Source organism: Melospiza georgiana, chromosome 15 (assembly GCF_028018845.1).
Source record: "Melospiza georgiana isolate bMelGeo1 chromosome 15, bMelGeo1.pri, whole genome shotgun sequence".
In the NCBI taxonomy this organism is placed as follows: Eukaryota; Metazoa; Chordata; class Aves; order Passeriformes; family Passerellidae; genus Melospiza; species Melospiza georgiana.
The window spans coordinates 17,801,437-17,873,525 of NC_080444.1; the positions used below are offsets into that span (position 1 = coordinate 17,801,437).

At 41.5% G+C, this 72,089-nt stretch overlaps 1 protein-coding gene and 1 long non-coding RNA gene across 2 annotated transcripts; both read left to right on the plus strand.

The window, feature by feature from the left end:
• The first annotated feature begins 5,785 nt into the window (after positions 1–5,785).
• On the plus strand, positions 5,786–9,324 carry LOC131089685 (putative calcium-activated potassium channel subunit beta). Its single transcript, XM_058034518.1, has 3 exons — positions 5,786–5,922; positions 7,331–7,526; positions 9,018–9,324. Exons 1-3 carry the CDS (start codon positions 5,786–5,788, stop codon positions 9,285–9,287), a joined length of 603 nt encoding a protein of 200 aa, XP_057890501.1. The 3' UTR covers positions 9,288–9,324.
• Positions 9,325–12,524: 3,200 nt separating this feature from the next.
• Positions 12,525–28,926, plus strand: LOC131089687 (uncharacterized). The gene is made up of 2 exons (XR_009115265.1): positions 12,525–12,606; positions 28,708–28,926. It is a non-coding gene; the product is annotated as an uncharacterized LOC131089687 (long non-coding RNA).
• The last annotated feature ends 43,163 nt before the right edge of the window (positions 28,927–72,089 follow it).

A 72,089-nucleotide genomic window follows, 5' to 3' on the forward strand; every position in this document is an offset into this window, starting at 1 on the left:
CTCTGACTTCCTGGTTTCCAGCAATTAATTTCCAAAAGGACAGTGCTCTTTCATACCTTACCATTTATGGTTACAAAAGGCTTTGTAATAGGGGAATTAAGTTAGGACTTCAGCCACAGCAAAGCAAACCCAGCGATGTACAGGAAAGGAAAAAAATTAATAAAAAATCCCTTTCAGCTCTGAGCTCCACTACTATCCCAAGTCTGTCATGTAACAGACTTTTTTCATCAGAGAAAGCAGCATTTCATCAAAAATTGTAAGTTTAATTCTAAACAACTCTTTTTCCTTGAGAGCATATGATAGCTTTGTGTTTTGAAAAGTACAGTGGGGGAAGCAAAAAAACTACTTTTGGGTAAGTAAAAGGTTTTTTATATCTGCAGCAGTATGGAAGACAGGGTAGATAACTTTTCTGTAGCATGCAGACTGAGTTCTCTCTTTTGTAACTGGATGCAATCTGATAATTCTTCAAAACTGTTAGCAAAGGTAACAATAATATTTTCATAAATTGGGAGCCTGTAGCTCAAATAAGACCATAGTTCTTATTAATTTTAATGGTAAATGCACTTTTGCTTTTAGAAGTCTCATGGCTTTGGGTTTTCAGCATTACTTTAGAGGATGTGCTTACCTACCCCTAATTTAGAGAGGAACAAGGCACATGAAGTCTTGAAGGCTTCCCAAAAATCTAGTCTTAAACTGATTCCTTCTGTGCAGCCCTCTACAGCACAGAATCAAAGGAAAAAGTACTCCAGAAATATTTCAGAACAGCTGAACTAAGCAAGTAACTTCTGTGTTTTCCCCCCCCCATTTTTTTCTAAGACCCACCATGTTTAAAAGCTAATAGAATTAGTCTTAAACAACTGCATATGTTTTTAGACAATTCAAAATCTAACTTCTTTAATTCACTCTAGTGGCACCTCTGGTAAACAGTTCAGTAATAAAGCAAAATTATACAGCATGTTTCAAAAAATAAACAGTGTATTATGTTACACAGTCAAAATATTGCTGCTTTAGGTTTCCAACACAACTACATGAGAAATTTTTCTGTGCACTTTTCCATCGAGGCTCAGCATCACCTCATTCTGTGACATAAAGTATTTGTGGTTGCAGACACACAGAAAGCTTATTATTTCATGAAAAAACTGGTGTTCCCTGTCTGCAGCACTTCCCTAGCACCAGCAAAAAATGCCTGTAACTGCTAGAGACTGGGGAAAGAGAAAGAAAGTGCTAACAGAATACATTTTTGACTACAGCCTGTTGCAAGTGGTGGGGCAGCAGATGAGAAAATGATGAGCATAGGATTGAAACAGAAAGGAACAATCTAAGCAGTGTTGAAGTACCTATGGAAAACAGATAAGCAAGTGCAAATGATCCAACTAACTCTTCCTAGAGAGAGTTCTAAGTATGTAAATATGAGTGCTGTTCTAGTAACATAACCAGTAGAGAGCTCATATTTATAAATCTAAAACTTTTACCTACTGGTTCTCACAAAAAGCATTCGATCAATAAACTATCACCAAGCACTGTGCTCCTCTTACAAATCCAGCAAAGCTGGCAATTTTTATTTTGTCTATAAAAGGTGTTTTGAGAATAAAACATGGCTTAAGTTGGCATTTGACAGGGAAAACAAATGGCTGTTTTGCATGCAGAAGCAATAGAGGACAACAGGTACAGGCCTGCTTAAAAAGTCTTCATCACTTTAGAGATGTAGATGACTTGCATCTCTCTTCTTGGTATGATGCTATTTTAGAACATAATGTTCATCTGAAAGCAATACATAAATATTGACTGAAGGTTCACCATAATGTGGGATGAATCGGCTCAAAGAAAAGCCAAATAAAAGAACCACAACACTATCTCACTGTTAGTATTTATCCCCAGCTTAAATTCAATAGAGGACTTAGCAGCGTTTCTTCTGCAAGTGAGGTAAATTAATCAGTGCAAATTAAGAGCACTGGAATAGCTTGAGAGAGAAGTCCCATCTGAGGTCACACCACTGTAAACTTGAAAGTTGAGAGAGTAGGAGAAGGTAGAGACTTCCTGCCAAGTATCAAATATCTCTCTAATTAAAATAGGGGACTATTCAAAACCTGAGCGGATGGCATCCCTAAGATTATCACTAGCAGCTGCGACTGCAATTATTATACATTGAAAATGCACAGGTAATGTACTGTATAATTTAACTGGATTGAAGAAGATTAGGCAGAGGGAACATTATCAAAACATTCGCAGTTTATACATTCCTAATAGATATGGAACCACCATATAAAATCTGCAGTACAAAAATACATTTACATTTTCTCTTGAAGGCTGGACTAAGCCTTGCTTTGTACACTTCAACATCTTCCAGTTCAATTTTACTCAGACTTCCTGGGCCAATCAAGTCTTCTGCAGTGTTTAATTTTAAAAGATTTAATAGTTTTGTCAGAAGAAACACTAAACCAGCTATTTCAATGCTCCTTCTAATATACATAGACAGAGCAAGGAGACAGAAGATACTTTTAATCAGAAAAAAATTAACCTTTAAAACAATGAAGAAATTCCAAGTAAATATGGTTTTCTATGTGTATGCAACTTTGCAGTCCTGTGTTTCCTCTCAAATTCTTCTGTACATGCATGAAATAGTGTTACAGGGTTTTTTGGTCCTCTATATTTGAAAGCAGAAAAAAATGCACCAGAAAATGTGTGTTTCAGTTTTAGGGACCACATTTACAGCTAATTTGCTACAGCAACACAACAATGATGTAAGCATCCTTGTTTTACATTGCCTAAAGACCTAGCTGGTTATTTTTATGTCTATAGAAGCCCTTAGGGTGATATTTTTAGATGAATCTTTCTTTTTAACATTCCCTGCAAAATTTACATGTCTTCGTTCTCTTTGGGGTGAAGCAGTTATCTGAACTGGGGGAGCACAAGCAAACAGCATCACTGAGCAGCCCTTGCAGAGAGCCAGGGTCAGGCAGTCTGTCTGGTGTGAGGATGGGGAACAACACTGCATTTAACCTCTGGGCCACTTAAAAAACATTTCCTATTAACACATACAAGTTCCTTTTGTGTCTTAAAGAGATGGTCTGCTAGTTTTAGATTATTAGGAGGATGAGTTTAGTGGTGCATCCACTGCATGTGTGGCTGGCATTCAAGCAGACTTTTGAAGCAATTAGATTTCTTATTAATCCCTTGGTTAATAGTCCTACAGTTCTTGTTTTCCATGTAACAAGGGGGTTGATTAATCCACTGTTTCTCAGTGTAAATGGGACAGATCCGTAAATATTGTGGTTCATCAAAATTTGATTTGTTAACAGCTCTAGGACACTATAAGTTTTCCACAAGTCACAGTGGCAGTACCAGCCTTTCATTTTTTCAATTTCTCACAGAAAATAAAGATTAATCATTGTTACTGTATGTTAGTTTCTTATTAACTACACAGATTTTCACTCATGTATCATTATCTCCCCATGATGCTATAAGGACCTGCTACTCCAGTACCATTTGGTCTCAGGGCCTGTGCTCCAGGCCTGATAATATTCCTTTATTTCACTTCCCTCTCTGCCCAAGCTGCACATTATGTAATGGAGAGCCAGTTTAATAACAATTGGTATTAAGGTACTGTGTTGCATAGTATTCTGATATTTTAAGTACTTTGGAATTCTTTAAGTTTTTTTATTCCCATTTTCCAAACTAAAAGAATTGACAGAAGGTTTCAAGGAACAGTCAGTGACACTGTGCAAGCTTCCTTGCTGCACACACCTGTCCACATATCTGAATATGCAGGTGCAGCATAAGTGTGCTGGGAGCATTTGTTACATATTCTACCTATAGTCCCACTGACCAAGAAAAACAGAGTACAACCTTTCTTAAGGGCATTAGCTCACCTTCTGTATTAAGTGCAAATGGCAGTAAACAAGGAAAGTTAATCTATGGCAATTTTCAAATTGAGATGCTTCTTACAGTGCCAGTGAATTATATGTGATCATCAGAAAAACAGTTCCTCTCAAAATGCTGTATGTAAAATTCACATTGGATGTGGATGTTTTATTTAAAGTGGACTTAAATATGAAAGTGGACAAAATTTAGTATTCTAAAAATAATACATTTAGTTTCTAGGGACACCTAAAAACAGCCTTCCACTTTGATATCAAATACTACCGACTTCAAAATATATTCTTAAAATCTGCAACTAACCACAAGTTCTGCTAAATGACCAAAGGTGTTTTACTGACCACAGACATCTATATTTTTATTGCTAAGAGAACTAACATTCAGGTGTTATAACAGTCTAAAAACAGCAGGATGTTAATTTTCAAATACCTTTTTCCTTTGATCATTAAACAGTCAAAGTGAGGCACTTTTACAAGGGAAAACCAGAAATAGCAGGAAAGGAAAGAACATTCAGAATATATTTCCATTCATTCCTTTAAGAGCTGATGCTCATAGCTTTGAGGGCTATCTCATCTTTCACCAAATTCAGCATAGTCCCCTACTTGCAGTCACACTGCAGCTCTGCCAGCCTGCAGCAGCTGGAAAACAACTCACAGATAACCTGAAGAGGCTATTTGCCAACTTTGGTTTGTGCTTATCTTACACTTTATATAAATCTAAGTCTGAACACAGGAGGATTTAGGGAGGAGGTATGCCATCCTAAAGGCCAGCTAGTAAGGACATACACTGAAAAGTTGCACACACCTGAAACCAAAATCCTGAAAAAGCACTGCCTAAAGCTGTGCACCACTGCCTTGTGCAGAACAGAAAGGAAATCCAATTTGGCATTAATGCCTTTTTTTTTTTTCCTCCTTTTTCCTCTGCTTTCTTCTCTTATCTCCAAAAAGCCCACTCAAATCTTTCCATTTCCATAAAAACAGCTTTTGCCATATTTTCATGAAAAAACAAAACCCTATATACAAGCAATCACAGCTGTCAGTGCAGCAGATACTGGAGACTGGTTGAACTTGCAGTGAAAGTTCTGGACTATTTCTACAGAAACCTGTATGCCACTCACAATGATTCAATGGCATATGGAGTCATGGCAATAATTTTCAGATTCTCTTCAACAAAACATTATGGATCATTTATCGTGGATCATTTAAAATGCTTTTTGTGAAAGGAGTGGAGGGGCTAATGCCAGTCAGTTTTGAGCTCAGGTTCCGAATGCTCTGACCAAGAGTTAGTTCCCCAGTTACACCAACACTGCTCAGACAGGAGTTTTGGAGCACCTCTGAATTGACAAGGCCAAGCAAACATGCAGAAGTCAGAAATCTCAAATGTTAAATTTTTAATTTCAGTTTTTTTGAAATAAGACAACACCATTTCAAACTACTCCAGAAGAAAAGGCATAATGTAAAAAGGTTTCTACTCTGGGAAGGTTTTCCCTTCATGCAGCCTTTACCAATATACAGCAAAACAACTCTAATTTCAGAGAAACAGCGACATAAAACAGACTGAATTAAGTCTGAGGACAATTGGAATGTTAACAGAATTCTCCCCAGAAGTTACCAGATTTTTCTACCTAGTCTCTTGGCTTTCACACACAGACACACACACACACACACACTTCTTAAGGTACTACACGATAAATTTAAAAAGTAAAAGAAGAGTCTAATGATAACAAAAAACACAGCAAGTTTGGTTGGATTTTTTTTAGTTCTAGTTTTTGCAAAAATGGGGCTGTTCTGCCACCAATTATATTTCAGAAATTTGTTACATAAGTACAATAACTGTCATATTTTCCCTTTCTTTTCTGTATTTTATTTTACACCAAAAAGAGGCTGTTCAAGTTTCACAACTCTAAATCATGCTGGGAAAGAAGTTGGTGACTGCACAAAAGCGAGGGGAGACAAGAGCCCTCTGCCTGGGACTGGGAATGGTTGCATGCTCCATGATGATGTACTTTTTTATTGGGATCACCATTGTGCCATTTTACACTAAGAGGTAATAAGAGTCATTTGTTTATGAAACGAAGCTATTCTTTTTCCTGTTAGCATCATATACAGTAATTAAACCAGTGATAAAGTATACATAAGTACATTGTACAATAGACAAAGTGCTCTCAGAGAGCTCATAAGGATTTAAAACAGAAGAGGAAAAAAGTGTGGCAAGAATTCATCAGGCACAGTGAGAACAAAAAAGAGGAAATTATTCTCCTCATGGCTAAACAAAACAGACTAAATCAAAACATTTGCTGTAGAATCAAAAAGCCAACCATGCTTATCAAAGCTTGACAATGAAAAGCCAAGTCTTACATAAATAGAAACAGTTAAAAAAAGCTCTTTTATGGGCAGGAGAGAGTCTTGTTTAATAGAACTTGATCAACAGAAGTCATGGTAAAATTGTTCACTCAAGAATCTCTATCTTACTTCCAAATTAACCATCATAAGAAACGAGCACCTTCAACAACCCAGGCAGCCACACCAAATATTACAGAACATAATGAACACTGAAGGAGTTATGAATGCCCACCCTCTTATTTAATTTTGTGAGTTCTGCCTACACACACAAAATCAATTTGCAAAATATCAAAGTAATAAGGAGTGCATCTCACATGTTCATGTTTCAAGATTATGACAGAGAAAGCAAGGCCAGCCGCCTCATTCTTCTTGCTAGAGCACCTTTAATCTCAAAACTATTTGAAATACATTCTCTTTAAAATAGAGTTATTCACATATTTATTTTTTTGCCTCCAGATTACATTACAAAAGATGCATACATGTATCAAGAGTAGTTTCATAAGAACTGGAGTGAGACTCAACTTTCTTTGACACCAAAGTGTACTTCTGTGAGCAAAATGTAATGTGTTAACAATAACAGAAAAGTAGGTCTTGAGAAAAACAGATAAGCAACAGTAAAAATTAACTTTTCCCCAAAAAAATCCTGCTACTTATTTATGCAAGAGGCCCATGTAATAAAGAAAAAGAGAAGTGGGGAAAACAGATGTGAGTTCTGAGGCTTATTGAAAGAAATCAGTAAAAATATTTCTGAGATATGAAGTGCACTGCATTCCAGGTATTTACTACCAAATTTTAAAATCCATAGCAACATTTTTTTCTTGAATAATACGAAGCTGGTTACAGATGGGGAGGTCAGAATCTAACTGAAAACCAAAGAATGCATTAAAAACCAGCAAAACCAGCAAAAACAACAAAAATGTTTTCCTGAACTTGCTATGGCAGCCCTTCTCCAGGTGCAGCCACTGATTCAGGGTGGGCACAGTTCATTACAACAGGATGAAGCAGCTATGAACTCCAGCCAAGTCAGCACACACAGATGTATTTTCACATGCCACTTGCAACAGATGCTTCTGATAAGCTTAAAAGGAATACCTTTTGTTTTGTTTTTGTAGTGTTTGGACAACAGAAACTGTGTGCAAGGTACTCAAAGCCAACATCAAGGACAAAGTTTTCTGCCCAAACAGCAAAGGCTCAGAGGATGAGGAAATCTTTCCTTATCCCTGTCTACAGGTGTGGGTTAATCTGACAGCCTCAGGACAGGAGGTTATGCTCTACCAGACTGAAGATACACTGGAAAGAAATCCTAAGGTACTTGCAGATTGCAAACTCCTTCTTTGCTACTATCTAACACCTTTGAGGAGAGGGGCTGATAGTTTTTAAACCAAGCATCTCAGTAACAGCAGGAGTCACTCATCTTTTACATGTTAACAATGTCTTAAACCAAGGCAATTTAAAAACATTACAGAAACTAGAGTTTTTATTTTTTTAAAATATTAAGTTAATACATTTAAAGGAACTACACCAACATGAAAATACAACACCTATGAACATTTTAAAATATGTAAGTCTCCCAGTGGAAGACCCATTGTAACAAACGGTTTATAAGCTGTGGCTTGTTCAGTTGCTTGTTGAATTAGCAAGAGAGACCTCAAGTTTAGAACCATCCAATGTTAAGAGCACAAATTCCAATTTTACTTGTTTTTTAGGTGTATATTATTAAACAGGGAATAAAGAAGGAGAAAATTGCAACATGATGCACATTTTAGACAGGAAATGAGAAACAAATCAGTGAAAATTCAGACTCTTGGATGCCTGAGACTGAAGTACTTTTAAAATTTAGAACAAACATGTTCAGATTAAAAATGCAAAGCATTTATATAGATTAGCGCTTCCCACTGTGCAAACCTAATAGAATAAAACACTTCAGCTGAAGAGAATTTTTCTAGCTAATGCCTGTCTTTATAATGATTGCCTCAGGGAAAGCTACATGTAATAAAGAAGCAAACAGAAACTACCTACCATAGATGGAAACAAGAGCCTTGTTCACTGCAAAGGGAGGCAACTTCTTGATGTCCTATCTACTTGCACTAATGAAAGTAAAATTTTCAGGTCAGGAACCACCCCTGCTTTTGCCTTGGCCAGGTCCCAGTTTAGTACATTCAAGCGTTATTATACACACAAAATAATACTGCAGAAAAAAAATTTTATGAACAACAACAACAAAAAGCAACAAAAAATTTACTGCTTCAAAGTCTATTTCCAATAAAAACTAAATAACTCTGAATTATTACTACAAGTCAAAATAGTTTTGTTTAACAAAGACAAGGAGGGAGCCCCCAACAGCCATGCTTGCATTTTTCGACTACTTACAACCAGAGGTGTGCAGTGAAACAACTTCATTCTTGTGCACACAGACAAACCAGTGCGAAATTCTGCACAATGAACACTTTCCCACTGTGACAGTGCCTAGAAGCTCTGTTAGGAACTGGAGTTTGGCACTGTAATAAGGAAGTGACAGTGTCAAAGACTGCAGGGGTTTTTTGAGCATGTATGTTATTGGTTTCCAACAATGTAACCCCAATCTGTAAATCTGCAGACTGGGGTCATTGACATGCTGATGGAAAGAGGGAAGAGTGGCATGGCAAATGGACATAATGAAACCAAGACAATCTCCAGGGATGCCAAACCACAGAAGATTTTGTCAGTACTAGCATGATTTTTTTCCCCTCAATCTGACTTAACTAAAAACTTTTTATTGGAGTATTTGTTATAGTGAATCACCTTGATTTCTTGTTTCAGTGCTCATATGTCCCAGACAAGTTGGAGAACTCTAAAGAAGTTAAAGCACGAATAGAAACAATTGCAAGCAATTTCAAAAAATACCAGACTTTCCCGTGTTACTATGACCCAGGAGGAACACAGACCAACGTCATTTTAAGCAGACTTTATCCTGCAAAAGGTCTCCTCTTTGCTTTCCTCTGGCCTACACTCATGTTTACTGGTGGATGTCTGATTATTGTTCTGGTAAAAATTAGTCAGTATGTTTCTGTTCTTTCTGCTTGGCAGTAAAAAATACATATCTAGCATAGATTGTTAGGATTGTTGGAACATATTAAGACACATTTGTTCTGCCTGTTGTATTGGCAATTTATGACTCTTAATTTAACAGGTGTCAATTCAAGGGCAGGCATTCAAAAAAATTGAACAGCAACCTCTATAGATGGCAATCCATTACACAAGGACAAAATGTAAAACTGATTCCCAGGAACGCCTGAAAAAACCTCATGAACACACAAACTTAGTTACTCTCTATTGTTTTCCTGGGCTTTAGGAGATAGAGCTGCTTTACAAAGCTACAATTAACATTTACTACTAAACTCTTCTTCCACGTTTTAGATGGGGTGCTAATCTTCTGTCTGGTTGAAATCAGTTGGTGCCACATCCATATACATCATCACTGGCAGACACATCCTTTATATCCTACACCAATACAGTATGTTCTCATGGTGTACTCATCTGTTGAGAAAAGTAGCTTTGTTATGGTGCAAAAAGGTGTAATTTTTATTATGGATCTCTCTGCCTTTGGGGAAGGGAAGGGAGAAAGCCCCTCAAAACAAAAATACACATACACAGACTTTACAAAATTAGCACTGTAATTATCTGACACCAATTGTATATAAAGAAATATATGCATAAATTACAGGGTATGGTAAGGAAGCCTATACTAAAAGTATGTTTTTCTATTTACCTCAAATCTTAGCCTTGCCTTATTTGAGACAAGTGTGCCACTCAAGGAAGGCTACCTGGGTGCCATTTGCATAGATTATAAAACTGATACAGAAAGGAAGTTATGATATATAGAATGTAGTGTCCTGGTTCTGGACAAGATAGGTTTAATTTCTGCAGGAGCCAGGAGGGGGCATGGCCAGGACCCAGAGGTTATTCTGTAGTACCTCACCTCATTTTTTGGGAAATGGCTGCCTGCCAGCTTGGTTAGCATGGTGGGGGAATGGTCGGGTATTGTCAGGGGTGAGAACTCAGGTGTAAACTGTTTCTTGTACACTCTTTTATTAGTACTGTTGCTGTTACTGTTGGTTGTCTTTTTATTGCTGTTTCCAGTAAATTGTTCTTATCGCAACCCATGATCTTTGCCTTTTGTGCCTCTAGTTCTGCTCTCCAAATCATCAAAGTGGGGAAAAGGAGAGGGGAGTAAACAAGCAACTCGTGGTTTGCAGTGTTTCCAGTTGAGGAATATCATTCTTAAACCACAACAAGTAAAACATGTGTGATGTCATAATAAATACAGCAAGCCAAAGTAACCACAGAAATTTACATGCCTAGCACCAAGATATTTTACAAAAAGATACATTTGTTTCCAGAGCCAAGACTTCTAGGAATGCTCTGATGCACGGAGAGACTTTCTCTGATCTCTGAAAAAAACTGTTTCTCTCAGCCAAATTTCAAATTGCCATTGGACGCAGGTGGAACATGAGATACTTCCTGCATACTGTATTTGACTGTCGTCTGGGACAAAACTGGTACAAGCTTTTTCATCATACAGTTGAATCGGTAAGAGCTATCATTCACAGGGAAGTTTCAGGGCTTAGATACATATTTAATTATATTACAGTTTAATTATTCTCGTTAATGTGGTACAATTCTGTATTATTTATTGTAAGAAAGGCTGACATATTAACTCAGTACATGAATTCTCCAACATTACTAACAAAACAATGTCAGAGTTTGCTTTTCACTATGATCAGGAAATGAAAGGAAGTGACTGCTAAAATTCTTTTTAAAAGCTAACTCCCAAAAATTAATGTAGGAAAAAATCCACAAGGAGGAAAGTATATCCTCACACAATACTTTTGTGACATGCATCAGAAGTTGTGTGTATTTACAAGTCAAATCTCTCTCATTCCAGGAAAGTGAAAGTTCATCTGGCACAGGTACAGATGGTTTGGGTGACCAAGTTGGATGGGAGGGGAAAAAGAACCTGCTTTGTTAGTTCATAAAAAGCTGAGGCAGAAGTGTAGTAAGCAGTTTTAAAAAGAGTCTCCAAATTGTGAAGTAGAACTTACTCATGACTGCACTCAGTCCAGCAAATTTGTAACCCATCACTTTCCTCCCCATCCAGCTCAGCAGAGATAGATGAAGGTTGGATGTTGCTGGCAGACCCTGTGGCTCCACTCATTCAGCAGTCAGTGACCTGGGTTTGAAGAGCAGAAATTTGTGATCTTGCTGAGCTCAGAACTCAGCATGAAGCATGAAGCCCTGGAGTAACTGCTCTCAAATCTGCCCTTGGCTTCCCAAGGCTACCCCCTACAGCCTTGTAGGGGGTAATGTGAGAGACAACTGCTCCCTTTGAAAATTTAAAGGGGTTTATTAAACCTTAACAAAAATACAACAAAGGACTACATAAGGAATAAGCTGCAGTGCTGGGAACTGCCTCTCATGCACACCACGTGGCTAGTTCATCTTCAAGATGGATGCTCAATCTTTTATACCCCTGGGGGTTGTATCAGCTAACCCTGGCCCCTTCAAAGTCTGTCAGTCAGCTCTTTGCTATTTATTGGTGGAAATGGCTTTTTAAAAACTTGATTGGAGGTCAGGTGTTGCCATGCTGTACCCCCTAAGCACCAAGCTTTTCCATTCTCAATTGTCCCATGCAAGGGACACATGTGCACGCGTTCTTTTTACCTGTCTTAGACAACCCAGCCTGTCTGATAGCAACAATACAGGGGGGGAAGGGAACTATGGGGAGAACAGAGGACATTTAAACTACAATAACATAAGTATACATCACTTGAAGCTTTTCTTAATATCCACACAATAGTTATCTTTTAATTATGAGAGCAAATCATCTCATTATCCATCAATAAAACTAATTATACTTATCCCTCTTAGTAGCAGATGAAAATTTATTCAGAGTGCAATCTGAATAACAGACCTCCAGACTTAACTCCACCAAAAATAAAGCAAGTTAATTCTAACATATGAATGGTAATTTCCTTTCAACTCACACCCATAGCAAGTACCTAAAGAAAAATCTTCCACAAATTCTTTCCTCTAGCAAAGTAATATCTCCTATTTGGACAAGAAATATTCCATGTTGTATTGCAGTAAACATTTTATTTAGTTGTTGGTTTTGCACTGGGCGTTTGATAATCCGCACAGATCACATGGTCTTCCCCCCCCCCCCCCTCCAAGCCCCGGTGGTAATGGTTTGTCCCAGGTTTACTCCTCCCCTCGCCCCTTCCTCACTTGTATCCCATTGGCTGTGGCCCGTTCCCCCGCCCCCCTTCCCTGAGCTTCAATGTCCCGGGAGGGGCGCGCATCCCCCTCGCCCCCCAGCTCTCTTTTCCTGGGACGTCGCCTGAATCCCGAGGTGAGTCCTATCTAGGAGTAGAAACAGGACTTTGGTCCCGAGAGGAGAGCGCCTCTGTCTCTTGCTTTTGTCCTTGTGAAGGCTGCTAGGGGCTGGGGTCCAGAGCTAGTCGGATCGGACTCGAACGGCCCCAGGAGAAAACCAGCCATTTACAATTCCAAGTAAAAACAGCTGTGCAGAGAGAAAATCACACACAAATCGGGAAACTCCATTTTTTCTGGATTCTTGCCAAACACAGCTTCCTCTTTTGTCCAAAATAAATGGGATGTTAATGTGAAAAGCCAAATATTCTATTGCAGAAAACAAAATGTATAGACACCACAAAAGACTGTTCTTGTTTTTAAATAATGCTTTGCTTATGTCGAGAGTGCTGGTTATTTTCTACATCTTTGAAGTCTTTAAGTTAGATATTCTTTTTCCTTCACATTTTCACTTAACTTCAAAACCAAGTGTTTTCCCAGTGCATGATGTTGATGAATTACTTTTTTGAGCCACTCCATTTTTCTGTTCTTTTTTATCTACAAAATTTGTAATTCCCTAGACTGAAGTTTTAATAACACACTCTATGCTTCTTACAAGCACACAAGAGGCAATATAGCCTTTGGAGGTTTCTGTTTCATTGGGATTTTTTTATAATATTGGATTATACTATAAAGTCTACAATAAATTTGATTTATAATGCTCTTTCTCTGAGATTCAGCAAAACACCTTCTATGAGAACAGCTTCCATACAAGCAGTGACCACTGCAGTTGCATAATTCACATTCTCAGAGGCAGAGTAGATGATCAAAGTATATATTAAGCATTAAAACTCCTGCCAGCAGAAAGTAAGCAGCAGCACAAGCAGCTGGAGATTAAATTCATCCTTGAAATCTGTTTGATTATACATTATTTTTACTGGCATTGATGCTGAGACCACAGGAATAGTGCTTGAGCTGACTGGAAATTGTAAGGAACACAGGAAGAATGTGGATAGATTTTTATATCCTGATGAATACTTCAGTTGCACAGGCCCTTTATATATCTATATGAATAATAGTGTCATCCTGAAACTATTAAAAGTCCCATTATTCAAGTGCTGTGCACTCTCAGAAGCAGTTTTTCTTCTTGATGCCAAATAAGACTTGGTCACGGTGATTGTGTTGGAAGATGAAAAAGAACAAAAGTTACAGCACTATTATTGAGGGAACTAGCATTCCTCCTAGGCCAAAAAAAACCCCAAATTCCACCATCAAGAAAATTGCAAAAGTTTGTAAAAAGAGGCTGGTTTTCTGGATTAGCAAGATTCAGATTTCATCAACTTGCAATAAGATAATGTTTCTCCAACTTTGATGAAGCAGCACCAATGGGAGCTGAAGAGGAATCTGCACTGACTTGCTGAGAAGACATCTGTTAATCGCCAGCATGTCCTTGCTGTACCTAAACAATAGCAGGTACCTTCTGACTTCTGCTGACAATTTTGAGTTCAGTATCCTGCTAATTTATGCTATTTTATTATCTGGTCCTCAAAGCAGCAACAGGGCAGATATCATCAAGACACCGATCCGCAGAGATTCTTCACTCATATAAACTCGTCGCACTCGACAACAAAATGCGTTTCAACTGAGTTACTGGAACTCTGCTTTTGTTTTGGTTTAGGGGATTTGAAGGGGGAAAGGGGAGAATTATTGGTTTTGATTTAGGTTTTTTTATTTTTTTGGGATTTTTTGTTTGGGCTTTTTTTAATAAGGAAATGAGGGAAAACTTTAACAATTTAGGGTCTCTAAACTATTCACTATTCAGAAGACACAAAAAATAATTCAGATATATTACTTTTGGTAATTTTGATAATAGAAAGAAAATAGTATTTAGAATTAACTGTGGTAATTCCAAATTTAAAAGCTGGCTTGAAGTTACAGAAATTCCTGTATTTTTCCACTAACCCACTAATACAGAAAAAAATAATTCTAAGGATTGATTGGAGGTAGTTACACTTTGTAAGACAGTTGGAGTTGTTCAGCCGTGAGAAGAGGAAGCCTTAGAGGGGAGAACTTAGACCCCTTTCAGCACCTAAAGGGGCTCCTGGAGAGCTGGATAGGGCAGGATTGGAAAAGTGCCTGAAGTGACAGGACAAGGGGGAATGGCTTCCTACTGCCAGAGGGCACAGATAAATAGGGTATTGGAAAGAAATTCCTCCCTGTGAGAGTGGGGAGGCCCTGGCACAGGGTGCCCAGAGCAGCTGTGGCTGCCCCTGGATCCCTGTAAGTGTCCATGGCCAGGGGATACTTGGACGGGGCTTGGAGCAACATGGTCTAGTGGAAGGTGTCCCAGCTCAAGGCAGAGGGATTGGAATGAGATGATCTTGAAGGTACTTCTAACCCAAACTGCTCTGTGATTCTACTTCTTACCTCTTCTAATTCCAAACAGATTTTCAGAAAGTCTCAGCATGCTAAATAGGTTAATCTGCAAGTGAGGATTCTTGCAGTATGCTTTAGGGCAGATTAGCTGGCCTGAGAACAAGACAACATTGCCCAAGTAACTGTAATGTTCTTGGCACTTTCTACTCTTTGATGTTTTAACATGCCACACGCTTTTCCAGAATACACTGCCAGTATCCATCAAGTAAATGCACAGCACAAGCTTAGGAACTGATTTATTATGCGAGGTGGCTTTATTCCTTCCAAAATGGCCACCCCAGGGTCACCTCTGCATTTTCTGAAGGAATAGAGTTCTTTTAAGAATGCCCTACTGACTTGTACTTTATGCACAGGACATCTATGCTTTGGTCTTAGTGTAGCAGACTGTATTAGAAGATTGGGTCTGTCACTGGAGGAGATGAAAAAAGTGAAGTGAAATTTTGGCTCAGACATGAGCTGCTTATGTAAGCTACTCTGAGTGCTGTGGCTCAGCCTACAGCATTCCAAGCACCAGCTCAGGAATGATCATCCCTTTTACAACACAGCGAGGAGAAAGAATGGTGTCAGCTGTGCTGTTACTGCTGACTTCAGCAGAAACCTCAAGTATTTAACTGACTCACAGCTGACTTCCTGACTGTGGCAGCTTCAGGCCAGGGCTGCTGTGATACCTCATTTAGAGCACAGGTCAAGGAGGCATTGAATGCAAGTGATCAAATCCCAGTCTTTGGCACATCTACCTCCAAGAAGTCACATGATCAACTGGTTTCAGAAAAGCACAAATCTGTTTGGTCTTTTTAATAGATAAAGCATCAGTTGCTTTTCCAAGACATCTAAATATGCACTAGTTTATTTAAATATATAACATATATAACTACAACTAGAGAAAAATTGCAAATAGATGATTACACTGAACTGGTGAGGCTAACTTGAGAACAGGATTTAAGGCAACGGAATCCATAAACTACAGGGATAATATCACACTGTTAGTCTCATAAATGAGGCTTAATATAAGAGGATAAAAAAACAGATGCTTCACCAGTAGATAGCAATACAAATAAATGTAGTGTTAGCAACATACTTGAATTACAGACTGTTGAAAAGGCCAAACTGTTATACATGCTCCAAAATTATGATTATCAAGTTTGCTTAAAGATATTAGAAAATCCTAAATAGAGTGTAGTGAGGAACAGCTAAAACGCATTTTATGTCAGAAAATATACAACATCTGACATGACAAAACTGTTTTACTGGTGGGCTTTTTCCCCCAAACATTCTCTCACAACACTGCGCCCAAGAGCTGCTTTCCAAAGCATCAAGGTATTTTGCCTGGACTAAAAAGTACATGAACTCTACTGAGGTTCTGAAAATCTTCAATAGAAATACAAGAATCACAGCCCTTACCATGAAGGTCATGTAACACCCTTACCTATGTACTCCAGTCTCATAAATGTGCTCTTTCATGAATGAAAAAAGTACTGCATAAATCTGTGAAAAATAAGGAGTCTGAAATGCAAATAAGAGCTAAAACAGCTTTTAAAAAAACAGCAAAACCCACAAATTAAACAAAAAAATAAACCCAGAATCCTACTCTTGATGTTTGTAGGTGAGCAGTTGGAGAATGGACAGTTTAGGAGAGTTTAAAGCAAGTTGTGTTTTTATGGTGGTGGTTGTTTTGTTGCTTTTTCAAGAAAAAGAAGAGGGAACCTTTCAGGCAAGGTCAGTCATAAAATATGTATCTTTTCTCACATAATAGACATCTTAATAGGCCATAGAATATGAGGCCATCCTACTATTCTGTTTCTAGCCACAGGCTGTGAAATAATTCAGCAGGCCTCAGGATGGCTGGCACAGCCACAGCCTGCCCCTTGAGCAAGCTACAGCTGGTGGCAGGCTACAGGCTAGGTATGCTACACAGAAGAAGACTCCAGATGCAGTTTGCACTATGAAAACATTGGTTTGTCAGCATGGGACACCTAATAAATGAAGCTCCCATGTCCCCAGCGACCTAAAAAGAAAAAAAAACAATTAATAAATGAGGAACTCCTGTAGTCTCACATCTTCTTAAAAAAGTTGAGTGAATGGAACATTACAAGAAGTCTGATGCCCAGATGGTTCTTCACTGGAAAGCAGGATTTTTTTTTAACAGTAATGAATAAAAACCTGCAGTAGCTCTTTTGGAACAAGATTAGCAACGTGTGTTCCATCACTTTATATTCTGAAAGTTAACACTCTTTATGTCCACGGTTGCACAGAATTTGTCTACATGGAAATGCAGCAAATCATCCATTCAGTGACATTTAAAGTCTCTTAGATGGTTTTAAGAAGAAGTATTTTATGCGGCTTTAAAATATCAAGACTTTACAGGAAAGCAATATAAAAAAAAGAATTAAATTTAAAGACTTAGTGAAAATGCTTCATGACCTCAAATCACACCACTGTACAGCAATATACTTAAGCCTATTAAGAATAAAAAAAAAATCAATTATAAGAAGTTAATTAAAAAGAAGAATCAACAACTACCATGTCATTCTATTTTTCCCCATCTTTTCAACTCAACCCAGTTCCATGTCAAACCAGACACTGACATCTGATTGCAATAGTCAAAGAGATCAAAAATTAAGAATTTACCTGACTATGAAAAATGATGGTACAAATTCTAAAAATTAACATAGGCTTTTTTCAGCATTCAAGAGCTCAGAGACTAAAAGACACAATTAATTCCATGAGACCATTACCATGTGTCTCACCGCATCTGAGAGAAACAATTCTGTACAGAAGACCGACAGCATTTATCAGTCAATGTCTGCTTTGTGTTTTCTAGTAGCTGAAGACGCAAACCAGACTTGGTGCCCATCTAGGCAGCTGTGACAGCACAAGAGTGCTTTCCAAGTTCTACTCAGGGGAACCAAATCATAACACTTTCAAGAGGCAAATTTTCCTCAGAGTAACAGCTCAAAATAAGAGCAATACATTTCTTTTGATGCAAGCAACACAGTTTAGGTAGTATTACAATATCACAGAAACAAACAAAAAATAAGAAAAAAAACAAACAAAAAAAAAAAGTAAGAAAACAAAACAAATCACTTCCGCAAACTCAAACAAACACATGAAACCCCCTAAAACCAAAACCACCACAAACTAAAACCATAAAACCGTGAGGCACCTTGCCAGATGCTCCACACAACCCCTGACAAGCTGGGGACCAGCAAAGGTTAGGAACAAGATAGAAAAATATCAGAGTAAAATTATCACTAGTAAACTATCAGATTAAAGCACTTTTAATAGTTGTAAGAGCTCAGACATCACCAAGAGAAAGAAAAGCAACCCCTAACCTTTCTAAATGAACAGCACTTAATTTTTGTATGGTAATGAACATTTATTCTATAAAGTTGTACAGAGCTGTCATGATCCTAATTCCAATTTCAGTCAATTTACCTCAGCAACTGTAAAAAAAACTTGAGTTCCCCCAGCTACAAGCACCTAACCAGAGCAATACAGCACAGACTTAAGCTGGTAGTAGACCTGGGTAGCATAACTAAATAAAATTTTAATGGCCTTTTAACAGCTATTTCATTTACATTATTTCAATTATTTCCTTACTTTGATTAAAAAATGTCAGATATTTTGATTTCAAAACAAACTTAATAAAGCAGCACCACATCTTCTGTTCTCAATATTCCTACTCTGGAAGTTCTGCTAATGAAAGCACAGATGGGATTCTTTGGTTTGGTTTGTTGTGGGTTTTTTCACATCTGATTATTGACTAAACAAAGCTGACTAGCTGGGGAGGGGTCTGATGTTGTTTAGGTGGACAGGGAATGGTGTAAAGGAAGTAATTTCAAAGTTGACCCATCTCTCTAATATTTGGGTGTTTTCCCCTAATTATTCTATTAACTATCTGTTCAGGGATGTAAAGTTGGTTGGCCTAGAAATTTGATTTTTCCCACACCATTTTACAAATACAGTAATCTTTGCTGCTCTCTCCCTATGGCAATTGTGTGAAGCAACAGCTCACATAAACTGGTTTTTGAAGACTAAAGGAAGAATTAGGCTTGAGCCACTCAGAATGCATGGGCCTCGGCTGTTGTCTTTATTTACAGTGTATTTTCATTATCTTTTATTGTCATCTCTTAAATCCCCCTGCCAGTTGAAAGAGTTCTTTTTGCACCTGGTCCTTTCTGCTCTTACCCTAACATGTTTCCACTATTTCATTTGTATTGGTCTCATAGAGTGGTTATCTTACCATAAAAGGAGGATCACTCCTACAGACAGCAGCCAGCTTTCTTAGTATTATCTTCCCAGACAATTACTTATCAGCTTCTCAATCCTGCCTGTTTTTCAAAGGCCATTATTCCCATCCTGTTACTGCTCTTATTTCTTTCATGTAAGACACTGAGCCTTGTAATTTACAAATACCTTCACCTAACAGCAACCCTCTCTCAGTCCCCCCTAAAATCATGCAGTTGTGGAAAAAGATGATAAAATTTCGTTTATTGGTAAATTCTTTAACTTTACCTGCATTTAGTATTACCTCTTGTACTGTAATATCAAGTTCACTGCCTGACTGATATAAGAATGAAGAGCAATTTATTACCTTTGAAATGTTTATGATCAGTAAAAATATGGACATTTGAGGAAAACAACCAAAATATTTTGATATTTGAAGAAATATCAAAATAAGGCAAAGTGATTAAATCAAAGTGATTAAAGGGATTTGCATATACTGCACTCTGTCAAAATGAAATTTAAAAGCTAAACAACAAAACTTGATGTTTAGCAATCTTTTCTGTTTCAGAATGAAAAATAAAATTAAAAACAGCTTCTTGAACTGATGGTGCAGCACTACTCTGCTGACTGGTCGAGTCTCAAGATCCAGCAAATATGCAGCTAAGACTGAAACTTGTGACCCTCTTACTTGTAAATGTAGTACTAAATTGAGTATTTAGTGTTTGATGACTGTCAGTAGCAATCCTTCACTGTGATAACATATTTTTACAGATTACAACTGCACACATCCACCTCCGAAGCCTCTCTGTACGTCTCATTATGCAACTGCAAATAATATGAAAACAGATTATCTTTGGCAGAAGTTACAAGTGGGCTATATGACACATTTTGTTTAAGTAATATTAACTTGCTCTCCAGTTCCATTAAAACTATGGATGTGGTTGAGGATAGAAGCAGAACTAACGCTGAGTTTTCAGCAGAGATTAAAGAGCATAGCCTCTATTTTAGTACTTCTTGTTAATAGTGAAAACAGTGAAATTTCTTCTTTTCTGTTTATATGCAACTTTGGCAGAAACAAACAGGAATCTTGCCTTTCCTGGACAGGTGGGAGCAGAGTTATCTTATTTTCTTCTTGCTGTTCCAATTAATCTCTTCTGCAGAATTGGATTTTGCACTAATTTCTTGTTCTCTGTATTTTCTCACTTCAGTGACTTCCCTACTGCACAATTCATTTCAGAAAGGCATTCAGGCTGCAAGTTGCAAGGGAAAATACCTACAATGCCATTCAACTGCATGCAAAAAGAACAGGTGAAAAAAAAGGTATATGTAAAAGAAAACTGCAATGACAGAAGTTTGCATTTCACATGACTACTCTTTGGGGTACTAGTAGAAATTTACAGTTTATTTACAGTAGAAATTAACAGTTATATATTACATCCAATCTACTCCAGATTATACTGCCTCTCTGATCTTTTATTCTTCATTAAGAAAATACTCAGTGGAATAACAGTCAACAAGTCTAACTGGAAAAAAATATTAGCCAATTCAAATGGAAATTAGAAAAACCCTGTTTCATTGAATTGATGGAAGAAAGAATAGCTTACATTTTTATAGCTTTTAACCACATCTCAGTACTTTAAGAAGACCTACCTCACTTTAATTCACTTTTGGATATAGCACTAGTGAGACACCAGTGAAACCCTCTACTAAAAACTTACTTTTAGGAAGAAGAGTCAACCGTGTACATCAGAAATATGCCACGCAGCCTCCTGCCATGTGACTAGCATTATTTCACCTTGTAACTTGCATCACTTCCCTTGTTCTCCTTCAAAAGAGAAAATCAACAACTGCGGTACCTGTTCCATATATGATAAGGCTAATCAACCAATAAACTTTTCACTGAATCCAGCCTTAATGCCTGTCATTAATCGTAATTTCTCTTTCTACATTATATTATCATATTCCACTTCCATTTCTAATCTTTTTTTACATTACTACAGTTCCAATTGTAACAAGGTATTTCTGTAGTTTTAGTGTAAGACATCCTCTGATAGGCATTTATAAAAAAAAAATTTGAACAAAATACTATGCAATACCATAAAGTATTGGCAAAGATCCAATATGGAACATTTAAAGACCCCCACACTCCAACTTTACTTTTCCAAGCAAAAACTTGATATGAATTATGTCTGGGAAGAAAAGTTACAATAAACCTCACCACCCAAAATACAAGCCACAATTTTCTATTTTTACATCCCTTAAAACTCTTAGATATACTGCATCCTACTGGTCCTCTGCTCGAGAAATCAGAGCTACTCTGAACAAGCTACCATTTTAACATTCCCTACCTTGTATTTCTTAAACACTGTCACACAACTATTGCTCAATTATATGGTGCCCTTGAGAATCAAGAGATCTTGGCCTTAGAGGCAACTACCAAATCCTGCGAGACCAGTCAATGAATTATCATACCAAATTGAATTAACCCCATTTTGAAACAGCTCCTTTGTTTTCTGAGTAACATTGTATACTTATCTTTCAGGCCTACGACATTGCAAATAATTAAGTTTCTAATAAATTTCTAGCAGCCATATACAGCTGTATGCTTGCACAGACATTAGTTTAGAGGCAGAGGTTTGTAGAGAGTTTTAAAAGGGAGACCAGAGCATTACCACTTCCTCTCACTCTCAGTTCTGAAAATTCATCTTGCTCTCGATGAAAAAAGTGCAATGCATGCACATATATTCAGATCCCTTAAGTAGTACAGCCTTTGCAGAAGAAACAGTTTTAGTTACAGTTTATTTTTCATAGGCATGCAAAAGAGTAACATGCCAAAACAGAGGTATACTTTTCTTAGTGGCTCAAAGGCTGATCATTATAGAGAAAATGTAACTAGATAAGCTGGAATTTTTAAAGAACAAAACAAAAATTAGAGTCACATGACACAGAAGTCCCCATCAAGCAATGAAACTGAAGGGTTTCATGGGATAAAGTTAGGATCAGGTACTGAATGGTGAGCTGCAGTAGTTCCAGTCTCTTCTCTAAGTGAACAGTTATTCTGCCCCTCAGAGCAACAGCTCCCCTCTAACAGCACTGTATGTATAGAAACTCTCACCTTTCACAGCCATTTGGTAAATACTGATAAGTTCTAACTCCAATCTATAAAGGCACATTATTAGGGGTTCTGTAACTACTTTACTTATTAAAGAACATTTAAGACACTCAGAAAAGCATAATAAAGAGAGAACTGATGCATCAGCTCCTTCTGAATTAGAGCTTCCCTCAACTTGAAGGCAGTAGTCCTAATTCAAGGGGTGAAGAGGGGCCATGTTGCCACAGGATAACCAGAGTATCTTTTTATATGTCACACAGGTGAAGGAAATCTGGCATGACTTGCACAGTTGTAATGAACCTTCCTGAGTCTTTAGGGCATCTAGCAACATTTACCCTACCCTTGCATTTTCAGAGGCTAGTGTCATGCAGTGCTAGTATGCTCCAAAGGCACAAGAGAAGATAGAGCCTGAGTATGACTTAAGGAGGACCACGTGCTTTCCTTACCATCTCACATAACATCTTAGAAGACTAGCTGTGATTTAAATTCACAAAGCATCAAAACAGAACACACAGCTGTAAAACACTCAGAATACTTTCTTTCATGCTGGGAGAGGCTTTTGGGAGAACAAGATGTTTGAAGACTTTATCACTGCAGTGGAACAGATAATTAGGCAATTAAAACTATGAAAAGTAGAAAAATCACTAGTTCCAGATGAATTGCACTGTGGAACAGAATTGGGAGAAGCAAAAAATCAGAAATTAGTGCCTTTCACAAGCATCTTTAGAGCACAACCATAAGAGTGAAAGTTCTGGAACAAAGGTAAAAGGGTAGTTAATTTGCAGAAACTTACCTGGTTTTGCAAAGGAATATTTTGAAGGAGTTGATTCCTAAAATAATCTTGCTTTTCTTGTGTTAATAATTAGAACGCATTAATAGAAATCCAAGAGGTGTCATTCCAGCTTCATTTTTGGTAACCCAACAAGGCCCTTTCCTCCTAGGTTTTTAATGGTATTAGCAGTATCTTCACATATACAGGCTTCTTGTTTAATCATTCTGCTCAATAGGAAACCCTCTACAACTCAGTCTTCCCATCCCTACTTGCTTTCAGGCCACGGAGAATGCACTCATTGCACACATGAGAGTAGTGAAAGAACACCTTAACTTCCCACAAAATCTTCACAAAGGCAACTTTGGAGTAGGTGTTCTGCTCATCTACTGTGTATCACATGTAGTAACATTTCCAGAAGCCGATCTTCTCTGGAGGTACTGAACACCCATCCCAGCCAAGGAGAATAAGGGAGTTAACCTGCCCATGCCAGCTGTAACGGAGCATGCTTCTCCAGGCATGCTTTCTTCAGTGTATACATCTCACTATGCAAAGCTCTTGGTGGAGGAGACCTTCTTTTGCATAGACACAAAAATCTCTGCTCTGGTACTAAGACTTTCCAATAAGAACATGCTAAAAAAGAAGCTGGCAAAATCTACTAGTCTACCTTGCTAGTCCCTAATTTGCTAGCTTTGCTAGTACCAACTATGAAATTCTTGGCTTACAGCCTCATAGACTTGTTGCAGATGTAAATAAGGACATACCAACCCGACCAGAGGCTGCACAGTGGTATCAGATGTGATACACTTCCCTTACTGCCAACTGCATGGAGAGGCCACAGTCTGTAGTGGTTTAGGTTTGCCAATTTGAAATTTCCTGGCCAACGCACCAATTAATGTGGTGGGTTTAGCACTGGCCAAACATTAATGCACCCACTAGAATATACTTACTCATTTCCTGCTGTGAGATAGGATTAGGAGGAAGGCAAAGCAGGCTCAAAACTTTAAAAGAATATAAAGAAAGCTTTAATAACAGTAACTAAAAGAAAGAATAATAAGAATCAGAATATAACCTTTAAAACACTTCTCCCCCTACAACCTTTTCTCACTCACAATGTACAGAAACAACTCAATCAGTTTATCACTTTTAGAATAGCCTTTCTGCAGTTCACTTAGGGAGAGGAGTCCATCTAGTAAATTTATGGAGCTTCTCCACAAGAAAACAGTTCTCTTATGGCTTTCAGTTTCCATGAATAGCAGCCATCTGGAACATCTACAATCATAAAGTCCCTCCCATTTTTACAGCCTTTCCCACGGCTGTGTTTATGGCCCATGTCAACTTATGGGGTACTATTTTAAAGATGAGCTGTTCAAAAGCAAAGGTTCTCTTTATCTATCTTTGAAAGCATCTTCATCTCTGGGAACAGTGGTCTTCTTTTCTCCCAGGAGGCACAGGGTCTTCATCACTCTTCTCTCTTTCTCTGTTCAAGCTTCTTATGGGATCACAGCTACTTCAACATTTGCTTACATTAGCATGGAGGCCTTTGCAAGATATATACAATTTGAACATTTTCATCTCCCCATACCTTCATGTATTAGAGGGGAAGAGAGTCTGATGTATCAATTACAGACTTCTCCAAAGCTTTACAAGAGAATTTCAGCCCCAAGATTAAGGCATCTCCTCATCCCTCCCATCTGGGACTTGACTTCACTGACCTCGGTGTTTTCATGTAGTCCCTTTACATGCCTGCACTTGTCCTTTTCTCTCACTCGAGGGAAGACTGAAGCAGTGAAAGAGTTAATATTTCGCCCGGGGCCTGCAGATGGTCACCTGACCCCGGCCAGGCTCAGCAGCTTGCAGCCAGAGCTGCGGCTGGGCTGGGGGGGAAGAAGCGGGCAGGATCTTAACAGACAGGCCAGAACTCAGCAGCATCAGGCCGCAGTGGGGGGGCAATGGCTTCTCCTCCCCTCTGTCCTGTGGTTGCGAGTGAATCTCAGTGGTGGTAGAATCCTGGCTGAGCCAGACTGGCCCAGGGCTGCTCCAGCGTAGCCGGGGCCCAGCGGACCCTGGCCTGGGCTAGCAGCAGGTCAGGGCTTAGCAGTAGGATGTTCGCAGCTGCAGCCACAGCCGGCCCAGCGCCGCGGTCTCCCGTCCCCGTGCCCAGCAGCCGATGGGGCCCAGCCCCGCGGCAGAACCCTCCCAGCCCGGCCGAGAGAGGGGGACTGGCCTTGTTACCTCTTCTCAGGCCAGAAAAGAAAGAGAGAATTCTCAGGATATTTTGGTTTTAACATGGGTGTTCACAGAGGCGTATCGGCTTTCTCAGCAGTTCAACAGATTGTCAGTTCTCAAAGCTAATTACTGATTGGGTTTTTGTCAGAGGAAACTTCTAGAAGTTTCTAAGAGAAACTTCTCTTAGAACATCACTTCTGTGAGGCAAAACCAGCACACCTCCTCACACGTTGCTGCAAAAGGAAGGACTTCATAGCTGCAATCAATTTCATTTTATTATTGTAAATAACCATTGCTATTGTTAAAACAAGTAGAAGCCATAGAGCACAGCTAAGGATTACATGCCAATTGAACTGTGGAGTATCTCCAACTGCAATAAGCCCACAAAATGGTTCAAGTATTAGAAGAGAGTGGACCTTGTGCCTAGTAAAGGATTTTCCTTGTAAAAAGTATTTAGAGGAAAAGTAAATTCTCACATTAAACAATATGAAAGAAATGAGGCAGGAGTGGGGTGAAAAACACATCTGATAATACTTGAATTTGCAAAAGCATGTATATAGTGTAAGTTTAAGAAACCAGTAATAGTGATTTACAACAGTTTCTATTTCTTGGCTTTATATGCAGAAGTTTTACTAAAAGAAATACTAAGCAATAAGCTCCGGGGTGAACATACAAACAAACATAAACACTTTTAAAAAAATTCAACAATTTTGAGCATTATTTTTTCTAATAACTTTCTAGTTATGATTCTTTTAGGTAACTTTATGGAAACACTCTAATTATAGCAGGTCTTTGATGTCTGTGCAACAAACTAATTCATGTAGTTTCTTCCTTCCTGAATCAGGTTCTCTCAGCTTAAAACACAAGCTGAATGGGAAAAAAAGGATGTTTTTCAGAGTTTAAAATTCTTTGAAATTAGACAGACACTCTTATCTCATCCCAACAGCTTGAAGTGAGACATTGGCATGGGAAAGAGATGGGTAAAAGTGTGCAACACCATTGCATTGGCTGCGATGACCCTGCTGCCTTCTGGTGCATTTCAGAAGGCAGCAGGGGGCAGGAGAAACAGGTCTTGGACGTTTTATACTTTAATGTATAGCTCTTCATACAGTGCTATTCTGTTGTTAGACTCAAATTTTCATCTATCCCATTGCCAGAGCAAAGGCAACTGTGGCAGTCTCATTTTATTCTTGTATTTATTGTGTCAAGAAACACAAGGGCTGCTTGAAAGCACTGCATTAGATGAAGCACTCTAGATATATGTGTGGAGAAACATGATCAGAATACAAGTGTCCTCTTGCCTTCAGTGGAGATCAAGCAGATGGCACAAAACTTAGCATTGATCACTTGTGGCTATAATACATGCATCCTGTATACCACTACCTCTTGAAAAAAACACAAATCAGGTACACCAAATTCACCATAGTGATATGCCATAGAAAACAAGATTTTGCAGACATCTCCACTACCTTTTCTTCTGAGCATGACAAGTAATTGGTTTTTCTCACTTTTTTTTAATAGTGAGAGAAGCATCTTGGCATTAATCATGGGTTATAACCAAAATCTGTCAGCTCTTTTGTATGACAGACTTTTACAATTCTTTATTCTTTCCTCTGCTAGTGTTTGGCAGGATATGGATGATACAGAGGAAAGTGGAAGAAAAAGAATTACATACACACAGATGTAATTTTAAACCAGCCTTGATTTTAAAAGCAACCAACCTGTCTAGTATTCTTAATGTGACAGACATTTTTCTGGTGCAGATTTCTTTTGCAAGCGAGTAATGTTAATATGAGAAAGCTGTCTAAGAGCTACATTTCTTTTCTACAGAAAACGATTGAATAAATTTTCCCAGTTTCTGCAAAAGTAAACGGCTCTTAACAGTTCATGGCACTTTTACATTTACTTGTTTGAAAGTTACCTAAGCCTGCTTTAGTTTATCCTAAGAAATCACTTAAACATTAAAATTCATAGTAGAGTATCTGCATGCTCCAAACAGCCAACACAGCCACACATGTCCAAGAATTCTAAACTTATATGAAAAATAAGTGTTTCTTTTTTTGTTCCTTAAATATGACTATATGAAAAAGAGCTTGATATTGTATTTTAAAAAACTGCATCATAACTGAGACTCTTCAGCCTTATACAAATATCTCTGCTAATAATTTAGTTCAAAGCCTATTGTCAATTCCCAAAACTACCCCTGCCTCCAACCAAACACACAAAACTTGGAGAAGTCTGACCTTCGCATAAGAACTGACCACATTTCAACAGGTGAGCAGCATTCAAGTATAGTATTATTTATAGTTATAGTTATAGTTATAATATTTATAGTTGTCAGGAGTTTCCACAGAGATCACCGATACTCACATAGCTGCCAGAGGTGTACCAAGAAGTGTGATGAGAGGAATGGCCAACAAAAAGAACATAACTTACCTGAGGGCACCAACAGAGGAACTACTAAACTACAAAGAAGAAGAGAGAGTTTATGTTGTTTGTTGTTTCATTTTATTAAAGAGGACAGCATAAATAAGTTTGGTACTGCTTCACTTTCACATGAGAAAGCACAAGGGGTGTAAGTGACAAGCAAAACTGAAACAAGCAAAAGGCATTTCAAATGTATGCAGTAAGCAATGACCTAGATTTTGAAGCAAGGTATACACATCCTTCAAATTAGCAGAGACAGTAAAGCATAAAATGACACAGAGAAATACAAGTTACTGACAGTTAGGAACTCTTTCAGTTTTTTAGGCTGCACATCAGTTGTTTTCACAAACACTTCTCTGAACACATTGGAATAACTCACTATAGTTGCTGGCCAGGACAGATTGATAAACACAGGTTACAAACTACACATGGTAGAAACAATTACATAAGGCTTTCAGCATAACTCCAATCTTCATTGCACACAGCAACTTCTTTCAGAACATCCAATTCCCAGAATTAAACCAGAACACCTCTGAAGAGACAAACAATAAACCTTATTGGAAACCTCCCAAAAGCCTACAAAATTCATCCTATGGACATAACAGAACAGAGGAACAGTATAAACTGTTTCCCTTACCTTTGCTGAGAGTGCCTGTGATGAGTTTAAAAACAGTCTGGGCAAATTTGACAATCCCATGCTTGCATCTTCTTGAACAGCCACTCATGGTTCCGACAGATAGAAAGACTCTTCTCTCTTACAAATTTCAAGAATAACAATAAAATTAAAAAGTGAGTCCTTTACAAAGTTGATACGACTGGTTGCGCAGTGCTCTGAGCAGAACTCTGCTCTCATGCACTGAGCCCCAGGCTCTGCACTGAGGTTTGCTCACTCTGAAGCTACTACGGAGGACTGCAGTGGAGCAATGCACATCTCTTTTCAGTTAAAGGTACAGCTCTCCCCATCATCCTCTCGGCTGGGACTGCAAGCACCTGCTGCGATGCCCTGATAGAAGCTGCTAAGCACAGCAACACCTCAGCCAGACGGGCGAGGAGGGAGGGTTTGCTTCTGCAGGCTGTGCGGGCTGCCACGCTGGGTACAGGGAATGCAGCAAGAGATGGCTGGAGTCACCAGCTTCTGCAAATAAAAGCTGCTGATTATAGCTTTTCTTGGTGCCCTTTTCTTGCGCATTTCAATAAAATTGTCAATTTTGATCTAGTCAGGTCCGGAAAACCAGAAAATAACACTTTAATTTTTTTTTTAATTTATTTTTTATTTTACCAACACCATAGTGACACTGTCACATGTAGAAGGCTGCATACCATTCCTTTGCAAAACCTGCTAGAAGTAGGAAAGCATAGCTGCACCCAGGGGTAGAAAAAAACCACTTTATTTTAATTATACCAGCGTAGACGTTTCTCCGGTAGTGATTTGTCCAGCACAGAGGGATGTGCCACCTGCCCTTTTGGAGTCAGCAGGGCTCAGGCTTACGCTTCTGTGCAACCCCACATTTAACTTTTCACGTTGTACTGGTGCGGTGCTTACTTCCTGTATAATAGGAGTTATTCCCCTAGCAATAGCCACAGCTCTGGCTTCTCCAGTTCAATCAATTACTGCTGCATGTCTTGAATACTCTGAATAAAAAGACTTGATGCATCCAGCAGCAAAGCAGAGGCATCTCAAACCCCATCTGAGTACTGGGTAGAGTTGAGCATCTTTAGGATTAATTCAGCTGGCCTTGTCTCAGATGCTTTTTAGCAACCCCCAAAATGCACTATTTGCTTGCCCCAGCCACAAGGCTTACCTCAGGTTTCTGCTCACACCCAGCCCATTAAATTGCTTTATCAGCCTTGTGAGAAATAGCTACTAACTTTTCATAAATTTAGAAAGGTTTATTAAACCTTATCAAAAATACAAAAGAAGACTGAACAGAGAAAATGTTACTGGCGCCGGGAGCAAAGGATTTTCCTCACCCTGTGCTCACCCACTCAATGGAAGTTTTGCCTTTTAACCCTTTAGCCCCTCCCAAAATTCTGTCCATCGACTCCTTCACTGTCCAGTGGTGGAGTTTACTTCCTCAAATCCTGACTGGAGGTCAGATGTCGCCATAGTGACAAGCCAACCCTCCCAGATGTCCCAACCTTGGCTGTCCCTTGATTACAATGCAGGGGGTAAAAAATAACTATTAATCTATAAAACTTTTCTTAACATATATACATGATATATGTCTGTTAATTGTGAGAGTCAATCATTGCATTACTCATCTATCACAGCCTTCTCTCTGGCAAAGCCACCTGGAGCCAGCCATCATTTCAGAGCAGCAACTACCGAGCAACGCCTTTACTGAGGGACAGGCGCAGCTTTACAATTCTGGGAACCTTTCACTCAGAAAGCAATAAACCGCTTTACAGGAAAACATACATTCCTGAACCAAAACTCAGGGCTTTGCCAAATAGCTCACCTTGCTGTGAGACTCACGACTGTCCATCTCTCCCAACTGGAAGTGCCTTCCTGCTCCTCATCCCAGCCTCACATGCGCACCCCCGCACTGCTTTCTGCCCCTTCCCTTCCCTTCCCTTCCCTTCCCTTCCCTTCCCTTCCCTTCCCTTCCCTTCCCTTCCCTTCCCTTCCCTTCCCTTCCCTTCCCTTCCCTTCCCTTCCCTTCCCTTCCCTTCCCTTCCCTTCCCTTCCCTTCCCTTCCCTTCCCTTCCCTTCCCTTCCCTTCCCTTCCCTTCCCTTCCCTTCCCTTCCCTTCCCTTCCCTTCCCTTCCCTTCCCTTCCCTTCCCTTCCCTTCCCTTCCCTTCCCTTCCCTTCCCTTCCCTTCCCTTCCCTTCCCTTCCCTTCCCTTCCCTTCCCTTCCCTTCCCACACCGCCTCTCACCTCCTCCTTCTCAGGCAGAGAGCTGCGGAGCACTGTCCTGGGAAGCTTTTCAAAGCATCATTTTATGTTATATGTAATGTAGTTAATTCATGCTGTATAAACAGATACATGTAGGTATAAAATATAGTAGAAATAATGTTTTAACCTCCCAGCCAGAAATAAAGCTCTATTCAGATTATAACTAATTCCTGGCAATGTCAAGATAGCATCAGACCCGTTTATCGTCTGAATGAAGCCTTCCTGGACCATCAGTGATGATTTCCTCGACTCCTGCACCTGGGAGATAACATCAGGAGCCTCCCTGGCCCATGATTAATTGCTGTGTCCCAGGAATCTCACAAGATTCAGACCCGTCCTGATTTCATCTGGGTACTCAGGGACCGATATCAACTTATTACATGTGAAAGCAAACTTCCCCTGTGTACCTAGACTTCTGTCTGCAAACTGGGGCCCGTCTTTGTCTATTTCACCATATGTATGGAAGTGGATTTACATTCGAAGAAGTTAATAGAAAGATGTGGTCATCTGTGCCTCAGGTAGAATAAACTGTATATAAGCTGGATGCTGGAAACACTTGGTGTGAACCTTAGAGGGGACACTGCCACTCTGTTGGATGAACCTCTGGTCTCACCCAGCGCCTGTACCTGGTATTGCCGCTGTCTTGATTGTGGTGGTGGTTGCTTGAAATTCTATTTTTTGTAATTGACCTAATAAAGTGTTGTTAAATTTTTAATAATTTGGCTATCGATTTGATCATTTATAACATTTCACCTCAAAAAACAGCGTTCTTTAGCATGGAAAAAGTGGCTTGAGGACAAAATTACCACCCTCGTCAGCTTGTGCTGGGACTATCATCCCCCACGCTGAGCTGCCAGACAGCTGGACGTTTTACTGCCCTCTCACTTCTACCCAGTCGCCTCACTCAGGTCTTTTGAGATTTAATAGTCCACAGCTCTGGAAAACTTCTACAAAGCACCATGGAAAAGCAGATGTGAGCTCGTGAAGACGCTGCTATCTGGCAGATGTGGGAGCTGCCACCAGCCTCACACGAACATCCTCCTGTTATAAATGATCAATCGAAAGCCAAATTATCAAAAATGTGAAAAGATTTATTTATCTTTTTCCACTACCAAAATACGGTCCGTCTTCTGATGGCTGAAGATGCCGGTGATCATCACGCTGGGTGCGTCTATTCATAAGCTAAATAAGCTGATCATTATCCACCTTCAGGAATTTCAGAGCTTGAATAGACAGTCTGCCTCTCAGGCTGCTTGTGGTCAGACTTGCTTGGATTTCACAATCTTTATAAATGCATTCTTTTATAGCATGAATTATTTCTAACATATATTACACTCCTATGGCTAAATCCTCTGTCTTGGGGCTATGCTTCCACACAACCTTTTGGGTACATTTTTCTGTAAGTTTCTCAAAAGTCTGACTTTTCTTTACTGTGCTCTGGTACAAAAGGGACAAAAGGGAGCTAGCCTTGAGACACAGGTGGTGAGCCGTGAGGTCAGCATGCTGCAGGCAGGCAGAGGAGCAAAGGCCCTATTGCCTTCACATCTTCCCCAGATGAATTTTAAATACCCAAACGTCTTGGGCTTCCTGCCACCATCACCTCTACACAGCCCAGAGCCTTGATTATATCTGACTTCACCATTTCACAGATCATTACATTTGTGGGGATGCTCAGACCAATGAGATTAGAGGACAACTGCGGCAGATTAAATACATTGTCGAACATTGTTAGAAACATACGGCTAAACATAAAGTGGTGCATGAGCTTCATATGTAAATCATATTTCTATCCCCTACACCACAGATCAACAACCAATAGGGTAAGGAATACAGAGTGATGAGAGCACACAGGGAGGGAAAGAAAATGTAGATTATTTGTGAGAAGCACGGTACTAATTAACTCCTTAATGAAGCAATCTCCAAGGCTATTCTTTATTCCTAGATATCCAATTCAAAGTTGAAAAAGTTATTATTCAAAAGAAAAAAAAGTGTAATAAGGCAGTAAAATGTCAATAGGGAAATCAAAAAGTCAGCAGATTATTAATTAGTTTATCAAAAGTTTGCATCATGTTAATTTCATTCATATAGATATATTATGATATAAGTGGGGGTCAGGGAGTGTAGAATAGAATGAGTACTAGGAGCATTAGTAAAGAAAGCTATGGAAACTGAGAGGTCTTACACAGCAGAAAAAAGAAAACTGCTGTGTAATATTCAGACAGGACTTTAACCTCCCTTGTGATACAAAAGGTGGGTGCTAATGTCTTCACAAACGCCTCTATGGGCGGGGGTCTTTAGGAGAAATGGGTGTTAATATCTTCAAACTGGGTCTTAATTTCTCTACTAACCTGAAGAGGTGCAAGTTTGTTACAGGACCCAGACAGTTTGACTCAGTTAACTTTAGGGTAATGGGAGAAATGGGTCCATGCAAGACTATTGCAGAACCCAGACAGTGTGAACTTACAATTTTTTTTTGGGAAATTGATGATGCATGTTCCAGGGGGAACATCTGGTAGGCAGTTGGGAAAAAGCTGTACCTTCCTGGTGCTTCTGCCACTGGGGAAAGAAAGAGGGCAATATGTGACTGGGAGTTTAGGATAAAAGGAGGGGTGCACTCCCAAAACCTTGTGAGAGACCCCATGGGGATATGTCCCATCAGACTCTCTCCTTTTCTTTGAATAAAGTTGCAGGACTCCTCTGTCTCTTTTATGAACACGGGCTTTTCATTGTGTGGCTGTTCCATACACTGGCGCTCTAGTTTCCAGAGATTTATTCTCAGACATCCATTTGCCTCTTTTGGCCCATATGCCATAGTTTAACCCCAGCCAGCAGCTCAGCTGCACACAGCTGCTTGCACCTCCCCAACAGGACAGGAGAGATAATTAGAAGGGTAAATTAAGAAAACTCATGGGCCAACATAAATACAGTTTGATAGAGAAAGCAAAAGCCAGGCACACTTGAAAACAAAAAAGGAATAATTTGCTGCTTCCCATGGGCAGTCAGGTTTACCAATCACTAAAACAGCAGAACTCAATCATATGTAACAGTGACTTGGAGAAAAAAATGCCATCTTTCCAAATGTTCTCCCCCTGCCTTCCTTCTTCTTCACCCAACTTTATAGGCTAAGTATGATATGATATGATATGATATGCCATATGTTGTGGAATATCCCTGGAGTCATTTGGCGTCAGGTGTTCTGGTTGTGTCCCCGCCCAACTCCTTGTGCCTCCTCAGCCTGCTCGCTGGTGGGGTGAAGAGCAGAAAAGACCTTGACTCTGAATAAACACTGAGCAGCAATAAGGAGAAAAATCTCTGTTTCGTCAACAGGGCTTCCAGCATAAATCCAAAACAGCCCATACCAGCTACTGTGTCTATCCCAGCCAATCCCAGCAGACCTATAACAGGTGAAAATGGATCACAAGGAACACAAAATGTACATCAGAGCGGATCATCATAACCACGGGGTTGCATAAAAGTTGCAGTAGGTTCAGTGGAGTGTTGGAGATTTCTGGCCAGTAACTCATTGAAGGCTGGAATTAACCAAGCTTTCAGCAGAAGTTTCAGCAGCCAAAGGCCCTCTAAACACTGTCATTCCAAACAGAATACTTGGGCATAAAAATACTGATACTGAAGGGCCTCTAATTTCTTACTATCTGTGGGAAAGTACAAAGTCAGCTTATTCTGCAGCCAAATGACTTCAGCACATAACAGAGAAAGTCTGTTAGAAACAAAGGTGTTATGTCCCTCGTCTGACCTTTTTTATAATGAACCGAGACAGTAAGATAAGTATAGACAGATTGTATTTCTTTATATTGAATTAACATATGTGGCTAGAAGGAGGTCACTCAGAAGCACAAAAACATGTAAAATTAAGGGAATGTTGTGATGTAGGGAATAATATTTTTCTCTGAATGCTTTACTGTAATAAACTCCAAAAGAGTATAGAATATGCTAATTTTTTACATGGACCCAAAATGCTCACCAAATAGGCCACTGGTCATGGGATCTAACTCTTTTATAAGTTTTGGTCCATTAGCATATTGGAGCTAATTGTCCAATTACAGCTATAGCCCATGAAGTCCCATCCTTCTTGTTTTTTTCTCTTCAGTCCACTGTTGTTTATGCTCTTGGGCCTGAAATTTGGATTGGCTGTCGTTGGGTCCCCAGCTGGAGAAGGAATTTTTTTTGTCTACCTAGTCTGTGAAGAGAGTTTACTATCCCCTAATATGAAGCCCAGACCCACACACGAAAGCAGCACAGAATCTGAAAAATATAAAAGGTAAAACCTGAGGCATCAATAGAAATCACATTACCCAGTTCTCTCTACGGATATTGTCATCATGCTGTGGAAGCCAAAGAGGTAAAGGAGATGATGGCAGGGATCCATGATAGATCCTGGAACTCTAGTATTTATAATTTTTTTAATATAAGTTTCAGTTACTTGGTCTCATGGGAGGCAGCTGTCCACTAGTTAGCTATTCAGTCTTGTCCATTCTCACGTCTGAGTGAAAAAAGACTTTTCATAGAAGGAAAAATAATCTTGGCCTAATTAGGATAACCCAAGTCACTCCTTTTCCCTGTGATTTGAGGAAGTATATCATTGCAGAAACTACTCTCAAACTCCTTCTCATAAATTTTTTTCTTAAAAGTTTTTCCATGTTGGAATGATGCATTGTTAACTAAACCAGTAAGAAAGAGTAGAATCTTTCCTCCTGCACTGGGAATTGTTTTCAGTCTTCACATATTAATTCTGAGCCTGGTAGTCCCTCCTGTCCTGATTGTCAAAGTTAGACACATAACTGGAGCATGCCAGAGATACCTGCTCAGCCTGTGCACCCACCTCTTCTTCCCAGACAATATACACTGAGTCTCACCCACACACAAAACTTTAGAGGTACCAGGTGTTCTCTTAGTTCCAGAAGCGTTGTCACAGACATACTCAATCACTTTCATTGCACTCCCAGTTGGCATAGCTATCTTAGAATAGAACATAAATGAAATTTCAATTATCTGTTTGGAACCAAATCTAGCGAGTACAGGCAATTGTTCCTGCTAGCTGTGTCCTAATCACCTCTAGATTTCAGATAACCTAACACATCAAGAATCATCATTTAACTAATCCCTAGAAAAAGTGTAACTTCAAGGAATAGCTTTGAAAAATTGATCTGCATAAAATGAAGAGTTGTCACCTTATTTGAATGCAGGGAGTCTGTCAGGTAGAGGTCTCAGCACACCGTGTCCCATGCCATTATTATTTGTAATGCCAGCACTACTAATATTGAGCATTTTCCATGTCTAGAAATCCAATTGCATTGGAGTACCAAGGAAATTTGTTCTAATACCTGTTTTTCAAATATGGTAAATGGACATACAACCAGATAAACTTAGTTGCCTGTAATTACCTGTAAGTAATTGCTCATCAGCAAATTTTTTTTTGTACAAGTCGAGCACTTCAACAGCAGCAGCCCGACTGTGATATCATCTCCACTGCTTTCTGCCATTGCTGCCAGGCAGATAATAACCACATTTCATTTTCATTCATTCTGTAGTTCCAGTTAGTATAATCAGACAGAGCCTCAGGAACATGGCTTGAAGATTTCTTCATCACTACAGTGCTTGGTTTTTTATGGTGCAGTAGTTACCTTGACTTAGGCAGCATTCCTCACGGGAGAGGAGTGTATATAGATAGTGACACATCAGTATTTTCCACAAACACTTCATTTGGATTGGCTTATCTTTTTATTTAATATCTCACCTGTCAAGCATGTCTAATTGTTTATTTATATAGAAATCTAGGGAAAGAAACAGTACTGATGAAGAAGCATGCATGATAGATTGGGTTTTTATAAGTGCAGTGAGAAACTAGGAAAATCAAGGTTTGGGTTATGCACTGGGTTCAACTGGAGGAAAGTTTCCTTCACAGTGGCTGGTATGGGGCTGTGTTTTGGATTTTGATGAACATAGCAATGGTAAAAAAGATGGTTTTGTTATTGCTGAGCAGGGATTACACAAAGCCAAGGCCTTTTCTTCTTTTCATACTGCCTCACTGACAATAAAGCTGGGGGTGCATTGGAATCTGGGAGGAGACACAGCCAGGAAAAGTGACTCCAACTGACCAAAGGGATATTCTAGGCCATATGGCATCATACTTAGTATATAGAGTGGAGAAGGAAGAAGCAAGAAGGAGGAAACCAGACAGACATTTGGAGTGATGGTGTTTGCTCTCCTAGAGATGGCTGAACACCTGCCTGCCCATGGGAAAAAATGAATTCCTTGTTTTTCTTTGCTTTTGCTTTCTCTAATAAATTGTCATTATCTCAACTCACAAGTTTTCTGACTTTTACCTTTCCAATTTGATTCTGTCCCTGATCTTGCTTTTGGGGGAGTGAGTGAGTGGCTACATAGTGCTTGACTGTTGTCTGGGGCTTAAACCATGACAGGTACAAAACCTTTTGCCCGAGGTACAGGCATCCATAAGCTGAGTCAACAAAAACTGAGTTACAAACTCTGCCTTTTTGCCTTTTTTCTAGGAGCAGCCCTTGACACCTTGAAGGTCATTCCATGCACATGGCTCATCTCTGCCGAACTATATTGTCTTCCCTGGAGTTTGTGCTGACTTTTCTCAGCACAGGAGGCTGAGGCCAGCACCTAGATCCTTCTTACCACACCAAGCATGGCATTTGCTGTACAAGCTTCCTGCAGAGTGGCTGAAATTCCAGCATTCGTGATGTTACAGCCCTGGACTTCCCTTGAGGTAGCTTGTCATTCTTGCTTAAATACACTGGTAATGTCATAATTCAAACTAGAATGAGGCTGAATACTTTTCAAATTCTTGAATAGATTTGAATATACGCAATGTCTAAAGCCAAAGGCTGCCACAGCACATTCCTGAAAATTATGTGGAGCTTATGTAAAAAAAAACAAACCACAATAAATCTAGCCATTGCTCAATGTTTGGCAGTTTCTTGGCCATAAGTCCAGGAAACACTCTAGTGACATGCCATAATTTTCATTATGTCTGTTCTTATCACACATGTCAGTGAGATTAAAAGCAGCAGAAGAAGCAGAGACACACAGGCTTTAAAGAAGTATTTCACAGGGAAGCGAATTCATGGAAACTTGATGGTTTAACATATGAAATGCATGCTTACTGCTCTGCTTACTGTCTCACAGCAGTGAGGTGATGTCAACATTTTAATGAGGCCATGCATAACTACCATCTTAGCTCTGTATTAGCAGGATAGCTGCTCTTCAGAGAGGGGTTAGACACACTCTTCCTTTGTTCTGTCAATCACAGTTTGCCTAACCATAACTGAGGACAGAGATACTACTTGGCAAATGCAAAGCTGCTCAGAGAACAAGCCATATATACTGTAGTCAGACTGTAGTCAGCTTGTAAAGTGGAAGTGGGGAAAGGTTGGTAATGATCTTGTCCTTGCACAAAGGTTAGTGGGAGCTGTGGGCAGCTTCCCCAGAAAGACATTCACAGTCCAGAAAAACTGGTCTAGTCCAAAAGCAAGAGACTTACTTCTCCTAAGTCAGAGTATTAGAGTATTTCTCCATGGAGAAATTAGCCTTCACAGAAGTCATTACAAAGGACCCAAGCAAGAAGAAAAATAAAAAAATATTAAACCATGTTTCCCTTAATTTTGTTGGCAGGAACTTGTCAAAGGGTGAGCATTTTCATTGAACCAATGACTGCTCTTATGCCTCCTAGATCCAGTGACATGGAGTCATGTACATATTCATTTTTATAATAGTGTGAGAGCATGTATGAACTTGAACTGTCCTTAATGAAAGAGGAATGCAATGGCTAATATCTAAGCTGTGCTTCAGTGGCTTGGCAGGATAGGTCAGAAAAAAACCACTCATGCTCTGACTGATGAGAACATGAATTTGAAGAACTTCTATGACAGTAAGGACAGCATAGCTCCTAGAGGCACTAAGTCATGAAGTTTGAAAAATGAAATTTCCTCAGCATTTCAATTTCACAGAAAATGAGAACTATATTTCTTTCATCCCCCCCCAATTTCTTACATACTAAGTTTTCATTCAACCTTCAGTTAATTCACTGAGGCATTCATTGGTCTGAACTTAGTACATACCTTGAGACAAAGTACTTTCTTTCTTTATGTTGCAGTAATTACATCAGACAGAATTTATTGAAAATACTCTCTTCATTTTTTTATCTTTTTATTAAATGGCTCTAATAACATATACCTACCTCATACTTATTTTTATCATCCCAAAAATCTTTTTGCCTCAGTATAATAAGGTTTAATGATCTGGCACCTAACAGTTTTGTGACAAACCTGTCTTTAGCTTGGTGCAGGCAATATGAAGCAAAGCACCTCCAGCCAGCAGCCAGTGGCTGGAGGATGACTGATTCTTAACTAAATCAGTAATCCTATACTACTTTTTACACCCTGTTGATTCTTGAAGTGCAGGCAAGTTGATTTATGCAGCAGACATTGAAATTCTCAGAGAGCAGGAAAGATATTATATACTTGTACATCATAATGAGTTATAACAACTTGTTCTAGTTTGGAAACTTAAACTCTGATGACTGCACAAAGACATAAACAAAGTCAAGCAGAATAGGGAAGCACAGGTCAGGCTTCCTCATAAACTCCTTTTACCTTCATCAGTCTTTTCTGTTTGTTTTACACACATAGTGGTTGCTGAAGCTTTTGTACAGATGGTAAAGCCCTTTTCCAGTTAAATCATAATTAAAGTGATTGAAGCTCATCTGCAATTTTGAATCATTCTTGTTTAATGCATTAAATATTTTCTTGATTTGAAAACTGCAGTGTGTATCAATATCTGTATGATTTTGTGACTAGTTTTATACCTACCCTTCCAATTACATTTATGACAGATGCGAGGCGGCACACAGACCCAAACATGGCTGTGAATGGCCTGATTCTAATAATGACTAAACAGAAAATCTCTTATAGATGAAAAACTGTAAATGGCTTTTAGACAAACATTTGAAGAAGCGTGTCATAGTTGCCCTGGGAGGAAGAGCCCTGAGACTATTATAATACAGAGCAATAAAATTCACTACAGGGGTCCTGGTTTAGGGCAAATTTGGGAGAAAACCTCCAAAAGGAGGCCTCTGCAGAAAGCAAACCCACATGGCCCCTCCCCGCAACTGGGTCGGGAAGGATTCCTTGGGGAGAAGTGGAAAGAACCTGTTTATTTAACAGGCAAAGCACCCCCAGCACACAGAATGAACAATACCAGGTGACACCACTCTGTCACCACTCTGATAAAGATGACAACTTCAGAAAGTCTCTCTTGGGGGTGGTCGCTCTGTTATCAGTCCCTCCTGTGCTGGGGCAGCTGCTGCAGCCACAAGGTGCAAAATCTCACTGTTCCCAGGTCCCAGTCCGGAGCAGGTTCAAGTTGGTCCAAAAAAGGGAAAGGAAAAAACAGTCCAGGAAAAATTCAGACTGCTTAGCTAAACTAACTGATGAGCAGAAGCAAAAAGAGCAAAGCAGATGCAAAGCAGAAGGAAGAGCAAAAGCAGCACCATGCACTGCCCTGTCTGTGTGTCCCACCAGCCATGGGGGAGCGGCTGATAGCAAAACCAAAACAAAACATTCAATCTTCAGAGCCAGTCTTGAAGGCACAGAACATAATATCCAACATAAACAGAACTCACAAATGGGGATACAAGCATCATAATGTCACCCTAGGACAACAGGCTACAATAATTTGGTTATATAATTTCTAAATTTGCAGACATCTGTGAGAAATTTTTGTAAGTTGCTCTGACTCTTGAAAATTTCACTAGTAAAATGATGAATGATACTTATTTTTTAAAAGTCATCATTCAGCAAAACACTGAGTAGACATAATATCTTGTAATCAGGGATTAATCATATGTGTAGGGCTACAGTGTAATCAAAACAGTTTGTAAGTTACCCTCAGGTGAAATCTATTCATTTGGGAAAAGACACAAATGTTTACAACTACTTTGAATTTGGAAGTTCAGATTAATTAAAAAAATAAGTAACTTTATTTTTAACCCTATGACCTCTAATCACTAAGTCTCAGATTACTTTGGAAGCAATAACAAGGTAAGTGCCAAAGAAGATGGTATTTTCCCTAGCTGCCAGCTGAAGAGCACTGAGGCTAGAAAATTGATGCACTCAGTTTCTTGCTGCAGCAACTGACAGAAATAGTCTAGTACTCTATCTACTGTATCTACAGAGAATTTAAGGAAAAGCACTAGTAAATTACAGATGATTGAGAAACAGCATCCCTTTCCAAACAGCCTAGCAATGTGGTATGTTAGCAGAATCACAAACAGAATAATATTTCCCCGCTTTTGTACTACTTTATTTTGCAAGTGAAATTTCAGGCACTTCAGCAAACAGAGGTGCCTGGTGAGATTTTTAAAGTAGATGGTAGCTGCTTACTTCCCTGAGTTTCTCTGTGATCTACTAAGTAGTCCTTCAGCAACTGCAGCTGATACACACTTAGAGGAGGGAGTGGAATGCTTTCTCTGAGGATGTACAGGAACAGTACTCTGAATCATTAAGCACCATACTCCTTAACAGTACCACAAATATACCTACTTTTGTATAAAAACAGCCAACACCCTGTCACATTGGACTTTTTCAAGGCCCTAACATAGCCTTGTGAACTTCGCACACTTGTTCACAGACAAGTATGTTGTGGGGCAGGAATAATAATAAGGCAGATTTTTGGCTTTGCTTCGCAGGTGCTTTTCTGCCAAGGGCATTCCCAGTTTTTTTAATCCTGAATAAAGCTTTGGAAAGCTGAGTTTCACAAGAACTGGTTCACATTTTGATTATTCTCACCTTGGAGTTTCCCTTGGCACCAAAATCAGGGGGTAAATCCAACACAGCCTTGAATGGCCATAAGATCCCAGATATCCAATCCCCAGTTTCCATAGGGTTGGTTCATTGAAGCACTTCAGGGTTAATTCAGGAAACTTTAGGTTTTGGGGATTTCAGGATCAAAAAAAAGAAACCTGTGACAAAGAAACTTAACTAAAGCTGGCTAAAAGTGGTCCCTGCTGATGACTCATTAAAACAACTCATTCAAAAAGAGGCAGGATTGATTCACTTCTTACAAACACATCTTCCCAAGATCAGAGCGCTCTGCCCACCGAGGTCGCAGCAATCAGCAGGGACCTTTCTCTCACTCTCCAGCAGAGACCTCCTTCCTCCACATCCAGGGAACTGCAGCCACTCAGAGAACACCAACTTAGTCCTGGGCTGGCAAAGGAGAGGGGCAAGGAATATTTTTAATTCATCCCAACCTCAGTGCTATCCAGACCTGGGAAAAAGCACTTCCCACCACTCTTGGAATTTTCTTCCCTGTCTCTTCCAGCTTTGGAAGGTTTCTGTGGGAGCTGGAATTATTGGTGCAGTTCAGTAGCTGCACATCCCTAAAGCAAGGGAATCCTTAGGAACATGGAGCTTTCCTGATGCATTTCACTTCTTTATGCCAAATATTTTCCCCATTTATCTACAATCTAGAAAGAAAAAAAAAAAGGAAAGTAAGGAAGACAAATGAATTCTGAATGTTGATTATCCCACCACACTTCTGCTACTCTAACAAATCCACTTAACATTAAACATAAAATATTTTACTAAGAATTTTAAGGACACAACACTTTGAACTCAAAAACTATGCTGGTTTACTATGTCAAGGACTTTCACACTCAGGGAACTGACTGCCCCAGACATAAACCCCACATTTGATACAAATTTGATATAAATTCTATTCGGCTGCAGCATTAGAGCTGTTTTCACACACAGACACGCAAGACTGCTGCAAGTTGTTATTTCAGCAGCTCCTGGGGACATGAACAGCACCCCACCTCCCACCTGGCTGAGTCTGGACTCCACCCAGCACTCATTGAGAGTTGTGGGAAGCGGCAATTCCCACCAGCTCTCCCTGCCGGGTAAACCCTGCCTACCGTTCTGGCAGCCGCACCTCTCACCTTCTGGCAAAGAGCAGCTGCATCCTCCCGCTGGCTGCTCCCGGATGCAGGCAGCAGTTGCCCTGCAGGCAGGGGGGTGACTCAGGTAGTTCCACTGGCTGTTCTTGCTCGATGCTTTTGTGTTTTCCTCTATTTCCCCGGGCCGGGCGGGAACAGAGAAGTGCAGGAAGGTGCTGGGGGCTTTGAGTCAGAAGCGGCACAGCGCGACCGAGACACAGGTGTCCCTGCAGCTGCCTGACTCCGCCCGTGCCGTTGACACCACAACCCGTGTGCCCAAATCGGGAAAGTCCATGGAAAATCCCATTGAAAGCGCTGGATCAGCATCGGCGCTAGAGTCGTGTTCAGGCAGTGGAAAATACGCCTGTCTGACAAGCAAGGACCTGCCGCGGCACCATTTGCCCCTACCAAAAGCGCGTGCGCAAGATGCTGCACACATACTCTTTGGTGTGGTATCATGTGACTTCTGTCCTTACCCGCCATCATGTCCCGTTTCACGTGAACTCCATCCTTAGTAGCTATCTTTTGTCGTACATCACATGACCATTTCCAGTACTCGCTATATTTTTCCTGTATCACATGACTTTTCTCCTGTATCACATGACTACTGCCCTTATATTCCATCTTTTGTCCTGTATCATGTGACTTCTTCCACAGCCGCCATTTTTTGTCCTGTACCACATGATTTCTGCCCTATGCTCCATCTTGTGTGCTGGCAGAAGCCACTTCTGGCCAATTGCCATCTTTGGTGAGGTGCTCTGGAAAGACCCTGAGCTTTGGCGTTATCTTCCGCTGCCTGATTCCAGCACCGATCCCACACTTTCAGAGCAATTTCCTGTGGCATTTCCCCATGTTGGGGATGGGTGATGGGATTAGCGGCGCCCGGGGTGAGCAGGACACGCGGGTGATGCCAGGCACCAGCGAATGCTGCTCCATCCCTGCTGCGCCTCTGAGGACCCTCCGACGCTGTGTGGCACACCTGTGGTGGTGTAGTGGGTTAGGTCTCAAACTACTAACCTAAAACTTGTGAGTTCTGGTTCTGGTGTCATGGTAAGGGGTGGAATTAAGGGGTGGGCACAGTGGCAAAGGGGAAGGGTTAGGGGTGGGATAATGGGCGTTTGGTGAGGGTTAGTGGAGTTGTAAGAGATGGGATTAGGGTCCGGGTCTGGCTCTGAATAGTTAGTCTGGCTAGTGGACAGATGTCCTTGAGACCTTGAAGAAGTGCAGTTGAAGAAGGAAATCTGCTGGTTTTGAGAATCTCATGTTTCTTTTGAGATAGAAGGTCCAGATTATTCTCAGACGTGTACCCAAAAGGACAAGAAATAATGAACACTAATTGCAGCAAGGGAATCTCCAACTGAATATAGAGAAAACATTTTCTCAGTGACAGTGAAGCTATCCTGGAACAGGGACGGATTGACCCAGATGTCCATGGAATGTCCATGCTTGGTGAAACTTAAAACTCATGCAGACAAGGCTCTGAGCAATCAACCTACTGTGAAGCTACAGCAAAAGCTTGGAGCAGAGACTGCAGAGATTGCAGAGATCCCTTCCTGCCTAAGCCTTTCTGTGCTCCTGTGGCTTAGTAGAGCAGGATGGATTTCCCATGCAACAGGGATTTGGTTTGCAAAGCTACCTGTATTGGCTGTGTGTGTTTGTCTTGTAGGGTTATAGTGTCCAGAAAGGGTTTTATGCCTGGCAGTGAGACTGCTGGGCTCTGCTTGGTGGGAGGAGCAGGGGGAACCACACTGCTGGGAAGGTTTGAGTCCTGCTGCTCTGGCATTGTGCTCAGGGCTTGATCTGTCCTCCCAGGCACCAGGGACAAGGGTATGTGTCTCACCTCTCTGTCATTTCCACAGTTATGAGGTCCATGTGATTATCTGGAACACAGATGATGTGATCCTTGATTATGTCAACCCAGTAACAGGAGAGCCTTCTAGCAACATCTCTGTGAAAAGGTCTGATGGGAGCCTGGCTGCCCTGCTCCCTGCCATGGCCCACACACTCACTTTCCTCCTCTGAACCTCTACTCCTCCTTGCCTTGGTGTGAGATGCCCCCTCCAGTCCTCTGTATGTCCAACTGTAACCCCAGAGATGATGTCCACTTGTTTCTCTGATTTGACCCTTTCCTGCTACCCCATGGGGTTCATAGCTTCCATCCTTCTGCTCTGCCTTTGAGGCTGGCTGACAAGGTTAGAGGGTAACTGAGCTTTCCTTGCAGCTGGATAAAAGGTCTTGACCATGACAAACAGAAGACAGATGTTCACTTTTAACTCCTTGACTGGGGAAGGCAGTTTCAACTGGACGTTCATCTTCTGCTTCAATTATCTCCCAGCTGAGGAGATAATCTGTAAGAAAAAGGACTGTCTTCTCCATGGATGAATCAGAATTTCAGGAACCAGTTGTTCTGGTTCTCCAGATCTGGGATTATGACAGAATTTCAGCTAATGACTTTCTAGGTATGGTGTTACCTGCTGGAAGTGGGGTGACCTGTCCCTTACCTGGCTGGAGCATTTCCCTGGGGTTCAGCTCTCTGAGAGGGGACCCTAGGACCATCAGATTAAACTCTTCAGCTCAGCAGTCATCTAGGCTGTTTTTTCACCCCTGAGCTACAGACAAAGCCTGGAGATAGGCACCTCCCCTACACAGACATGTAGGGCTTGCATGCTTGTCCCAGGGCTTTGGTGTATTTTTTTCAGGACCTGTCACGTCACAGGACATCCAGGTTCTGCTTCCTCACAACTTTTCCAATAAACTTGCTTGTTTTCCATGCTCTTACTTAGATATGCAGATCTCAAAGTCTGAGCCTAAAAGCATTTTCCCCAGGACCTTATGTTGTGGGTACAGGAACAACCTGTGTGAGACTATTGACAACCTTTGTGAGACTATTGGCACTTGAGTTGCAGCATCCCCATTGCTGGGGGCTCAGAACTCCATGGATGCTCTGGTACTTCCTAGTAATCAGACCTGCTGAGCTGGGCATGCAGCAAGGCATGGTGACAAAACAGAGTGATGATTCCCCACACATTATGCTTATGCTAGCACAAGTACTGCTGATTCTCTCCCACTTCTGCTGCCATCCTCAAGCTTATAACGCTGTGTTCAGTTGTTCCTCCCTTCTTCAAATGTTAACCTCCCTATTAGAAAGCAGCCCTTTTTCCCTACTATCTCCTGGGCACGTCTAAGCTCCTTATACTTCAATGCTTCGTAGTGTATTTCAGCACCTTTACTGCATGAGGCACTTCCAGTGGTTTAGCCATGAAGAACTGAGGCACTGAAGAAAGCATTAACAATGTCAATTATTTCTGGCAAGTATGATCTCAGGAATTTCTAGATAGCAATGGTCTTCTGCAGGGTCTATTGCAATCTCCTGCCCCAAGCAGGGCTGGATGCACTGTAGGTTAAGTTGCTCAGGACATTTCTGGGGGGGGTTTTGATTATCTCCAAGGATGGATTCCTAGCACCATTCTTGGACCCTTTTCCTGGCTGTACCTTTCTCACAATTCTCAGGTTTTTTACCTGCAGCATTTTGTGTCTGTTGCCTTAGGTGCTTTCATTATCCATTTTTGAGAAGAATCTAGCTCCATCTGCTCTGTAGTTTCCTCTAGGCTGTGAGGAATGCAGTAAAATCTCTCTCTTGACTTCTCTGCTCTGAGCTGAACATATATGTGCCTCTCACCCCTCTTGCTGTGGCACCTACTACAGACTTGACTATCTCAGCCACTAAAAACTATCTAGTTGACATCTTTCTTGTACTGGGGATCCAAAACTGGGCACAGTATCTAGATGCAGTCTCACTTGGAAATGAGCAGAGAACACTCACGTCCCTTGTCTGCTTTTACCAGTACAGATCAGGATGTGGTAAGATTGTTTTGTTGCAACGGCTCGGTGCCAGAGTGGGACAGGAACTCATTCTGAGCAGAACAGAGGCACAAGGCCAAACAGGGAGATGAACTGAGGCTGTTGCAGACCTTAGACAAACTTGAAACCTTTAAAGCATTTATAATTTTAAAGCATTATCATTTTATAATTTTAATTGACATCTCCAGGAATTAGAGAGGAAGATGAGCTTGGACATGTGAGGAGAGCAGGGTGGGACATGATAAAAGGGTAAAAATAACTCACAATATGAACTCATCAAACAGCCCTTATCAAAAACAAGTAGGGACTTGGGGCTTCTGCCTCTTAGTCTCTTAACTCCTGAGCTGGTTCTTATGTAGAATTTCTGGTTCTCCATCTGTACAGCAGAACCCTGCACATGTACATTGCACCATCTGTACATGTGCAGGGTTCTACTAGATAATTTCGGCAGCTGGGACCTACTCGTGTGTCCTAGGGTGATGTTATGATGCTTGTATCCCCATTCATGTGTTCTGTTTATGCTGGATAGTATGTTCTGTGCCTTTAAGACTGGCTCTGAAGAGTGAAAGTTTTGTTTGGGTTTTTTTATCAAGCCTGGCGGGACACAGAGAGGGGCAGTACATTGTGCTGCTTTGGCTTTTTTGCTTTTGCTTTTCACTTTGCTCTCTTGCTCTTGCTTCTGCTTCGCTTCTGCTTGCTCTTGCTTCTGCTCATTAGCTAGTTTAGCTAAACAGTCCAAATTTCTTCCTGGACTGTTTCTCCTTTCCTTTTTTCGACCATCTCGAACCTGCTCCAGACTGGGACCTGGGAACACCAAGAGTTTGCACCCTGTGGCTGCAGCAGCTGCCCCAGCACCGGAGGGACCACCCCCGAGAGAGACTTTTGGAATTTGTCATCTTTTTCAGAGTGGTGTCATCTGGTATTGTTCATTTTGTGTGCTTTTGCCTGTTAAATAAACAGGTTCTTTCCACTTCTCTCCGAGGAATCCTTCCCATCCCGGATGCGGGGAGGGGCCTCCTTTTGGAGGTTTTCTCCCAAATTTGCCCTAAACCAAGACATCGTGGCACTTGGTAGTGTGGCAGAGACAGCCAAATGTTGTGTTGGGCTGACCTCAGAATTTTACCATGTGGTCTCCTCTTCCTTGTGCCTGCAGGCTCCATCAAGCTGAAGCTGCCTGATATGGTGTGGGCAGCCAAGAGCTCTGAGCATTGCACCATCAAAATGGCCAAGAAGAATGCAACACCTTGAAGCTGCAAAACAGATAGCCTTCAAGAAATAATGAGTTAAAACATAGAATGTGAGGCATTTGAAGAAGGCATAATATTAAGAAACACATAGAGCAATTAATCAGCTAAAACATGGAACACAATGACAAGAAAGAGATAGAGATAAGAAGAACTGATGGGCTAAGCATGTTCAGAGCCAACAATGTCAAACTGACCCTAAAGACTTTGCCAAGCCATAGAGACCAAGCCAAGTACACCGAGAATTGGCCAAATTAAGAAAGGAGTTCAAAAGTTTAAGGAAGAAGACTCATCAAGAGACCCCAGCCCATGATGAAGGCAACCGGAACGACCACCAAGATGATCCTCAAAAGAGGTGTCCCCGCCCACGCTCCGCCTACACCACGCCTCCTATGAATATTCATGCAAAGATATGATTATCTATATGATCTGATGTAATCCTATATTCAAAACTGTATAAAAGGCTTGCTTTGTTACGAGAAACTCAGAAATCCACTTTGTGATTTCTCCGACGCGTCGCAATAAAATACCTCCTGCTTATCTGACTTAAGCTGAGTCTCTTAAGCAGTTATTCTTGCCTTTTGAGGCAAAATTCGGCATCATTTTCTGGCGACCCAGATGGGACCAGACAGGAGATCCAGGCCTTGAGGGGTCCTCCCCAAGCCGAGTCCAGGGTCGGGATCCTCTGGGCACCCCTGATGAATTTTTGTCAGAAGAGACTCCCCCCCGGACCAGTGCTTTTGGTGGACGAAGGGTACCCTGCATCTCCTGCTCCAATTAAGAAGTATTTCAATTGTTAATTGGTTTTGGAATAAAGCGCTTTGTTGGGAAACGGGGGTCAGACGTGACTGCCCGAAGGGAAAGCTGGGGGATGCCCCAGTAAAGAATCCCTACTGGGTTAGAGTTCCGGTAATAGAAACGCAGGTTAAAGTCCTGCTGCTGGGTTAGAGTCCCGGTAATAGAAACGCAAGTTAAAGTCCTGCTACTGGGTTAGAGTCCCAGCATTTAGTTTTGTGAACGAGGAAAAAAAAAAAAAAAAAAAAAAAAAAAAAAAAAAAAAAAAGGGAAAACGCAAGTTAAAGTCCTGCTGGAAGGAGTATTTGTTTATCTTGGTATTTTAGTTCGTTTTTACTGTGTAGGAAACTGTTTTAACATTGTGTTTAATGTTATAATACTGTGAATTAAGGGTTAAGAACTAAGATTAATCTCTGAGAGGTCTGTCAGCCGGTGATCTTCTTGTGTCTGTTCTATGTGTCTGTTGCAAAATCTTACAAGAAACATCTTTATACTGTCTATGGTTGCGATTGCATGAATCTGGCAAACCAGTATCTCACGGTCTGTAGGCAACCTCTTGTGATCAAACCTGGTAAAACAGTCTGTTCTGATATAGACCATAAGGTAGGAACTATTTCATAAAGGTGTGTGGGTGTGGGTGAGAGTGAATGAAACGCAGCATCGCTGCGAAGCGAGAGGGAGTCCCACTCTGCATTGGCATATAGTACTTGCGATAAAGGGACTGACCTGGTTAAACAGACACAGGGAATAGCCATGGGAGGTCAACAGAGTAAGGACGTAAATATGAAAACCCCCTTAGGATGTATCTTAAAGCACTAGAAGGACTTGGGAGGGATTCCAGGGGGAAACATAAGTAAGAAGACACGCCTTAAATATTGTACACAGTGGTGGCCGTTGTATAAGTTAGATGACAATGAGAAATGGCTGCCGGAGAGAACAACTAATTATAATACTATTTTACAACTGATGCTCTTCCTCCGCCGACTTAATAAATGGGACGAAGTGATGTATGCTGACATGTTCTTTACCCTAAGAAGTAAGCTGGAGTGGCAAAGAGAGTGCAGGGTAAACGTAGCACCTCAGGACCCCGTAGTACTAGCCCTGGAAAGGGATAAGAGAGGTTCAAAGCCTAAAGAACGTTGCTGTGATGCATGTAGTATTGGGCAACAATGTCTTAAATTGACAAGAAGGGATAGTGGAAAGGAGAGCGAAATAAGCCTGTGGGAATACCATCCATTCGCCCCAGGACGGGAAGAGCCTCTTCCCAGGCCAAAAGAGGAACAAGGAGATCCTAGCCCATTAAAGGAACTAGAACGATGGTAGAAATCTAAGTTTAGGCACAGCCCTCAGAAATTAGACAACAGTTAGGAAGAAGATAGCCCATTAAGATCGGGGATTGAAAAGAAAGAAAGCAGCCCGCAGGGACCAGATAGTACACAGGGGTCGGGGACCTACAGAGATGCTGACAGCCCATCCGGACTAGAAGTTGAGAGGGAAGAAGGCAGTCCACATGGAACAGAGAGCCGAGGAGAGACACGCAGCCTGCCCGAACTAAGCCCATGTGGGGATAGTAGCACACCTAGGAATAGAAGTTTAAAGAAATCAAGTTCCTGTAGAATAGAAACCAGCACACCAAGGACAGGAGACAAAAGTAACTCACTGGCAAAGTTGAAATATAGTGAGAAGAATAACAGTGAGACATGCGAAAGGGAGGCAGAGAACAGCTCACAGAAGCTGAATATAGTAATTCAGATAGAGGATAAGAGAGATAGAAGAAGAACAGAAGATGAGGGGGACAGTAGCCCGGAACAGAATAGGCGCCAGCAGATGCAGGAAGAAAGGCGACAGATGCAGAGCGAGAGGCGGTTGGATTGTGTAAACCACGCTAAGGGAGTAGTAGGAAAAGAGTTAACAGAAATAGAAGGGGAAGATGAAAAACAGAGAAAGGGAAAGAGAAAAGAGAAGAGAAAGAATAAGGAAGACATTGAGGTACAAGAAGAAGATCCCGGAGAGGGGACCAGCCACTCGTATTATACCAGATCTGTAGCACAAAGAGAAGCACAGCAAAGAGAGGAAGGGAACCATACAATAGCTCCTCTCCGACAACTTATGCCAATGGTAGGGGAAAAGACTAAGATAAAGGTGCCGTTCTCCATGAGTGACCTGAACAATTGGAGGGATGAGGCAAGGAACTTCAAGAGGAATCCAGAGGGAGTAGCAAAGAGGTTTGAACTAATGGCAAAGAATTTAGACATTGATTGGGAAGATATAGAGGTGATGCTGTCAAAATTGACAGATACAGAAAGAGAACTCGTATTAGAGACAGGAAAACGACATGCTCAAGTATTATCAGGGAGACTAGAAGATAATTTCCCCAGCAGTAAACCAGAATGGGACCCGGGCAACGAAGAGCACTATCGGCGGCTAGTGCAGTATAGAAAACTGATAGCGATGGGCTTGCGTAATGTGATCCCTAAGGCTATCAATTGGTCAATGCTATATGACATCAGGCAGGGAAAGGATGAGACCCCATCAGAGTTTTTAGATAGACTTAGGACAGCCATGAGACAGTATACACCCCTAGACCCAGCAACGGAAGAAGAGAAACAACACCTGTTAAGATTAATGATGGGACAGAGTAACCCAGACATCAAGAAGAAATTGCAAAAGCTTGAACATCCAGAAAATAAAAACCTAGAGGCCTTGCTGAATGAGGCCTGGAAGGTATATAATAATAGAGAAGTTGAAGAGAAGAAAAAGGAAGACAAGAAGATAGCTCGAGTAGTGGCTGTGGCAGTGGCAGCTCAGAAGACAGGTTACTCAGAACCTGGAACCAGGGGAAGGGGTAGAGGCAACCCAGTAGGAGGGGGAGGGAGGCTCCAACTCCACCCAACTAGAATAGGGCCAAATCAATGTGCGCACTGCCTACAGATGAGACACTAGAGGCGAGAATGCCCCCAACTAAGGGGAAGGCTAATGGCCACTACTAACACACATCAGGATAGTGAATGAGGGGGGCCGGTGGGCCATACCCTAGCAGACCCACTAGTTAAAATGGAGCTAGGGGAAGGTAAAAAAGAATTAGACTTCTTGATTGATACATGAGCAACTTTTCCAGTTTTAAATCAAGAATTAGTACCTAAAAGTGATGAATTTGTACAAGTTGTGAGAGCAACAGGCCAACCAGAAAAGGCTTACTTTTTGAAACCCATTAAATACAGAATTGGAAAACAAATGAGAATTCATCAGTTCTTATATTTACCAAATTCACCAAAACCCTTATTGGGAAGAGACCTATTAGAGAACTTGGGAGCCATAATAAAGTTAAACAAAGACAAATTGGAATTTCAAGTAAATGAGGAACGACTAATTACAGCCCTCAGCCTAACAATCAGTTGTGTGGAACCTAAACCTGAGAATCACAATTTCGAGCGAATCCTGAGCGAGGCATACCCATTAGTGTGGGCTACTGATATACCTGGAAAATCAAAACAAGCAGCACCGATTGTTGTTGAACTTAAAATTGGGGCAAGACCGGTGGTAAGAAAACAATACCCTCTGAAGATAGAAGACAGAAAGGGGATTGAGCCCATAATCAAAAGATTTTTAGAACTAAAGTTATTGGTAGAATGTGAATCAGATTTTAATACACCAATCCTGCCAGTAAAGAAACCTAATGGAACTTATAGACTAGTTCAAGATCCGAGAGCAGTAAACGAAATAACCAAGACATTGCATCCGGTAGTTGCTAATCCATACATGCTTTTAACTAGACTGAAGGATAATTTGGCCTGGTTCACCGTATTAGATTTGAAAGACGCATTCTTCTGCCTTCCCTTAGCTCCCGAGAGTCAAAAGATTTTTGCCTTTGAGTGAAAATCTGTAGATAGAAGAAGAAAGACCCAACTTACCTAGACGGTATTGCCCCAAAGATGGACCAATTCTCCCACAATTTTTGGGAATCAGTTAGCCAAAGAATTAGAACAGTGGGAAAGGCCGCTGGGAGATGGCACCCTTCTGCAGTACGTAGACGACCTCCTAATAGCAACAGTGACAGAAGAAGAATGCATCGAATGGACTATTTCCTTGTTAAATTTCCTGGGTTTAAGTAGATATCGAGTCTCTCAACAGAAAGCATGGCTGGTGCAAAAAGAAGTAGTGTACCTGAGATACGAAGTCTCCAGAGGACAGTGATCCCTGAGAGCAGCTAAAAAAGAGGCCATCTGTCAGATGCCTAAACCAGAGACAGTGAGAGATCTGCGTGCCTTTCTGGGAATGACAGGTTGGTGTCGGCTATAGATCTACCAGTACGGGATACTCGCTAAACCACTGTATGATTTGTTGAAGGAAACTAAGGACGTTCTAGTTTAGACTCCCGAAGCAGAAGGGGCCTTCAAGAAGTTGAAGCTAGAACTAATGAGAGCGCCGGCCTTAAGTCTCCCTGTCGACGGAAGGGAACCAGGACATCATTTTGATCATCACAGGCTCGATTTTATTGATCAGTACGGCGGGTTAAATACAGTTAATAATGAGCTTCATACATATTGCAAAAGTTGAGCTCAGGATTGGTCAGCTTGCATATCAGCACCTACGCCTACTTCTGCATTCCTATGGTTCTACTTTTGATACTTTCTACATATTCTTAGGATGTATTCAGGACTAATCTCAACTCCCTATCCTCATGTTGCAGCAAGGTCGCTGCTGACTCTTCCTTTTAGCTTGCTGACTGCTGACTTTTCTCCTTCAGTTTAACCAGTGGCATTATATCAGTGTGGCCTTTCTCAGCCAACCAATTATTAATAATGCTCTCCACATCTCCCAGATGTATCAAAACCATTCTAGCTGTTCTCCCATGAATGACAAGGGATGGCCCTAGGAGTCCTAGCACAGCAGTTAGGACCACACAAGAGAGCTGTGGCCTACTTCTCCAAGCGATTAGATGAAGTAAGTAAAAGATGGCCAAGCTGTCTAAGGGCAGTGGCCGCAGTGATAATTAACATAGAGGAGGCTAAGAAGCTCACGTTAGGCCAAAAGGTGACTGTGTTAGTATCTCACACTGTGTCGGCTGTGCTAGAACAGAAAGGCAACCACTGGTTGTCGCCTTCCAGATTCCTAAAATACCAGGCCATCCTGGCTGAATCAGATGATGTAACCATTCAGGTGACTAACATTGTGAACCCAGCTTCATTTCTAGAGGGGAGAGCCCCAGCAGAACCCATCAAACATGACTGCCTGGAAACAATTGAAGCCGTCTACTCCAGTCGCCCAGATCTCAAAGAAGAGCCGCTCGAAGATACGGACAACTGGTTCTCAGATGGCAGCAGCTTCGTGAAGCGAAGAGTAAGAATGGCTGGCTATGCAGTCACTACTACAGAAAGGGTAATTGAGTCGAACCCCTTGCCTGCAGGGACTTCAGCCCAAAAGGCAGAGCTGATAGCTCTGACTCGAGCCCTGGAATTGGCAGAAAACATGCAAATTAATATATGGACAGACTTTAAATATGCCTTTTCCGTTGTACATGCTCATGGGGCCATCTGGAAAGAAAGAAGACTGTTAACTACACAAAGAAAAACAGTCAAACATGCAGAGGAGGTTCTGCGATTGCTAGAGGCACTCCAACTCCCAGCACAAGTGGCCATAATGCATTGTAAAGGACATCTGAAAGGTAACACTATTCCAGAAATAGGAAACAGGAAGGCAGATACAGAAGCTAAATTGGCTGCCACAAGAACTAGAGAAGTGGAAATAGTAGCCCTAATACCAGGAGAGCTGGATACCGATATACAGCCAGATTACCAAGAATCAGATCATAGATAGATTCAAAGAAATAAGGGCAAAATATTAGAAAATGGTTGGGGTCAATTAGAAACAAGACAGTTAGTAGTACCAGGAAACGTGATGTGGCAGTTTGTAAAAGCAGAACATGAGAAGGCCCATTGGGGTCTAGATCCGCTTTACCAATATTTGCGGACCAGGATAGCAGGACCGAAATTATTTACCGCTGTAAAACACGTTACGTCCCAGTGCGAGCAGTGTCTGAAAAACAACCCGAATACGAGAACCAAAGTACACCAAGGAGCCATAAATCGAGGTAAATTCCCAGGTGAAGTATGGCAAATTGATTTTTCTGAACTCCCAAGAAAAGGGGGGTTTCGGTATTTGTTAGTGTTAACTGATACATTTTCTGGGTGGCCTGAAGCATTCCCTTGTAAGACAAATAAAGAAAGAGAGGTAACTAAAGTACTGTTGAACAAAGTTATTCCACGGTTTGGGGTACCGAAGAGCATTTCTTCAGATAGAAGTACGCATTTCTGTGCAAAAGTAGTGAGAGCAATAAGTAAAGCATTACAAATCAAATGGCAATTACACACGCCTTACCGTCTACAGGCCAGTGGGCAAGTAGAAAAGATGAATCATCTTATCAAACAGCAAATTGCCAAAATATGCCAGGAGACTAATTTGCAGTAGTATCAAGCTTTGCCTATTGCTCTGCTGAGGCTGAGAGTGAAACCAAGATCAAAGGAAAAGTTAAGCCCATTCGAAATTTTGTATAGTAGACCTTATGCTATGCAAGTTGTAAATGAAGACGCCATAGACCAAATCAGTAATCAATACATTTATAATTATGTAATTACAGTGGAGAAACAGTTTGATAAAAATGCTACTGTAATGATAAGGCACCAACCTAAACAACCTGACTGTAAATTGCATCCGTTTAATCCCAGTGATTGGGTGTATGTTAAGAATCTTTTAAGAAAACCCCTACAAGAAAAGTGAGAAGGACCTTTCCAAGTGCTGCTGACTACCTTCACCGCAGTGCAGATCAAGGAGCGACGTACGTAGATCCATTATTCACGAGTCAAGAAAGCTCCGGAGAACAAACAAGAAGAAGAGAACAAACAAGAGGAGCAGACGTCATGATCCTGACTCCACCTCAAACCTTCGCAACTCTGATCATTGGACTCTCGATAAGTATAGCTCTTCCCCAAGACTCTTCCCCAATAGACCCATAGTCTCATGCACACCAGTGTATCCACCCGGAGTTGGGATTGAGAGGACCCCATTTCGAAGTTTATGCCTTACGTAACAATCAGCCATACGCAAGTGAGATATGGCATCAGTCCCCCATGGTAGCATATGAGGGAGACCGAATCCAAATTAAGTGTCGAGAGCTTGACCCAGTAGAAGAAAGGAAAACAAGGCAGCTAGTATTAACAATTGAACCCTTGGAGCCAGCCTCTGAACATAACCTAATTACCTTTAGTCCAGTGAGAATGAGCAAGCCCACTGCCTAGACCCAACAAAAAGGCCCAATTTCATGTCAGTAGAGTGACTTCAGAGAAGATCCACCTGGATCACAACCCCAAAACTCAGTGGTTTATAGAGAAGATTCACTTAGAGAGCTACATCCTCAAAACATAACCTATAACCCTCACCCCCTTCTCTACCCTGCGGGAAAGATCGTAGCATCTAGTGGTCCTGAGGAAAGAAAAGCACACTGTGAGATGGCATTTAGATTAGATCAGTCGATGACGTTCACATGTGAAAGAGAGTTGAAAACACTCGAACGGAGTTTTAACTTCCCTAGGCGTGTAGCCATGTATAAAGTAGAATTACCGAGAGACGTGATTTCATTGTATCCAGATTTAGACTTGCCCCAAGAAACCATTCGACTGGTAGAATGTAAAGCAGTACATAACCTAACCTTTATAGGGCCTCAAGTGATAAGAAAATCTAATGAACAGAAATTATTACTAGACCCCACTTATTCCCTGAAAAAAGTGCAGATGAACATTCACGCCGATATTACGTACTTGCAAAAGGATTGCCGACCATTTATACAGCAAAGCCTTAAGAGATAGAATGCGTGGCTAGCGACAAAGTCTCATCACAAAAGAGCAAAAAGAGATCTAAGTGAGTGGATTAGCACCAGATTTGGTATAGTAAGCACAATAGATCAAGAAGTATTAGTAAACAAATTAAGTCCCGTCACGTCGAACTTAAGAAAGCTTAAGATGCCCCTCAGTTCATCCATGCTTACATTAGCTAAAACACAATCGCTAGTAGTAAAATTACTAACCATAGTAGCAAACCATACTGCAGAAGATTTTGTAAAGCTCGCTGACTACACAAGAGAACTTAGCAGAGACATTGCACTCGCTATCCAATGCTCTCAGACGCAACAATGGGTACAATCAGTAGCAGCAAAAATAATGAGAGAAAGAACGTCAGATATATTACCTCAAGAAATAAGAGAAACAATATTAAAAGACAATCATACTACACAATTTGAGAAAGACCACCAGGCTTAGTGGCAATTAGTGAACTTCACTTATGAGCCTCAACAAGAACACATTGAAGCTTATGTCCTCACCATTAGTGCGGCTGAAGAAAGAGCTATCTTTCCCATCCTCACTCTAGGGACAATACATCAAGATGTCATTGTCAGGCCAATAGACCATAACGTCTGAGCCAGTTATGATTACACCAAAAATAGGTGGCAATCAGTTAGCACAGAAGCATGTATTCCTAGAAGACAATTAGGCTATGTTTGCGAAAATGCTGTGGTAGAAGCCGAAGATTTATGCTTAGATGCTGAAAATAGTGTATGTACCTTAGAAATGCTTCCACATGATAGAACACAATCACAAGTTTACTATATAGGAAATGGGTGTGCTTGCGTAAGGACAGCTTGCGACAACGTCACTATAGATAATTGCCAAGAAGAGACTAACAATACTAACTTCTGTGTATGTAACTTTACCAAGATCGTAAGTTGTGATTTTCATTACACTGTCCCAATAACTACCCAACAGCTAATTAACGCAGATTTCAACCTATATCAAGAGATACCGAAATTACAAATAGAGATAGACGTCAAGATTCTTAAAGCAATGCTCGCACATCCCAAAGTAAAAGAATTGGTGCAAAAAGTAAATCAAACGACTAAACGAATAGTATAGCAAGTAGAACATAATTCAGAGAAGATAAAGAACGTCCTGACCGAAGTAGAACAAGTGGGCCAGCATCATTGGTGGGATATCTTTACAAGATACTCCCCAACAGCTACACAGGTCTTCAACTACCTGGTGCACCCAATGCTAATAGTAATAGTAGTTCTGTTACTATTAACTTTCACAAATATTTGTATGTAGTAGAAACTAAGAGCCATAATGAAAAGGACCCAAATGGTTTGAGCTATAGTACGAGCGTATCAGCGCCCTATAAGATCAGAACTTGATGAAAGAATTCGTAAGTTATAAGAAAAAGGGGGGAATGAAGACCCAAAACAGATAGCCTTCAAGAAATAATGAGTTAGAATGTGAGGCATTTGAAGAAGGCATAATATTAAGAAACACATAGAGCAATTAATCAGCTAAAACATGGAACACAATGACAAGAAAGAGATAGAGATAAGAAGAACTGATGGGCTAAGCATGTTCAGAGCCAACAATGTCAAACTGACCCTAAAGACTTTGCCAAGCCATAGAGACCAAGCCAAGTACACCGAGAATTGGCCAAATTAAGAAAGGAGTTCAAAAGTTTAAGGAAGAAGACTCATCAAGAGACCCCAGCCCATGATGAAGGCAACCGGAACGACCACCAAGATGATCCTCAAAAGAGGTGTCCCCGCCCACGCTCCGCCTACACCACGCCTCCTATGAATATTCATGCAAAGATATGATTATCTATATGATCTGATGTAATCCTATATTCAAAACTGTATAAAAGGCTTGCTTTGTTACAAGAAACTCAGAAATCCACTTTGTGATTTCTCCGACGCGTCGCAATAAAATACCTCCTGCTTATCTGACTTAAGCTGAGTCTCTTAAGCAGTTATTCTTGCCTTTTGAGGCAAAATTCGGCATCAACCTCAATTCTCCATCTTCCAAAATAAGTGCATGAGGGGCTGGTGGCCCTTCATCAGACTCTGAGATCAAGAAGATGACGAGAGAGGAAAGGGAGTTCAAGAAGAAAAAGAAATGGAGCATCTCAGTCAAACCAGAGGACATGGAATTCAGAGACCCCAGTGGGAGCAAGTACCTCCTGATGGTAAGGTGGGGAGCTGGCACTGTGAGCAGAGCAGTGTTTTGCCTCTGCCTTGATATGGCAGTCTGTCCTTCATGCACAACTTACAAGGGCAGCAGTGACCCAGCTTCTACAGTGTGGCCGCAAGCTTCTGCTTATCCTTTCAGGACAGCCCTGACAAGTTCCGGCACGCGAGCTGCAGCAGGGGGGCACCCTCTCAGCTTAGTGTTTGCAGAGAGAGCGACTAAAGGCTCGAAGCCTATGTAATTGCAGAGACTTTGGGCCACAAGAGGCAGAAAAAGAAAGCTGGACTCTGGTCATGGGTACAAACCAGGTTTATTGTAAGACAACAAACCCAGGGGAGACCAGACCTCCAAAGACACTGGGGAAGGGCTGACAAGGGTTTTTAAAGGAAGGTGGGAACAGGGATGGAGCCTGCCACCAACCAATGGAGGTACAGGGGGGAGTGGAGAAAGGGAGAAGGACACTTTTGGAGGACCAATAGGGGATATCCTGAGGAGGGCCCCTGAGCCAATCACTCGATGCCCTAAAGAGAAGTTTCCAGATGGAGAGGATGGGTTGCTGAGTGATGGACAGGGTACCAGAGAGGGACATGAGGAAAGAATACATAGGTTGCCAGGGTAACTGGGGAGCAGACAGGGTAACTAACATACAGTGGGGAGGAGGAGACAATCGGGCAGAATCATTACACTTAACGGGGGGGGGGGAAATGGAACAATCCAAAGTACAAGGTATAACTTATCATAACTATAACTTCAAAAGCACAACATAACACTACAGGATCCTGAAGACTTCTTCCATCTACTGCTGATCCAGCACTTTGTCTACCCTGAAGAACCAACTGCTGTGGCTTGCAGGGATGTCTGACTTCAGGTATTCCTCTGAGCTTCTCATATAAGTTCCATTAGGGGAGCTGTCTTTGTTTAGGAATGTAATGTTCCCACTGAAACACCCCAGATCATGTTCTCCTTGCTCACTTGTACTCCAAAGCAAGAAGCGTATGGCTCCCCATCAGCCAGTCAGGACAGCAGCAGAAGCCTGTCCTGGGGTCTCTGCCAGCCCAAGTCAGACGGGTGCCAACTGACCAGGGACAGACTCACTCCTGATACCCCTGCTACTGGACCACTGTGTGTGCCCAATGGTGAATTTTGCTCAGTGCCACTGTGGGAGGGGGCAGACAAATCAGGTAGTTGGGGAGTTCATTAAAATACAGTTCCTTGTCTCCAAAACACTTAGTTTCTTACCAGGCCAGTTTCCACTGGCTATGAAGTAACACTCTGTAGCCAACGGAATGGAAAGCTCTGAGCCATCTGTAAGTGGAAGTGGGAGAAAAATACCCAGTTGTGGCAGGACCTGTGGTCAGCGGACTGGTCTGTGAAGCAGTACATTCAGCTGTGGCTCAGACATATTATCCCTTCAGGGTAAGGTGGAAGCAGAGTTCCAACTGCTGACTGTGGAGGAAGCTGACAAAAGTTCTATTGGCTTAGGCCGAAAAGGGCCAGAACCCATGGAAAAGACCAAGTGAGGAATTTTGCTTCACAGAACTTAAATTTGATGTGAGTATTTCATAATAAAACATTCTCCTATCATCAGTTTTTGGGTTTCAGTTATCATTAAAGTCATGGTTGCATAATTCTCCAGACAATGAGGCTATCCTACACGCCACTGGGTCAAACATCTTAAAAAAGTAAGCAGGAGGCTGCAGTGTTCCCCTGTGTTCCATACTGAATCGTTTTAGTATGGTCCTGTTTAACAGCCACAAGTAATTAAAATTCTTTTTCCCTGTTGGGAAGGGCTAGAGCAGGAGCTTCAGTTAATCTGCCTTTTGTTTTTTTTTCTAACACTTTAAAATTCTGCTTTCCTTCTGGTGTCCATTCATACAGTTTCTTAACTGGCAGGACAGGAGTATTATATGCAGACATGCATGGCTCTAAAAGACCTGCTTTTAACAGGGACTCAATAACAGGCAGGACTCAATCCCTTCTCTCCCTGCCTTGAAAGAAGGATATTGTTTTTTAGACACCACTTATCCTGGTTGCTTCAAAGTAGTTTGGAGAGGCTCCATAGTTCATTTTCCAGATTTCCCTGGGACTGCCCACACTTGTAGGTTTACTGCAGCATAGACCTTTTCAGATATTTGATACAAACTTACAATACGGCTAGTTTCTGTATCACTTTTTACAATGTTATTTTCTATTCCTAATGTAGCGCGCAAATCCCTTCCAAGTAACTTATAATTACAAGTAGGAACAAACAGAAATTCTTGTGTTTAGAACCTACCCCCCATATGTGCTAATCGTGGTAGAATGAAACACATTCCCACCTCTGTTCCATTTATCCCCTGAATAATTAAGGAACTTCTTGACAATTTTTTCCTTTAGAGATTATGAAAAATGTGTATTTTATGATTGGCTTTTGGCAAGTATTAAAATGAATGTTTTATGTGTTACGTTAGAAAGTTATACTGTATTAATTTTTTTTAAATAGTGTGTTAAATATAGTTTAGGTTATAACATAATGTTAAAATAGAAACTATGTATGTGAAATAGTTTTTTAAGAAAGGAATGACGTAATCACACCAGATAGCAACCACAGGACACCTAAATATTTCAGAGCTAGAGAATTTATTGCTCTCTTATCAGAAGAAACGAACTTCTTCCTGCCTCGCTCAGGCTTGAAGATGCCATTAGGATTAAGAGGAAGAAGTTGATGATGACCAGAAAGAATCCTGTGTTTGAATGGAATTTATGCATCATGTATGAGATGTATGAATATGCAACAGGTTATTGTTTTTAAGGGATAATCCTCTGTTAACACGTGTCCTTTTTTGGGCTTATGTTGCCCAGAAAAAGGCACCTGGACGTCCGTAACTCTTCGTTTCTGTTTTCTCATATTGTCCTAATCCAAATTGCCCAAAATTTTTATTACTCTAATTATATTGCTATTTTATAGCCATTTTATTACTATTAAGCTTTTAAAATTTTAAAAATAAGTGATTGGTGATTTTCACAGGGATAAATTCAAAGTGGAATGAGAGGCCCCTGTGTCTATCAGGAAACACCTCCTTCCTGTCCAGACACACCCTAAATGTTATCAAGGGCTGTACTGTCCTGTGTCTCTGATACCCCTAACAGTCCATCTCCATTCATCGTTGGACTTGATCCTCCTGAGGATCCAGTTGTTTCTGCAGACATTCTCACTTCCAGTGTCCCTGCAGATAGTACACTGATCCTTTCCAAGATGCTCTCTGGGCGGACTGTCCCCTGCTGAGGAGGGAATCCCTTTGCCCCGTCCTCATGGCAAAACTCATCCTTTCTGTCCTGGGGCCCCCCTTGGCCCTGCAGTTTATCCCTCTGCAGCAGTAAGAACACTGCCATCTCCTTTGTCTTCATCTTTTCCTCATCCCTTCTTAGATACACTTGCTGTGTCTTTCTAACCAGTTTATCCAGGGGCTTATTCTGCCCTTCCTCTAGCCCCCACCCCGGCTACTGTCTGTGGGTGCTTGTCAGGTTTTGAATGGGAGGAAATTCAGGGAAGTGATGCAAAGCTTTTTGTGTAATTGACAGTCTGTTGAACCAATGAGAACCTGGACATGCCTCTGTGAAAGACGCATGTTAAAGACAAAAAAAGCCAGGAACTCTCTTTTCTGGTGGGCAAAGAGGTAACAGGCCCCAGCGCTGGCCCCCGTCTCGCTGCGGGCTGTGCCCCTTCCCCCTCCCGGAGCCGTCCGCTGCCCCCCATCAGCCCCGTTCTGGCCAGGCTGGGCCCCAGCAGCTGCTGGGCAGGAATGGGAGGAGGCTGCTGAGCCCTGGCCGGAGCAGAGCTGGCCGTGACTCTGAAGATCTTGGCGTCAGAGCCCTTCCCCCAGCGTGGCTGAGACAAAGGCAGCCCTGCATCCTGCAGCCCTGCGGCTGGAAGTGAACACAGAGAAAACCAAAGATCAACCATGAAGCCGATCTGACCATTTGAAGGGTGCAGGCAACATGTTAACTCTAATATATGGTAGAAATAATTCATGCTATTAAAGAATGTATGTTATAAAGATTGTAAAATCTGAAACATGTCTCTGACCACACACGGCCCGAGAGCAGATATCTATTCAGATTCCAACCAATTCCCGGAGAAAACTAAGATAACTATCAACACTTTAGCATAAGAATAGACGCTTCCAGGACAATGATCACTGGTATCTTGAGTCATCAGAAACCGCCTAAGAGCGTTCATTGCCCTGCTGATTGCATCAATCAAGATAGCCAGCAGCGGCCAGAATTATACATCTGAATGCATGGCTTCCATGGAGCCCATCAATGCTGACTATGCACCTGGAGCCGATCTTTGCCCAACTCTGCACACTGAAAGGAACAGCAATGAATGTGAAGAGTTACAAAAGAAATTGGGACTCCTTCGCCTTGGGCGCAATAAACTATATAAAACCTCGCCGCAAGAAGCGATTCTCATGAAGGGGGTGGGGGAGATTCTGACGTGATAGAGGTTGGATCCAGGTTCACCCAGCGCCAACCCCAGGCTCAACGTTGCCTCTTTGGCTGTGGTGGTTTCGAAGACCGTAATTCAGTCGCACAGAAAGATTAATAAATCTTTTCACAATTTTTGATAATTTGGCTCATGATTGATAATTTATAACATTAACACTCTCAGTGCTTCAATACTCCCTCGAGTGAGAGAAAGGAACAAGATGCAAACATGTAAAGAAACAACATGAAGACATCATGAGGCAGTCCCAGATGGGAGGGAATGAGGACATGCCTAGATCTTGGAGCTGAAATCCTCTTGTAAGCTATTGAGAAACGACTCTTTTTCCCTATAATGCATGAAGCTGTAATATATGTTATGAAATAATTAATGCTTTTAGAGAGAATGTATTTTATAAGAATGTAAAATCCAAACGAGTCCCTGACCACAAGCAGCTCAGAAGCAGATGTCTACTACAGAATCTCAAAATTCCTGAAGGCGACAGGAGAACAATACCCCCGTTTGCTTGTGAATAGATGTGGCCAGCACAATGAGCTCTCTGGGGTAATTGAAAGATGCCCAAGAACAACATCACCCATCAGATACCATCAACCGAGATAGCAGAAGTCACCAGAAAGATACATCTGAATATGCGACTTCCCTTGACACAATCAACACTGGCTACTGCTCAGGAAACAGTGATTGTCCAGCGCTGCACAGTGAAAGAAACTTTCATACATACGCAGAATTACAAAAGAAATCATGACTCCTCTGCCTCAGGCATAAAAAAACGTATAAAATAGCCTCACTGGAAGTGATGCTCCTGAACAGAGGGAGATCTGATGTGATAGAGATCAGATCTAGGTTCACCCAGTGCCAGTCCTGGCTTAGATGCTGTTTCTTTGGCTGTGGGTTTTTGAGGACCGTATTTTGGTCACAGAGAATAAAATATTTCCAAATTTAATAATTTGGCTTTTCAATTGATCATTTATAACAAAGCTATGGGGAGATGAAAGTGTTCAAACTGATACCAAGCAAAGACCTCCATGGTAAAGTAAGCCAATGTTAAAGTAGCTGTAATCTCATAAGAAGTTTGAACCGAGAAAGAGAGAAGGGTGCCTTCTCTCATGCCCCCAGGAGAAGAAGATCCCTGTTCTCAGGGATGAAGAGGGTTTTAGAGATAGATAATGAGAATCTTTGCCTTTGAATAGTTCATCTTTAAAACAATACCCCATAAGTTAACATGGCCCATCGACAGGCTGTGGGAAGGCTTGTGGCTATGGGAAGGGCTTCATGATAGCAGATTTTCCCCTGGGTGGCTGCTGGTCATGAGAGACCCACAAGAGAACTGTTTTTTTCCTTTTGTGGAGAAGTCCATAGCCTTAACAAGAAGTACTTCTCTCCCTAAGTGAACTGAAGAAAGACTATTTTGGAGGTGGTAAACTGACTGGAAATTTATGGCTTTGTTTCTTTACATTGTCAGTGGGAAAGAAAAGGTTGTGGGGGAGAAGTGTTCTGAAGGGTTTGTTTTGATTCTCACTACTTTTCCCCCTTTAGCTACTGTTAATAAAATCTTCTTTATACCCTTTTAAAGTTTTGAGCCTACTTTGCCTTTCTCCTAATCCTATCTCACAGCAGGAAGTGAGTGCCTTGGTGATTGGCCAGCACTGAAGCCCAACAGACTCATCAGTGCATTGGTTGGGAAATCTCAAAATTGGGAAAAACTGAAATTGGTGAACCAAAACCACTTCACAAAATTGGTGCTTCTGCCTGGTTTCGAACAGAAACTGCCACATTGCGCATTCTCACACAGCTCAAAATCATTTGTTTCTCCAGTGACTCGAACAAAACCCTTAAAAGAAAATCTTAATCCTTCCATATATAATCCTCATTTCCTAGATATTCCTTGCTCCTCCTCTCTGTGCTCACCCTTTCCACCATACACTGTATACTAGAGCCACTCCCCATCCTGCCACAGTGCCCAAAAGTGGCCCCCTTGCAGCTGGCCCTGGATCAGCTGGCAAATTTTGAGGAGAACTGGTTTCTGCTGCTACTTGCCTTAACCGTATTTTTAGACATTCTATTTCAACTAATCCTTTCCCAACACACCAACACCATTTGTCCCCTGTTGCTGAGACCCCTGCTCGACTCCCCTTACTGCCTCCCCGGGCATGGATTATCTTTAATTACCCCTGGGAGAGTGTGCAAAGTACCTCAATATTTGCCCAAGGGATTCTTTGGAGATATTTTAGGAATGCCATCCCTTTTGCCAGGAGCTGGCTTTACCTGTGCTGCCTTCCATGGCTGCCCTCTCAGGTTTGCTCCCTGAAAATCTGGTGAGATTTTCAGTGGTCCTTCCCCGTGGAAGGGAAGGACCACTGAAAATCTCACCAGATCACAGATCCCCTGGTCCATCAGTTCTCTGTCCATCCACAGATTCCCTGGTCCATCATTTCCCTGGTCCACAGATCCGCTGGTCCATCAATTCTCTGTCTTGAGTGGACATAAGCAGGTACCTAATCAATTGCCCAGTGCCAGCCTCCACCAAAAGGAACTGATCGCCAAAACTGAGTGAGGACCACCTTCAGTCCTTGCTGTCTATGGATGGTCAAAGGATCCTGCATGAGTTTTTAATTTGATGGGAAAATTAATCCTCAATATCAGAGGTTCATGTCCAAAAAGGAGACAGAGGAATCCTATAACTTTATTGGAATAAAAGGAGAGATCATGGGGCATTTCCCCATGTGGTCTCTCAAAGGGTTTGGTGATGCAGCCCCATTTTATCCTCAGTTCTTCACTGCATCACCCTCTTCCTTTCCCCATTGGCTGAGGTAATCACAAGGTACAGACTTCCCAAATCACCTACTCTAGTCCCCACTCTAATATACAGCCTTCTTTTGTTATATAAAAGAAATAGAAATTCTTCCTAATTTGGTTAAGTCTCTCTTCTCTTGATCTAGGTTCAAGAGTTTAACATGACCTTTGCTGAGCAACAGTCTACGTTGCTCAGTAATAGTTTCTAGAACTAAGACTTTCTTCTGTTACTTTACTGTCTATCAGTTTCTAGACTAGTCTACGAGCAGATTCACATGGTCTGTTTGTAAAGACACATTCACCTTACTCCTTTCTCCAGAATTCCATCCTCACCTGCAGCATCCCAAAGACAGACTAACCAAGTAATTATAGATTCCTCAGGTCACTGAGTGTAATCCCATCTTAAATCATGAAGGTCCTTCAGGGAAAAGGACTTAATATTGGCTTCTGATCTTGTGCCAGTTACTTTGACTCCTGATTTAATGTTAGGAAGCATTGAGGGTCCTTTTCTTGCATCATCATCATCAACCACTGGTTGATCAGTCTTGTCTGTGCACTTTCCGCTTCTAGTACTGGTAGCAACAGCCATTGGTTGAGGCTTATTGTCTGGTTTAGCTGCTGGCTTCGAGCCTGGGATGTTGGCTGCAAACTGAGTGACTGGGATAGCTGCTGATTTATCTCCCAGCCCCCCTGCCTCTGTCTGCTCCCCAACAGTATCTAACAATGTGCAATCAGCACAAGCCAGGGCCCAGCTCACTGCAATGACCTTCCTCTCCTTAGGGTCATCATGGTACTTCTCTTTCAGGTATTTTCCCACCTCAGCTGGGTTCTTAATTTGTTCATGGTGAAAGTCTCAGACTATAGGATCAGAGAATTCCTTCAGGATTTGGCCCATATCCTCCCATTTCCCACACCACTCAGGATTTTCCATGCCTGGGTCTACTCTTGGGTCAGGGGTCTCATCAGCCCATCTAGAAATCTCAGCCCTCATTCTAGAGAAGCTGCAGACTATATAAAGGAAGCTTACCAGAACGATGGTCTCTTTAATATTTAGGGGAAACTGAACATTCTCCAATAGTGATGTAACAGATTCAGAGGAGAAGAAGGAAAGCAAAATTTGAAAAGCCTCATCCCCTGCTTCTCCTCTAACAAACTCGGTACATAACCATCACCATGAACCATACATACCTGAACAAACCCCAGCACCTTTACAAACTTCCTACAAGTCATTACCACCTAGCCCAGCCCAATAGCTGTTCTAGTCTGTGCGCCTCTACTGCAAAAACTACGTATTAGGGACAATACCAGAGCTTTTTCTGGATAAGAAAATAAACCTAGGGACCATATAAGTATTAAAATCTCAAAAAAACATAGGGACCAGAAACACATGCAAGCCTTCATCCGAAGAGACATTATGAATTCAAACAACATGGCTATTAATTGCTTTATCCCAATAGACAGTAATTGCAACTAAAATATAATCATAACAGGGTTTTTCCCACTCTCTCGAGCCACCTGTTGGGCGCCAATAATTTTTCCTGGTTTAGGACAAATTTGGGAGAAAACATCCAAAAGGGGGCCCCCCGGAAAGCCAACCCACACAGCCCCTCCCCCCAACCAGTTTGGGAAAAATTTCCTCAGAGAGAAGTGTTCTTTATTAAATGTACGTATTTGTGTGGTTAGGGTAGAGGTATTTCTGCTGAAGCTCTAAGTATCCATTCTTGTTTGTGTACTTTAGGTGGTTCACTGATATTACACTGAGACCCCCCTCAGCTGCTTATGCTTTTTCTTCTTGAACTACAATCCGCAGCCATAGGAGCTCATCTCTAAACAACTTAAGCTTTTCTTAAAGTACTTTCTTAAACTCATTCCATACAAATGCTAATGAGAATTCAACAGGCACATGAGTGACAGTCATCGTCCCTCAGGCAGTCTGAATGCTGAGCACACAAGCCCAGTACTTTGTGGCATTGTTCTTTGCATCTTGGAAGCTGCCGCACTCTCTGTCTCCGAGCGTCGGAAAGGCGGCTACTTCAGAGACATATCACTGTGGCGGTAGCGATATGTTCCAGAGCACTGCTTCTACTGAAAGATGCTCCAGAAAGGCACTTATTTTTGGAGCACTGTATAGCAGCATATTCTGCGACTTTTGTCATCTGCATCTTACCAAAGAGCTTTTCTATTAGGTCTCTCCAGGAGAACCTTTGCCAGGACAGCACTCTAAGCCGGAGCTTGCCCCTGGACCTTTTATCTGCTGCTGAGCATCCAAGGGGCCATCTACTTTTCTTGGCAACCTGCAAAATGCTGTCAGATAGCCGTCTACTCTGCCCACTCATCCATAGCCAGATAGAATGACAGGCAGGCACATTAGAGCCAAACAAACACAAAAGATCACGAGAGATGTCACAATGCATACGTACAGCTGCAAATGGACACAAATGGATACCATTTTCCATGGGAAAAAGAAGTAATTTCCCCAGGATCTGGATATCAACACAGAGATGTTGGGGGCTCCAAGGACAAGCTGGATCTTACTTGCTGGCAGCTTTAGTTTCGGAGAAATCCAGAAACTTTGCATATTTTCGAGCTTGGCACCACACTTTCTACCCACACAGTGCTCACAGTGGGAGGCCATTTCCCATGGAAAAGAGAAGTCATTTCCCCACGGTCTGGACATTAGTTGAATGGTGACGTTTGGGACTCTAAAGTCTTTCAGGGTACTAGTTGCTGGCAGCTTTAGTTTTGAAGGAATCCAGCAAAGCTTGCCAATTTTGAGCTTTGTATTGCCATGTCGGCCAAGGCGAGTGGCCGCAAATGGAAGTCATTTTCCATGGGAAATAAAGTAATTTCCCCAGGGTCTGGGGATCAGTTGAAAAGTGGCCTTTATGGCTCTATGGACTTGCAGGGTCCTAGTTGCTGGCAGCTTTAATTTTGAAAAAATCCAGGAGAGTTTTCAAATTTCTCGCTCAGCACCGCCCTGTCAGCTAGGGCGAGTGTCAGCAAACAGAGGCCATTTTCCATGAGAAAAAGAAGTAATTTCTCCAGGGTCTGGGTATCAGTTAAAAGGTGGCATTTCAGGCTCTAAGGACTTGCAGGGTCCTAGCTGCTGGCAGCTTTAGTTTTGAAGAAATCTTCAAAATTTGCCAATTTCTAGCTTTGCCCAGCCCTGTCAGCCAGGGTGATTGGCCACAAATGGGGGCCATTTTCCATGGCAAAAAGGAGTCTTTTTCCCTGGGTATCAGATTAAACGTCACATTTGGGGCTCTAAGGACTTGCAGGGTCCTAGTTGCTGGAAGATTTAGATATGGAGAAATCCAGCAAAGTTTGCCAATTTCTAGCTTGGCACTGCCCTGTCTGCCAGGGCAAGTGTCCGCAAACAGAGGCCATTTACCATGGGAAAAAAAGAAGTCATTTCCCCAGGGTCTGGGTATCAGATTAAAGGTTGTGACTGGGGCTCTAAGGACTTGCAGAGTCCTGGCTGCTGGCAGCTTTAGTTTTGGAGAAATTAAGCCAAGTTTGCCAATTTCTAGCTTGAAACTGTCCTGTCGGCCAGGGTGAGTGGCCACAGATGGAGGCCAATTTCCATGAGAAAAAGATCTTTCCCAATGGTTGGGGTATCAGATGATAGGTGGTCTTTGGGCCTCTAAAGACTTGGAGGGTCCTAGTTGCTGGCAGCTTTAGTTTTGGAGTAATCCAGGAAAGTTTTGAAATTTTGAGCTTGGTAGTGCCATGTGGGCCAGGGCGAGTGGTCACAAATGGAGGGCATTTTCCATGGAAAAAAGAAGTCATTTCCCCAGGGTCTGGGTATCAGTTTAAGAGTGAACTTAAGGACTTGCAGGGTCCCAGTTGTTACCGGGCTTGCAAGGGTCTTTCAGGGGTGAAGAGAGAGGTGAGAATCTTGATGTCATGATCAGAAGGCTGGATTTATTAATTTATGATATATGATACATTAAGACTATACTAAAAGGAAGAGAGAGAAAAGTTCAGAAGCTGGTATGTTTAATTGTTTACATTCTTTCTCTGGGACCTCAGCTTCCCAGAGGAGGGAAAAATCCTAAAGAAAGGATTTTTCACAAAAGATGTCTGTGACACCCAGTTGCTGGCAGCTGTAGATTTGGAGAAATCCAGAAAAGTTTGTCCATTTCTAACTAGGCCCCGCCCTTTCTGCCTGGGCAAATGGCCACAAATGGGAAAAAGAAGTCATTTCCCCAGGGTCTGGTGGCCAGATGAAACATGGCCTTTGGGCTCTAAGGACTTGAAGGATTTTAGTTGCTGGCAGCTTTAGTTTTGGAGAAATCAAGCAAAATTTACCCATTTAGAGCTTGGTACCGACCTGTCGGCCAGGGCTACTGGCCTCAAACTCAGGCCATTTTCCATGGGAAAAAGAAGTCGTTTCCCCAGGGTCTGGGTATAAGGTGAAAGGTGGCCTTTGGGGATCTAAGGACTTGCAGGGCCCTAGTTTTTGCCAGCGGTAGATGTGGAGAAATCCAGAAAGTTTTGACAATTTCTAGCTTGGCACCACCCTGTCGGCCAGGGAGAGTGGCCACAGATGGAGGCCAATTTCCATGAGAAAAAGAAGTCATTTCTCCAGGGTCTGGGTATCAGTTTAACCATGGCCTTTTGGGCTCTAAGGACTTGCAGGGTCCCAGTTGCTGGCAGCTTTAGTTTTGGAGAAATCCAGTAAAGTTTGCTCATTTCTAGCTTGGCACTGCCCTGTTGGCCAGGGCGAGTGGCCAGAAACAGAGTCCATTTTCCATGAGAAAAAGAAGTCATTTCCCTCGGATCTGGGTAGAAGATGAAAAGTGGCGTTTGTTGCTCTAAGGACTTGCAGGGTCCTAGCTGCTGGGAGCTTTAGTTTTAGAGAAATCCAGCAAAGTTTTCCAATTTTAAGCATGGTAGCGCCATGTCAGCCAGGGAGAGTGGCTGCAAATGGAGGCTATTTTCCATGGGAAATAAAGTCATTTCCTCAGGGTCTGGGGATCAGCGCAGATATGGCCTTTGGGGCTCTAAGGACTTGCAGGGTACTAGTTGATGGTAGCTTTAGTTTTGGAGAAATCCAGCAAAGTTAGCCAATTTCTATCTTGATGCCACACCGTCTCCCACTGCGTGTGGCCACAAGCGGAGTCCATTTTTTCATGGGAAAAAGAAGTAATTTCCCCAGTGTTGCAGGATGCCAGCTACTAGCCTCTGTGAGCAACCTGCGCTCCAATAGCCCAGAGCACTCTGGCTTAAACTGCTGACGAATGAGGCGGGAGATGACTTTTTATGTGGAACTCCAAATGCTGCTTATTGCCCTGAAGGAGGTCCAGGGACAGAGACAAAATGGGACTGAGGACACTGGCTTCTTTATGGGGGGAAAAAGGGGCAGAGGAATACAGTAAGCCAGGACCAATAGGGGACAAGAGGGGGGAACATTCTAGGGGGAGTGCATGTAAGGTAATAACGCTGAACTGTGTGTACCAACTGTGCACCCAGTTTTGTTCTGCACCAACAAAACCTGTTGCATCAACATGAGCCTGCAAATGCCCATGGGTGAGACCATTACATTCAGATGGTTTTCTCTTTTTGCCCTGAGGTTAAAGTTCCAACAGTAAGCCCCTGGGCCTCCACAACTCCCCTCTTTTTTTTTTTTTTTTCCTGAAATGAAGGCTTCTGCTGTAGTTTTTTGCAGGCATTTAACAAAAATGGATAAAGTAACAAACACAATGAAAGCATTAAACAAAGTCCACAAAACAGTTTTAACCAAAGACGAAAGCCAGCCTTCCACTCCCAGTCTTTGAAAAGTCCTGTGACCCAGTCATTGTTGCCTTCCGTCTTGATCTTATTTACTCGGTCTTTTAGCAGCTGGTTGCTCTGTTGTATTGACTCTCTATGCAACAACAGGCTGGAAAAACACGTGCTTTCAAACGTCTGACAGCCATAGATATGACCATGGGCAAGAAATTGTGGCTTGTCTGTGGAACCACCCAGCTGAAGGCATGTGGCTCAGTGAGGAGTGTACAGATTCCTGCTGCAGTGGCAACAAACAACGGCATGCTTTGACTTTAGCTAATTTAGTGTCGGGAGGTTTAGGTGGCCTAAAAGTAAACAGATAAAGAGATTAAAAGGTGAAACAAATTTTGGTCCCACTAAACTTTCTCTTTTGTAAGACAAGGGTTTGAACATAGCTTATTAGAAGAAATATATATGAGTGCTAAAACATAGTTTTTACA

Coding starts and splice junctions, on each gene's coding strand:
- LOC131089685 (XM_058034518.1), top strand. CDS start 5,786: ATGCTGGGAAAGAAGTTGGTGACTGCACAAAAGCGAGGGGAGACAAGA. Junction 5,923..7,330: donor GTGCCATTTTACACTAAGAG/GTAATAAGAGTC, acceptor TTGTTTTTGTAG/TGTTTGGACAACAGAAACTG. Junction 7,527..9,017: donor CACTGGAAAGAAATCCTAAG/GTACTTGCAGAT, acceptor TTCTTGTTTCAG/TGCTCATATGTCCCAGACAA.